This window comes from Pseudopodoces humilis, chromosome 3, assembly GCF_049639895.1.
Source record: "Pseudopodoces humilis isolate 2021_Gansu_Grassland_sample_001 chromosome 3, ASM4963989v1, whole genome shotgun sequence".
Lineage (NCBI taxonomy): Eukaryota > Metazoa > Chordata > Aves > Passeriformes > Paridae > Pseudopodoces > Pseudopodoces humilis.
The window spans coordinates 94,359,212-94,431,300 of NC_142202.1; the positions used below are offsets into that span (position 1 = coordinate 94,359,212).

Below are 72,089 nucleotides of genomic sequence, written 5' to 3' on the forward strand. Positions count from 1 at the left end.
GGGGAGGAGGAGGAGCAGGCACTGATCTCTTCTCTGTGGTGATAGTGACAGGACCTGAGGGAATGGCCTGAAGTTGTGCCAGGGGACGTTTAGGTTGGATATCAGGAAAATGTTCCTCACCCAGAGGGTGGTTGGGCACTGGAACAGGCTCCCCAGGGAAGTGGTCACAGCACCAAACCTGACAGAGCTCAAGAAGAATTTGGACAGTGCTCTCAGGCACAGGGTGTGACTCTTGGGGACAGTTCTATTCAGGGACAGGAGTTGGGCTCAGTGAGCCTTGTGGGTCCCTTCCAACTCACCTGATTCTGTGATGTTGCTTTCATCATTGTAGAGCATGGCCAAGGAAGTGATAGCAGTGTTTGCCCAAACATTCTGTGAATCGTGCCATCTTGGAACTTGCAGCATCCTAGATTTTAAAGCATCACACACTGCTTTTACAGTGGCAAGAATTCATTGGTTTCAACAAACTAAAATATTTTGCTTTATTGGTATTTTTGGTTTAAAATGTTGTGGGTTTTGTTGGGGATTTTTAACGTATTGGCTGTTGTGAAAGCTTGGGAGGAGCAGCATTCTTTTCCTGAAGATTTCACCAGCTGTGTGTAGAGTGGAGGACCTGAAATGCTTTTGCACCCCATAACAAGGTGAGACCTGCATAGGCCTGGCCTGTGACACGTGAGGAGCAGCCACTGCTTCCAGTGGAGCAGCTGCAGAAGGAAGTTTATTGCCAGTCTCTCATTCTTCCACTCCAGTCTGCTGGCTTTGTGGCTGTCTACACAGACTTAGCCAGGAACATATAGGCAAGATGTTTCTTGCCATAGTGCATGAAGTAACTAAACCAGAAAATTTCATTCATAAAAGTTATATTCTTAGTGGGGGAAAAAAGGCTGTATTGAGATGCCTCTGACTAGACACAGGCACAGCTAGGCAGGTGAAAGGCAGCGGAAGGACCTGCATTTTCTGAGCAGACCAAGACCCTGTCGAATTTTGAGCATAGATATTCCTATTGCCCAGGTGAATTCAGTGTGGCATCTGTATCAATTTCTGAAACTTTTCAAAATGCTTATTGTATGGGAATCTTGGATGACAAAACTGTAGGTTGTGTGCAATCTGAAAACACGAATGTGCATGTTATTTAGCTGTTTCTTGCATATCCAAACTGTTAGTGCTAATTTGGGTTGGTTTGTTTGATTCTTTTCCTCCGAGTGCCTGCTACTTTCTTTCTGATGTATCGGGGAAATAAAACCAGTACTGTGAAGAAGAAAAGTAATTTCCTAAAAGGATTATCACCAGTGCCAGTTGGCAAAGGTGTGCATCATTAGATACTGCCAGTATCAAAAATTTCTTTTAGCATGACTGGTTTGTACCACACAAGACAAGGAATCAAACATACAGGCGAAAAAGACAGTTTAGAAATCAAAATGAGAGAATTGTATTTATTGTATGTACCACCAGCATCTTAACAGAAAATAATGCTGCTTCTGTAGTTACAAAGAAATAAAGAGTATGAAAACAATAAAAAAGAGGAATATGAATAATAGATATTTATATGAAATATATAATAGTAAACAAAGTGTAGGGATGCAGTGGTTCTTTACATGGTTATCTACCAACTGTTATCACTGGTAATGGAAAAAAAAAGCAACTACTCTGTACTTGGGAAGATGTTTTTTCCTATTCTGTGTCTAGCAGTTACTAAAAGATGCAAGAAAGAATATTCTTTTTGAAGCCATAACAATCTGGTAAGAGCTTGGCTGGCATTTAAATTTTTACACTTTTGAGACCCAAATAACACTACTGGAAACCTAATAACACATTTTGAACTGTGAGTTTGCTATTGGAAAAGAAAAACATTCTTTGCATAGAAAAGTGTGTTTTCTGATATTGGTTTTCCACTTCTGAAAATAATTATGTGATATTTTGCTTTCTAGTCCAGCCCCTTGTACTGAGGAGACTGAACAGTTAAGTAATTTTTCAGAGAATTGGCTGCTTTAATTATTTGAGATTATAGTAAAGATTTTATAGTATAATTATAGTATAGATTGTAAAATACATCAGATTTGATACAGAAATATTCCTATAAATTAGCAATGCCTTTTGACCTTTTTATCTTGTACATTTTTCCTTGAAGCCCCCACATGCTGTGGTCTTGAGCATCTTGTTTGTCCAGGAGTCTTGGATTCTCTACAAGGTTACACTGCTAAATTCTTCCGGTATTTGAGGAATGGAAGAAACACTGTGTGGTGTGTGTGTGTTTGTGCTGGAGAAAGGAGGGGAGACCAATGTATCCTGACACCAAGTACTTGGCAGATTTTTTTTTCTTCTAAAGCTTTCTAATATGCAAGATAATTAATAGTAATTATTCTTTGATTTGTTTTATTTTTGTCCTTGTAGTCTGCTAGCTTTTTAGGAGGGTTGTCACACATGCAAAGACATCCTGATTACATGAAGACCCACTCCTTGGTGTTTCTCTCATGACCAACACCCCCCTTTTGGGCTGAAATGCCTGCAGTTTAGGTAGTACCTGTAAGCAGTTTATCTTTTGAACATTTGGACAGAAACTTGGCAACCAACATTTGATTTGACAAAAAAAGGAAAACCAGTCAAGCATCACTTCCCATTAGGAAGTAAACCATTGTTTGATAGGATGGAGCACAAGATTCCCAGAAGTCATACTACAGATAGGAGTAAATCTGCACATAGGGTTATTTTGAAAGTTAGACACTTAATGAAAAAGATACATGCTCTTTTTTTTCATTTTATAAACTAACCCTGAAGTGCAGTATCTGCCCAGCACAGCTGCCTCACTGCTCCCTGCCCGAGAGCAGGTGTGACCTGACCAAACCACTGGGGCCAGGGTGAGCAGCAGCTGAGGCCACGGTGCAAGGTCTGAGCTCCTGAGCTGTGCTGGGAGGTCTGGATGCACTGGGCACAGGGAGAGGGGTTGCAAGACTAGGGAAGGAGCTGATGTTCTGGAATCGAGGAATGAAGCACACTGTAAAGAGAAGAAGTCTAGAACATCTGGGAATGTTCCTACAGCTGTTAGTACCAATATTTACTATTAGGTCAGGGTTTTGGTATTAGAGAATCAGAGCTAACACATCTATTCCTTTTTCCTGGTGTTTTTTCATGGTGTTCCTATTCAAGACCAGGACTTTTGGCCTTTGATGAACAGCTGAAAAGACCATCCCTTGTGCACAGGTACAAACAGCAAGTTCTGTTTGCTTGTAGTGATGGTGCTCTTCAACTTGCAGCAAACTCTTGTCCAGATCTATTCCATACTACTATGCCTATAAATTAGACTTAGTTGATGAAAAATGTAGACGGTGAGTGCAGGCGGCAGAAGAAACATCGTATCAGCAGAAGGCCCATGGGCAGCTTGCAGCAAGAGTTTAAGTGGTGGTGGGATTAATCCACTGAAGTAGGGGGGCTGAACTAGGCCATGGAGCAATGCCCATCCTGGTTAGAAGTGGTCTCACTTCTGCCCAGTGGCTGCTTAATCATGGTCAGGCTTTTGTGTAAGAGCAGGGGAAGGGCACAGAGGGCACAGATTGGGCCGTGCACTGTGGAGCTGTGCAAGGAAAAACAGCAGCCTGGGACATGTGACTGCAGGAGCTGCTGCCTTATGGTCAAGCACATCTGGTTCTAGTGCAAATGCTGCCAAAGTCTTGCTTTTATAGATTCACCAAGTTCAAAAGGGATACCATTAAGTTCAGAAGGGGAGTGCAGGTCTGCAGCTTTAAAAGTTTACAGTAGGAATAGGGCTAAAAATAATGTTTGTGCCTAAGAGAAAAATGGGGACCAAAACATTGGGAAGAGGTGCTCTCAGCATGCAGAACTTTTTTCTGTATCTGAGCATTCTGTGGGAATGATAACTGACTTTAGCAAAAAAAAAAAAAATCCTTCCATAATTGTTTTGCTATAAATACTACAGAAAAATATAATTCAAATGGGAAGAGCATATAAAGATCAAGTAAGTAAATTTTAGAATTAAGTGGCGGCTGTTGGTGGAGCCTTGAAAATTGTTAGAAAAACTTTCAGCTGAAGGCACAATGACTATAAAGTGCAACAAATATAAAACTGAACATGTTTTATTCATATTTGTAGAAGAATGTACACATAAACCTGCAGGAAATAAGCAATACCAGCATGTCTGACAGGTAGAGGGACAGGTCTGTGTGTGGCACAGAGGGTGGCCATGGGAATTGAATGGAAGAAACCCACCCTTACTCTCACCTCTCGTGTTCTGATCCACTTTTCTGTCATGTCCTTAAATAGAGACATTTTAAGCATTAAAGGTCACCCTCATCCTACTGAACTTCATAGGAATTTTTGCTGGGAATTATGTTCTAGTTACTCTGAGGGGTTGGACCTGAGCCTTGGAGATGGAAGTATAAAAATACTGCAAGTGAATAGCATAATTACCTAATGTTTCAATATTCTGAACTCTAATTTACCAACTGTCCCCAAACATTTGATACTGATTTAATGCAGATATCTATCTCTGCCAATTCAACCAACTTTAGTTGGATATTAAGTGTCTAGCCTTCCTCTAAGTTCTTTGCCAATGATGGAGCTGTAAATATGCTAATTTGTGCACCATGAAATCCAAAATGTTGTTCTACTGTTCCCCATCCCATCTTTTCGTTCTTGCTCAGCCCTCATTGCTTCTGCCTTCTAGACTGCAGAAAGCCACTGGTCTTTCAGTGCTAATCCTAGTGGAGAACTCTTGCTTTGAGTTTAGTGTTTTCTTGAAGTTCTGCTTCTTCCTTCTCCTAAAGCAACTTCATTTCTCAAGGATGGGCAACAGGGAGAAAGAAAGAGCAAGGTCCCACTCCTCTGTTATTTCCAGATAAGAGTCCCAGTCCTGTCTGACATCCAAGGAGAAAAGCTCACACAGTGCTCTTGGAGAAGGTCCATGGCAGAGTTTTCCCAGAAATAGGTGAACAAAACTGTTGGGAGAGAATGTAATAAAAAAGGCCAGGAGTCTCTCAGAGACTCCTTTGGGAGGCAGTGACTGGGGAGTGGGAAGGGAGAGCTTGGTCTTCAAAATTGTAACTTCAAGCTCTTGTGGACTACAGCAGAGAACGTCCCAATTGCCTTTGAACTGGTATTCTCTCAGGACCAACAGACCAACACAAAAACCCAAACACTACCAACACTATTACTGAAATCACTGCCTTAGCTTTTTTACTTACCTAACACAATTGAAAGTTACCTTCTTACGCATCTGGTGACTTCACATCACATAGTCACTTTCAATCAAGCTCTTATTTGCCTAGTCTAAGCAATGTATTCACTAAATACTTAACGAGTTTGTGGAACTTTTCCCAAAGCTCAGTTTTGCAAGTGTTAAAAGTTTTTAACACTGCTCATGACAATGTGATTCCACATTCAGTGTTTAAGATTTTAAAAAAAAAGTATCCTGAACTGGAATACTCAGCATCTCTATGCACATTTCTTCTCCTGCTTATTTTTTTCTTTTTTTTTCTTAATCCAGAAGAAATGTTTAAAGAGCTACCATACTGGCTTTGGGGTGGGTGGTCCAAGTTATACATGAGTCAAGCAATGTGCCCTTGACACAAATAAAGTTAGTGTGCTACGTGGACCTACTGCAGGGACTCAAGTGAAGGGTCAGAAAGATGATAAAAGTGTAAAGAAAAGGAGATGACTGGAGCATCTGTCCTGTGAGAAAAAGCTGAACTGGAACTGTTCAATCTGGAGAAGATAAGGCTCAGGTGGATCTCATCATCTAGCAGTACCTGAAGGGAGCCAGGCTCTTGACAGTGTAAAGGACCAGAGGCAAGAAGCACAAAGTGGAACAGAGGAGGTGTTATCTGAACATCAGGAAATGCTGTTATTGTGAGGGTAATCAAACACTAGCACAGGTTGCCCAGAGAGGCTGTAGAGTCTCCTTCCCTGGAGATAAAAAAGCCATTTGGACACAGTTCTGGCCAAAGTCCTAGAGAACAAGCTCTAGCTAACTCTGCTTCAGCTGGGTCACTTCCACCCTCAATTAACCTGTGAGAATAGAATGAAGCCTTTTAAATACAAGGCAGAATTCTGCTTCTTGTCATCTTAGCTCCTGCCACCTCAGCCCAATGGGACACCGTGGTACTCCTAAATGGAAATCCACACATGGGAACTTAACATATTTCAGAACTTAACCTTCAGGCTGTCAAAGGCTTTTTGTGCTACTGCAGGAAGAGCAAGATAAGAAGTAGTGAAAGGGAAAAAGAGAGTAAGCCTAGCTGCTGTCACCTGGCATTTCTAAGAGAACAGAAAATTAGTTATTACAGATACTGACTTTTTTCCCAACTGATCTTAAGATGGCTTATAAGACCTTAAAGTCATTTCTCTCCCGCCTCAATTCAGTGGCTAGGAGAGAGGTTTCTTCTCAGCTCTCTTAATACCTTTTTCCAGCTGTCACCTTATTTGTCATTTCAGCACTGGGCAGCTCTCAGGTCACAGTGTAAGAGCTTTGCCCTCTGTCTGCAGGAAAAATGGTTCTGCACAGTCCCTCAGCAGAGGCCTTCAGCACAAGGGGGAAGAGCTCACAGCAGCATTAAACCAAATACTAGCTTTAAAAACTTTCTTTCAAGCTCTCAGAGAAAGTATCCATATATTTACAGGAAGTTTTATGCAGGACAGCAAAACTGTAGCCATGGTAAAGGAATGATTAGTGGATGTCAGCCATCACCAGCTACTGTCAGGGTCACAAAGGTCATAGAGACAGGAAAGCTTCTGAGCTGTTACAGGAATTAAATAAATGGGACACAAATTGTTGTTGAAGAAGGACTGCTGGCTCCTTAACAACTCCAGTGGATACAGCAGTGCTTGGCTGAGAAAGCAAGGCTTGCAGCAATACTCTGAATGAACAGGAATAAGAATGGAGGTCCTGGGATCCACACCTGAATTGAAAGAAAAAAAAATCCACAAAACCCTATATTGAAAAAGCCACAAAATCAGCAATTCAATTACCAAGATTCAAGTTAACATAAAACTATTTCTTGTGGACATAAATATTCTCCTCTTCTTGTGTAGCCAAAAAACAGCCTAGCTCTGCTATTACAAAAAGGCCTAATACAACAAACTACTGTAAAGCAATAGCACTAGGACTGCTTGTATGCTTCTCATTCCATTACCAATTATTATAGACATGTTACAGAGAGATCTTACAAAATTCAAATTGATTCACCTCTATGCACCAGAGGCTTCTGGGAATAACAGATAAAAACATGATTTATTACACTGTACAAACTGGATTCAGAACAAGCAAGTGCAGAATATGGTACATGATTTATTTTTTCTGTACATTACATATTGTTAAATTTCATTGACAAATCCAAAACTTCCATAATTTTTCCTCTACCTGCTTAAGCCAAGCAATTTATTTTTTTTTCTACAGGATAGAACAAAATAGCTTCCTGGAGAATTTATCATCTGATTAACTTGGCAGAAGATGCTCCAGCTCAGACTGACTTTCAGTGTTTCTCATAGCCTGTCAGGTTAGAACCTCAGTTGGTAGCATAGTGTTCTGCCACTGTACCAGTCTAGAAACAAACAACTACATCCTCATTAAATTTCAATAATGTCTTCTTCTTAGAAGATGAATTAATGCAGTTGCACTTGTAGACGTTCCAAACAGTATAAATGAAGGCTGTAGCTACCATCAGAAAGAATTCCAGTAGCCCCAGATTGGTCTCACGAGTTCTGCAAGATGTGCTAAGATAGGTTAAATGCTTAATAAAGTCCTTAAGAAAAATAAATATTTTTGCATAATGTATGTACAAAAATTGGTTGATTTCCTTCATTCATATAGGTTCAACAGCAGATATAACTTCAGTTATATTTTACTCACTAGCTCATAATAGATAATGCCACCTTCGTAATGATGTAGTAAGAGTCTAAGAGAATATTGGCCTATTCTTTATAATAGTGCAAATTATATGGAGGTGTTTTGAAAACCATGGCTTATAGAAAGAAGGATTAACAAAAAAACCCTCCTTTGGTCCCTGCAAGAGTAGTTTAATTCCTCCATGAAATTTTCAAAACTCCCCTACATAATTTTAACCAACTATTAAGGCGTCAAAAGCATGGATTTAAAGTTGAGATTAAAGTGATCTTTCTTGGACTTGAAAAAAAGTCCACTGGAGATTTCCTGACAATGAAATTTTCTTAATGTTTCTCCTTTCTTCCTCTCTATTCTGCACAAAAGCAATATGCCAAATGAACCTTTCTGATAATCTCCTCCACTGATTTTTTTAAACCACAATAAAACATTACACTTAAATATATTGCACAAAAAAGCATAACATATCCTGCCTGACTCTTCACAAAATGGCCACAAACACAGGAGAACAGCTACTGAACATCTCAAAATTTGAAGAGATCAATGAAATGCTGAGGAGATACTGGCATGAGACAGGTGTTTGGATCGCTGGCTGTGCAGGGGTGTCCTGTATCCTGAAAAATGAAGGAGAAAAATAAGTAAGCTCTCTTTCCATATTCAGTCTTCCTTCACCCCCAAATTAGGAAAAAAAAATACCAAAAAGCAAACAAAAAACAACAACCAAATCAAACCCAAGAGCAATTCACTCCTCCTACCAATACCAGAACCTGAGTTGGAGACCTTGAAAAAGTATCATCTTCCTTATCCATTATTTTTCAATAAGCATAATAAAAAGGCACCTGCTTTGTTGAACTTAAATTGTGTTTAATCAAAACCTGAAGTTATATCTCTTGCTCTAGGGGAAAATGAGTTCCTTGCTTTGAAAATGATGGACAGCAGATACCTCCTCAAAAAACCTGAACAGTGTTTGAATTCCCAGTCTTTGCATCTTGCTACATTTTTCCCCTTATTTTTCTTTCGTCTTTCACTCCTAGCTTTTCCCTAAGTGAAATGGAAGCACTGTCTTAGAAGATGGCACCTAGGCAAGGTAGGAATAGAGAAGTCAGACTGGTGGAAAGGCTTTGTCATTACCAATTCACTAAACCTGCAGTGCTTTCTTTCCTCTTATGGAAATTTGACCTCAGCAGAACTGTCTGATTAAAGATTCAAATTCCTCTTTGAACAAAAAGTTCTGTTTTTCATCTTATTAAAGCCTCCTAAATGAGGGAAATGCAGAGGTGCAATGAGAAGAAATTCCCAGACAGTTCAATGGACATGTTAAACAACTTGTCAGTGTTGTAAGGCCCAGAAGTGTTTAAGGCTTTGAGGAGTTTCTGTCCAATGCTGGTGAACACACCATATGTGCCAAGAAAACTAGATAAATACATGACAAATAGATCACAGACTACTATGGTCTTCACTGCTTTTGTTTCCATAGGAAGTGAAGTTACATGCAACCAAGTTAATAAAAGGAAAGAATCTCAAAGTGATTTTTTTTTCCTCACTGCCATATTCCCACCCAAAGTCTTTGCAGCACCAAAGTACACCAGGTGAAACGCATTCTAAATACTGCTCAGCTTTTCCAGTGAAAATTGCTACTTGATAGATTCATTATCTGTGTTTTTCCATTAAGTCAATGGAGGACTACAAGAATATATCAGGTGGTAATTCCCTCCTCTTCCTCCCACTCTTTTTAATAATTGCTTTAACATCACCTGAGAAACAGTTGTTAGATTCATGACACAGAGGGAAAGACAAATACACACATAAAAAAGAGACCCAGGTAGAACTGCCTATTGGGGGAATCTGCATATGAGAAAGAACAGGTGACCAAGACCAAAACCAGAAGTGTTACGCTTAACACTGTCATCTTGAGATGACATCTGCAATGAAGAGCTGCACCACACCAGAAAACACTCTTAAAGGTAGTTGCTAATGGACTATTATCTTCTCTACCCATTGCCATGTCAATGTCATGTCATTACTTTCCTAGTTTCCAGGAAAAACCACCATCTGAATTATAATTCTGGGAAACAAGGTAAGGTTTATCCTCTTTTAGTATTTATTTGTATTCCTGAATATTTTAGACTGAGTTTGTAACATTCTGCTTTCTCTGTACATAATTATCAAAACACTTTTGAAAGTTCTACACAGTTGGGAATTACAGGTGCAATAAAAATCTCAGAGATCCGTTATTGGTGTTTTTATTTATTGAAAACCACATAAATTTTACAGTGAAAAAAGTGATGAGGACTGAAAAGAAGAATCACAACTTTCTTGTAATTATGAGTATTTCTCATTTAAAGAGAAATACATTTTCATTGGAATTACATTTAATAAAGTGTTAAAATAATTTGATTTCAATGTTTCAAAGCTAAAGCAGACTTATTTAAAAGGAAGAAGAGAATTTTCCAGGAGGAGTGTTTACTAGCAAATGTAGTTGTTTTCCTCAAAATTTAGCATAGCTAGATATTAAGAAGTTCTGTATAAGTATTTTCATCATTTCTTCATTCAGAAGACAACAATATAATTGCTTCCCTTGACTATCCCAAGTCACGTGCAGCCTGTTTTGGGGAATTAATTTTCAGAGAAATTCTCCATAAAAATTAAATATGACTACAGCATTCCAAGTGCAATAAAATCAATTTTGGTACCTTTGTATGAAAGTTATCTGAGGTTCATGTTACTCTTCAGTTTTAAGTATCAAATTAAATACATCAGGGAATGCTGAGAACAGTTTATAACAACACTGAGCACAGAGAAACCTATTTCTTTGCAAAATCTGTCTGATCTCACTGACACCTATGCTCATTAGAAGTTGATTTATGGCTCCTAGTTTAAATGGCATTAAGAAGGATTATGGCAATAAGAAAATATGAAATAATATAATAAAATATATTATATAATATGTAATATAATATATATATTATTTATTATAATGTTATAGATAATAGGATAAAAGACAAAATGATGAAAAGCTGAGATGGGATGTCATCACTATCTTCATCTAAAAGGGAACAAGAAACAAACTATTCCTGCCACTAAATTGATGTGCAGAAACAAAAATCAAAACAAATAGCATCAGACGATTAGAAAGGAACACATTATTCACTTTGACATTATGGAACAATCAGCAATGAAAACAGGTGAGACACAGGAAATACCTGGAGTAACAAAGCAAGGTGGTAGTCCTTTGAGATCGCGAAGAAGGAAGCAGGAAGGAGAGCCATAAGGTAAAAGAAGCAGAGTTAAGGTTTATTTAAGAAAAGGTTCATAAGCCATTTAGAAAAAGTCTTTTATTCTTGTGGCGAATCACAAGCAGCTTTGTGAGAACCAAAATCGGCACAAGTCGCAAGAAGACTCAAACCAAGTGTTATGCGAAGTGATTACACTTTTTTCATAAAGCCCTGGAAACTGGAAGAAAAGGCATTTCAGCTTCTGTGGCCATGTCTGAGGTAACTGAGAAGTGCTACTCAGTAAGCTAAGGAAAATAAAAGTATCTGCCACAATTGCAATGGTGCCTAGTGGAAGAGAAGAAATAGTATACGCGAAAGCACTCACAGAGGCATCACACAATAATTAGTCATTACTTTTGCACTACTGAAATTATGGGGTTTTATCAGTTTCATCATGGACAAATCCTTTAGCAAGAAGTCATTTTGAAAACAGATGTTCAATAAGAAAATTTTCTTGCAACTCCCTCCTAACATGTGAGAGTACAAAAGTCACTGTACTTCCTAGAAAGAACTTAGGAGACTCCTTTGTGCTATATATAAATTTCTTAGGTTACAGATTTTAGACAAGTACAGGAATACAAATGCCTCTTCCTAAAAACTCCTAAAGGCTTGTTAAAAACCCACTATGAGTATTACACCATACTGAAAAAGTGAAAAGTCATTCCCCTACTTCAACAGTTCAATCGATTATTCAATTCAGCAGCCATCAGTCCCTTCTTTTGCAAGGCCTTCTTTGAAAAGAACACAAAACAGAGAGCTCCAAGAATTTCCTGTGTGTAGCCCTCTCACATTGTCAGCAATTACATTATATTATCAATTTCATAAATGGCTGAAAATTCTCATCTCTAGCTAGGCACGTGCTTTTGGGCCATTTCAGATCCTCATGGCTTTGGTTCTTAGAAACTCCTAACTCTCAGGATGCTTACTCAAAACTACAATTTACTTGCATCAAGGACGTCCCTTAGTGTAAATAGTCTCCCTATGCAGTCTCATGCTTATGCACCACTTCTCTGTCTCCAAAAACAATTTATATAGAGAGCAGTCACATTCCTTTTTAGCTTTAACACAGCTGGGTTAAGAGAAATTAATCATTCCTAGTCTTCTTCATGCCCTGATCACTTTAGCACATTTTTCTTTGCTTTGTTTTGCTTTGTTCTTTAATGAAGCAAGAAAAATAAAAATAGATGCCTTATGAAGAAGCGTTCAGATTCTGTCTGAAGTTCTTCTGAATGACCTTGGAACCAAAAGTCGCCCGACATCTAAATTATACCATTAAAACAAGAAACAAAATTTTTACATATTATCAGCTATCTAAAGAATACAGTGCTTCCATTTGTTTCAAGATTCAAACACTTGCTACTTTTCCTCTGTAAAGTGACTGTGATTTCTCTTTTAAAATTAGGATTTGGTGATAGTGTTTTTGTTAGTTTTTTGCTTTGTTTATTTTGGGGTTTTCTTGCTATGCATTACAGATATAGTTGTATGTCAAGCACACATATTCATATTTAGTTTAACAACCTTTCTAATCAAGCATGATACTGAAGATTGAATGAATTGCCAAAGCCTGAAAAAAGTTCTGATTAAGGAATATTTTCACCTAGCACAGGATTTATCTAGATTTGAAAAAGTACCTCCTGTCCCTTTGCCCCTCGCCCCTGCTTTAGTTCTCACCTCCCTTTAGCAAGCTTGGGAAAGAATATAGACACAAGAGTCTGAAAAAAAAAGCAGCACACTATTTTTTTTCCCCATATAGCTGAGTGACCAGCCTACTTGACCCACATTGCCCTGTAAAAAGAGAGATGGTATTTCAGATGAACAATTAACTTGTCCCTGCCAATAAGGGTTCCAATTATGCATAAATCAATTAATTTAAAAATCTATTTCAGCCTGATCATCATTTACTTTAAGACAGAGACAAGGCTTAGATGCCAAGACTAGAGAAGGAATACTGCAGTGTAGGCTCACAGCATGATGAGGAGCCCAGTCAAAGCAGGCTAAGCTGGGAGATCAGACCAGGTTTGTTTGAGCTTTATTCAATCAGTTCTTGATCACACCCAAGGTTGAAACTGCATCAGCTCTATTGTCAAACTGTACCCTTGCTTGGCTGTCCTCATGGCAGGCACTTATGTCCCCCTGGAACAGTCTTCTCCAGCACTCCCCACAGGGCAAGTCCTCCAGTCTCCCTAATTATATGATCCTCACCTGAGCTTCATCTGCTTTATCAGTGTCTTCCTTGTGCTGGGGGTCTCTCTGGCTGCAGTATCCCAGATGGTCTAATGAGTGCTGCATGAAAAGGGATAATGGCTTTCCTCAGCCTGCTGACAGTGCTCTTGTTAAAGCAGCCAATCCCCAACACCTGCTGCAGCACATTTGTGCAGATGCACACAATCAATCTAGAACTACACTGTCACTTTAAGATCTGTCCTAGGAGGTACTTCTCATCAATCTAAAGTACTTTTAGAACTTCCTGTGCTGTGTTTTAAAGAATTTAAAAGTCCAAAATGAGCCCTATTATTCCAGCAGGAGACTGGAGCAGGTGTCTTGCCAGCTTGACTACTATAATCTACTACTGGAATCCTACTGCAATCTGCACAGGTTCATCTGCCTCTTACTGTCACACCATCTCCAAAGTTAAATATGTAATTCCAAACACATTTAAAGTAATTCCTAGTATTAGAGACTTGTACTTTCAATTATATTAAGATCAAAATGAGTGTAGAAAACATTAACTCTACACAGCGAAGGCAGACAATCCAGAGAAATCTGATACCACAAATACCCATCTAAATGCTCCTGTGCCTACCTTTGAAGTTTCCCCTTTCAAAGCAAGTCTTTAACCTACATATTGAGCTACATACTAAAGACTTATTCCATTGTAATGAAAGTTCTCAGTCATTCTTGACACAGATTCTTCAGAAAATGCTCAGGCTTTTCACAGTAGAAGCCAATTCTGACTACCTGCTTTTCTAATGTTAATTTTGCAAAACATTACTACCTGGAAGGGCTCCCCTGATATCAAAAATACTCAAAGATAACATCATTAAGGAACATGTTATTTCTAGCAGGAATTAGCTTATCCTGCTAAACAGCCTAGGTTTTTTGATGGAAAATTAAAAATCCTCACGCTGACATACAACTTGTCCTAAAAATCACAGAAAGATGACACAAGAGCAACTAATTTATGTTAATGAGAATATGAGTAATATGAGCATTTTACAAGATTTCTCAAACTTTGCTTGCTCTTTCCTGTCCACATAACACTAGCCATATCTGATCTTTCAGCTGTAAAATTAAAGAAGTCTTACTAACTAGAAGGCTCTGCTACAGTGCAACACAGAGTAAAAGCAAGATTATGTAATCACAAACATTAAAGAAGATAATGCCCTACTGAAATTAAAATCATCCTGTAAGACAACGCATGCTTCATGGTAAACCTCAAGATGAGGGTAAAACACACTCTGGATGAAGCTTTAAACATTCCTCCAAGCTTCATATGGGATAGATGCAAAAATATTAAAAATACAGAGCTCTACACCAATGTGGTAGGAAAAAATGTAGCAATTGTTTCTCATTAGACATGTATTGATTACCATGGCATCATTAAGAACACTAACTTCAGACCAGTCCCTCACAACTTTCCATAAGATCAACTTAATAAAAGTAGACAGAGTAACTCTTTCCACATGGCACTTGTCATTGCAATTCTGAGTATTGAGGTTATCAGATATCAAGAAATAAGGCAAGATTAAGAACAACTTTAGAATTTAACACAGATTTTATATGGAAGTTTTATACATTATTTTAAAATTAGATATTAGTTATCCAATCACCTTTCACATGAGAAAGGTGACCGTAATATTTTTCCTTGCAGATGATTACCAGTACGTGTTTGAACTTATTTCTGATGATCTGTTATAAAGCTCTTACCTTCCAAAACAGAATACTACAGTGTCGACAGAAATGTAAGGTGTCCCCGTACTGTTCCTTTATTGGGTAATATTTCTGAAGTGCAAAGTACATCAGCTTCCAGTCAATGTGACCTTTCTCTGATGGAATCAAATGCCTACAAAACTAGACATAAAATTAATATCTTCCTTTAAAATTGTTGTAGTCAATTCAGGCAAAGGACAGGGGAAGGTGGGGGGAAGGTAGTTAAGCTGAAGTTTTGTAACTAAAATTCTTTGAAGTCAGTATTATGACATCATACATCTCTGCAAAGCAGTGAGAGAGATCTGGCCACAAAAAAGATAGAAGGCAACGACTAAAAATAGGAGAATGCATATTTGCCAAGTAAAACTAGGCCATACACAGCTGATCTAATTCTACTGTCTCAAAATTATTCTAATTATAGTCAAGAAGCATTTAACAAAACAGTATTTAGAGCTGTAAGCAATTAATTTTATCCTTTAAAAAAACCCAAACCACTCAGGTATGAGATTTAAAAACATAATCACGAGTTACAGATAGAGGTTTTCTGTCAAAGCATTATGGATTTAAATAAAGCTCTTCCTTTAAAATTAAAAGCATACATACATTTGTTTTTTACATTTGGTTGTGATCTTTCTAGAAGGATAGCAAGTTAGTGATTGATGTACTTCTTGAGGACCTAATCTTCATGTAAAAATTAGCTGCTACACAACAGGTATTCCTCCCCAGCTTGAGAGACAGACAAGGTTTATTAAGTATGTATTATAAAAGACTTCTGTTCCACTCAGTGTGATTAATGCTAGTACATTGAGGGCTTTCTTCATTCAGAAGACAATTCCTGAATGGGGAGAGAATAGCACTGCCTTTCTGATTACAGCTACACTTCACTTTGTTTCATAACAACTCTCATTTTTTCCAAAAGTGCTCATCAGATATCAATTATGTTTTCGTCGTTGTTTCAATGGCCCAACAAACACAGCAGAGGACAGAAAAAAACAACCTAACATGATTCTGTGGCTTATTAAGCCAGTACACTTTTAAAGAGAAGAAGCAGAATTTGATATGGGAATATCATTAGATAATAACTTAGTAAGAAATTGAATGTGAACATTCAGGAACACACTGGAAACACTGTGTAAAAGAGTACTTTATGGGGCACAAGGACAGATAATTTCTCTGAAACCCTTAAGGATCTTCTTCCCTGCATTACCCTAGTATGAGAAGTTACTCTCCAACCAGTTTTGCCACTGTTCAACAGAGTTTACCTCATCTACCTTCAAAATTCACTCAACTGCCTTGTTATCTTTGTAACTTCACCTTGAATTCTTTTGGGCTGCTTCTGAAGATGGATTTTCAGTTTACTTTTGTCTGTCTAGTTTTTCTACAGTTAATTCTAAAACCTTTAATCTGACAAAAAAAAATATTATTTGGGTCAATGGTGCATGAGTAAACCGAGCTTCAGTTCTGTCTTCCCCACTACAGTAATACTTAATCTGGTAGTCACCAAGCAATTTCAACCCATCGGATTTAAGAATGGGCACTTTGGCTTCCTCCAGTACAGAATGTACTAGGTTTCAAAAATCCTTCCTCCAGCTCTGATGATGTACTTTCTACTTTCTTTTCTTTCTTATTTTCACCTACTCTGATTTTTTCCCAGCATTTATTAATGTCAGAAAATGAAGACAGTTCTGGAGTCATTCCTGGATTAATTTATGCTCTTTATGAGGAAGTGACAGGAAAGTACTGTTTCTATCTCTGTTATTAATTTCAAAGCATTTGTTCTAGTCTTAGCAAAAATTCAATTTGGCTTCTCCAGAATTTTCATGGAGCTTACAAGTTTGAGCAACTTGTCTGCCTACCTTAGCTGGTAAATCAAGCTCTACTACAGAGGAACACTTTCAAGGTATCCTCCACAACACTGGTTAGGCAGTTTTTAAAAAAGCCCATCTTGCAACCATTGTGCAGTAATCGTGAATATTCTCTGTATTTGGGGCTTGATTCCTCCTAAATATTGCATTCAGTATGTCTGTGAGTTTAGGATAACTATGGGGCTGTTTCCCAAGGAGAAGTAATTCTCTGGATAGAGGATATTCCTCCTAAATATTGCATTCAGTATGAATAGAATAACTCACAATAATAAGGCTGTTTCCTTGGGATGGTACATATCCTCTATCCAGAGAATTACTTCTCCTTGGGAAACAGCCCCATAGTTATCCTAAACTCACAGACATACTGAATGCAATATTTAGGAGGAATCAAGCCCCAAATACAGAGAATATTCACGATTACTGCACAATGACACACCACCTTAAAAAGGGCAAGTTCATGCTCCATTATTAGCATATGATACCAAAAGGGCTACATTTATACAAATAATAAAATTTGTTACCTGTTTTTCTGCAAAATGGTATTGGCAGAGTTTTTTCCACAACTGTCTGTCTTCACTAAGCATGTACAAAGTTGGGGTCACTTGACCCAGAGTAATAATGTCCCAGCCATCAGAGAACCTGTACAAGATGTTATTCAGCATATGGAGAGGGAGATCGCTAAGTGTAAGTCCATTGTTGACTTGCTGGAAGTAAGAGTTGAAGACTTTTAGCTACAAAAACATGGCAGTATAGAGTAAAAATAAGACTATTTACTTTAGAAGCATCTTAGGTCTTAGTTTAGTTTTTTTCAAATCATTGAGTAAAATCTATGGTTAATGCTTGCCTACAATTATTCTCTAACTGCTGTTGAAAATTTAAATGACTAATGGTACAGAAGCAACAAACTGTAAGCTTTATAACTCATAGCTTTCCTTCTGTTAAATAAACATATCCTAAATTCATTATTTTAATCTCAAGTAATTTTTGAAATACTTCTGTTCTCTCAAAATAGTATTATGCAGTCTTGAAAACTATAATACAGTCAATTCCATCTCTAGTGTGCTAAAGCCTTAGCAATAAGAAAGGCATAAACCAATTATTTCTAACTTACTGGATCACTACAGTTTCTCAATTTTTGCTAACAGACAAAACACATGTTAACCTGCCTTAAGACAATCAGAGTACAGAATAGAATACAGAACACGGGACTGAAGACCAGAGGTACAAAATGAAAGCATTTTAGAAGTCAGAGGCAGAAGAGAGTGGGATAATTTCTGAAGTCTGGAGAAAGTTCCCCTCGTTTATAAATGAGAAGATCTGCTGAGGTGACAGATGAGAGCACTGAGAAAGTTTTCCTTAAGACTATACACCTCTGTGACCTGTGGTGGGGTAAGCTACAGCACAGCTCCTACTAAAGCTGGAGCCCACAGTGCCAGGTGGCAGAGGCCCAGCAGGCTGGAGGCAGCATCCCAGCTAGCAGGGAGGGAGCATGGGCAGCTGCCAGCCCCAGGGAACAGAGCTGCCCTGTCACAAGGTGGTGACAGCACAGCAGCCCTGCACTTCCTTCCCAGTCATTCACCTTGCTTATAGACCACACTCAGACCATCTGGTGCAAACACTGCTGGGGCTGAGGAATGAATGTGAGCACTACAGATGCAAGATTTGTCATGGGCTACTTCAGCCAGTGTAAAACAGTTCCAAGGGAAGTGTCAGGCTGGAAGGAAAGTAACTGCACTGTCTCAGAATGTGTCTGTGCTGTGGGTGCCTGGCACATGCAAACTGCTGAGACCAAGTTTCTCATTTCTCCTTTCTATTCCAAAAGTAGATGGTTTATTCAGATAACCAGCTCACACAGAAAGGACAATTTCAAAATTTTATAGCTGAAAGCCAGTAGATAAAACACTTGTATGACTCTACATCGAGCAATATCTTATAGCATTTCTTCCTGGAGTAACCCAGTAAAAAATTGTCTGCTTATCATCTGAAGTTTTCACTATAAAACCCTGGAACAGTGCATACCACATGCTTTGAACACAGTCACATGAGAATCCGGATGCTGAAGTCATTATCTTTTTTTACAAAAGCAACTGTGCTAATGAATAAATCTGTAAAACTGCTCCTTGAGTATTTTCTCTCTTTCTTTCTGTTTTCTTGATACACATCCAAGATGTCTTTTAGATTTTTATTTCTTCAGTTGCAGAAAATTTATTTTGGAACTAAAAATTGGGGCTTTTCCCCCATGTCTATCTGACAAAATAGACAGATTTTCTTTTTCCCAATCAAAAAAATTTTAAAAAAATTGTATCTATACATGTCTACTACAAAGCAGAAGTACAGACATTGTAGTAGTTTTCATTAGAGAAAAGCTATTAAAACATGAGAAAGTTGATGCCAAAGAGTTAATTTCACATTACTTCTTTATAACACAAACCAAGTAAAACTGTTTAAAGTGTATTTGAAACTTGGTTCACTTACAAATCCTCATGCAATACTCAACACAATTCCCCTCCCCCAAAGATTAATTAATATGATTTAATAATATACCTTGTTCATTTGAAGATTTTTTAATTGTTGCTGCCACAGAAGGATAGTTTCTAGTCGACAAATCCAAATATTGATGTTGCCTACCAACACAGATTTTCCTACTCCCCTAATCAGTATACAGAGAGTAGAACTCAGATCCTGTAGAAGATCTTTGATCAACCGTGGATTATATTGGTCTTCCATAACTGGAAAACAAAACAAAGCCAATACAATTTTGGTTGACAGAGTTAACCAAGCAAATAGCTCAAGCCAATCAACACTTTTTTTTTAGATAAATTAATTACAAATCAATTGCTTGTGTACAAATAACTGCCCTAATTCCCACCATGACATTCACTGGTGCTGTTCCTTACATGCAAGATCAATAATAAACACTTTCACAGGCAAAAATTCATGCTATGCATTTAATAAACTTAATTCTAAACAGGTAGTTAAAAATCAAATTTCTTTGGTTCAAAGCAGACAGTATAACATCTCCATTTAGTGTAGTTAACAGAAAAAAATAAAAATCAATATAATGTAATGGCTTTTTCTTAAAATACTTAAAACGTATGGTTTTTGAGTCTCAGTACATCATGCAAACTTAAACCCAAGCATTTTATTAACCTAAAAGCTTTCACATTTTGTGAAGTGCATAATTTAACAGTAAGCAATAGTTTTCAAATATAATCTAAATGTCAATTTCTCTAACCTTTTTCAATAGACTTAATTCAATAACTAAGAGAAAACAACTTACTGCAATCATGCGATGGGAAGTATGAAACCTGGCACTAATTAAGTATGCTATTGCTATGATTTACAATGTAAAAATGGTAATAAAACTAACAAAAAAAACAGTCGATAGCTTAGTTACAACAATTAAATTTGAACAGTCAGATTACAAATCCTTAGGTCTTACCCTTCTGCACAATTTTGTCCAAAATGTTAAAGTAGTTCTTCTGTGCTGCACCACTCAGTGAAGTTAACTGGGATTTTGCAATTAACTGCAAAAGCTATGACAAAAAATTATAAGTCACAAGAATGACAGTAGTAAAGGATGGTTTTAAATGCACACAGTGCAATACACTCACCTACAACAGCCTGCATTGGCATTTTGTGAAAATATAACTACAGACTTCAGAAGACAAAGCAAGACATGTGGAAAGCTTTAAGAATTCTCATTGGAATCACATGAACAATTTCTGGAGTATGTACATTTTCAAAATACTGTACAAATACTTATCTCTGGTGCTTATCTCTGACAAATCACATGACATACAGACTGAGCTGTAGTGAAGCAACAAAGAGAGTCTGTTTTGGGGGCTCACAAATACAGATGTGACCCTAGATGTTGCTATGTCCTGAAGTCCCTGACAGATACAGTGGCCAGGAACATCACTCTGAACTGATACCAGCTACCAGAATTACAGCTTCTGAGTGAAAGCATACTGGTCAAACTGAAGTGTGATGGATTTTCTATTCAAGGAGAAGAAATACTCTATTTTGCCTAAATTAAGGAAAAAATAATTTCTGTATTTGACCTACATGCAGGTCTCTAGTAGAATAAACCACAGTGATCTAATAATGAGCAGTGTACAAACCATGTCAGTAACTTTCCCTTAACTATTATAGTAAGGACCTCCTAGCTGTCCACACATCTCTGAAACCACTGTGAACAAAAAAAGTGACAGGAACAGTGGCAATGGTTTAGGCCAAAATAATCAAAACAGCTTAAGTTCTTGCCACACATGAATGCCAAGCTATAGCTATTAGAGGCAGCCCTTGCTCCATTGTGGCACATTTGCTTTTACATTTCAGATTAAGTTTTGTAGCTGATAAGAACCATTACCTCTTCAACAAAAAACGGTCTCTTATTATGAGAGACTTTGATGCTGTGACACCATTGCAATGTTTAGAGGTGTGGCACTGAGCTTTGCAATTGCACTTTATGACAATGAGTTCAGAACAAGTGTTTCCAACACACTCAAAAGGGAAAGAATGGAGCAGAAAACAGCATTCCCTACAGAGTGCTCTGGTGTAGGGTAGCATAAAGTGTTGGCACAGAGGATGAAAAAGACTAAGCTTGCCAAAAATTATATTGTATCTTCATTTCTAATACACCAATTTGACACTTCATTCAACATTCATTTTCCTTGGGAGGAAGAAAGAATACACCTGTTCTCTCCCTGGTTTAATGTTACTTCTGGCTCCTCTACACAATTTCTGACAAAACATTATGTACTATGAAAGGAAGAAATAATTGTCCTGATGTATTTAAATACAAGCAACCTAGTTTTGAAAACTGTATAAATAGATATCAGAATCTCTTTCTTGGCTTCAAAGCCTATTAGCTAGATTAATAATTTAGAACACACCTAGAGGTCTCCAGTAGTCTGCCAGTTCAAGCAAGTAGGTACATTTCCCTTGATTAATTTAAAACAAAAAAATCAGTTATGTCACTCAGCCTAAAGATCAAATCAAAGAAACAAATTCCATGCAGAGCCATGGCTTATGTTGTCCACTAAAAATTGTAACTTTGAATGGATCATCAAAACCCACCCATATCAAATTCAATGTATCAGAATTTAACAGCTACAAAGTTATCAATACATTACAGCACCAACAAATACAAAAAAACTAACTCATCCTACCTTCTCCCCTCCACTGCCCATCCTAAAAGGGTCCTGGATAGATATCAATATTAACTTTTAATAATGAATGGCATATTTTTAGTTAGTTAGAGAATCATCTTGATGGTCTGGGATCAAAGAAGGGCTAGAGTAGGGTTTGGTCTTTAAAAACAGTATTCCTGATTTATACCTTGCTATCAACAAACAGCCACCACCTCAGGGGAACTGATGCAAAGATGTGATTAAAGTTTTGTATTAGCAAAACAATTCTAAATTTTAAAAATTCCAAATAAATTCTAAAACATTTAAAGGATTTTGAAAGTCTATCTACTATTTTAAATTCACCCAGATTTCTTAGGGTCTGCTAGTAGCAGATAATGGTTTGGATTGCAAAGCCAAATTTCTGAATTTTAAAGTACTGCTCCTTTCTCAATGATCTTAAGCCTGGCTGACTAAACCAGCATTTTATTGGTGAACAGAAGAAAAACTGGTCAACATGCTTATGCTGGACTTTGCACTTTGACTTAATCAACTGTTTTGAGCAACCCAGTTTAGGCACTGCAGCATCTAAAACAAATGCAAAATTCTAGATCTGCATTCCTTTTACCTGCTTGCTGTTCAAGTGAGGCACCCAAAAGTGACACCGTTAATACCTAATCACCTTTTTTAAGTGTTTTGTTCTTTCTTCTTTCTAGTGTTCAAAGCTTGGGAAGGATCAGAGCTCTTGATTTTGCTCCCAAAACAGCATTAAAAAGTAATGCTCTAAACCACAACACATACACGTACCAAAAAAACCCCAAACCCTGCAAGGGGAACAAGGCAAGTACCCTAACCACTAGCCTGGAAGCAAATCTTTTCTGCTTTGTTTCCACATCTCTTGTTTTTCTGAAAGTACAATACATTGCCTCAGCTTCATGGGGATGGACGGAATGTGTTTTCTCTCCAAATAGTCCACAGCCTAGTGGCGAGGGTGTTCTCCTGGTATGTTTATTTAATTTTTATTTGTGTCTTTTCAAGTTCTGGATGCATTCCAATAAATACAATACTTGTGAACAGCCTCACCACTGAATAGAACTCTAGTCCTGATATGACTCACATTTTGAGCTTCTCTAGGAGTTGGGACAAGCACTTTACTACCTCAAGTTAGACAATAAAATAAACCTGGGGCTAGAAAGAGATCAGTATCCCCAAAAAAGGCATTTCCAAGTGGGTGGCTGGTGAGGCATTGAGGTAATTAAGGCTGGAGTCTCAAGTTTTAAGGAATGCTAACAAAGGTAAATGCAGAGGTATCTTGTCCTTGATTAAAAAAAAAACCAAAACTGCAATGAATCACAGGACAGATAAGAAGCTGCAAAAATACAGAAATAGAAAAATATTTGCACATCAAGTATTCTTCTGGAAATTGTTATTTGAAACATATTTGAGATGTAGCAAATTATATTTAAGATTAATAACACTTTGCTATTTTTGGTTGTATAGAAATTGTTTTAGCTTTAAAGAGTGCATTACCCAGACTGATGAATAAATGAAGCTACTACCAATGTTTCCCTCTAAATAACACAGCACACTGGCCATCACCATCCTCCTCAAGCTGTAGCTTTCAGACATCCACATAATGAGCTTTCACCAAAGAAAATTTACTCAGTTTAAAGTTGCTACTGGCGTTATAAATTACATATGATCAGGATATTTATACAATTACAAATCATTACCTGTTCAGTGCAAAAATATTCTTTTTGTAGACACAGGCACATCAGCAAATGCATTCTTTTAATATGTATATCAAATAAAGAGCTTACTTTGACCACGTAATTGAACCTCCTGATGTCCTGAATCGCACTTGAAAAGTCTAAGCGGTTAAAGGCTTCTCCCAAGGTGCAATAGCCATGCCTCTGAGAAGGGGAAAAAGTACACTTTAAATGGAAGGAAACAAAGACAAAATTGAGAAAAACATCCAGAAAAGCACTCTGACATGCAGTTGATGCTAATGAATACTGTGCTCCCTGGAAATATAGTGCCTCTGGACTGAAGAGTTATTTGTTCTACAAGAAATTAAATGAAACCAGATACACTACTTGCAACTATCAGGTATGTAGTAGGCAAGGCCTTTCAATTCATACTAAATGTGTAATCTGGCAGCACTGGTATTTGATTTCCCTGGGAATCTACTCCACTCTCGCATGGCCACAATGCTGGCACTCCTTCATGGCTATCACAGTCCCCATTTGCCATGCACAAGAGCTTGTTTGTACAGCTGTGTGAGCTTACAATTACCAGAATTACCTGATTCACACCTGAGGGTGAGAACAGAGCTAGCTGCTTTTGGGATCAAAAGAACAAACAGTTATCAACATCTAGAATTTATTTTCCAAGTGCTAGAAGCTTAGGCACTTTATATTTTTTACACACCAAGAGAAACAGTATTTTCTTTTGTTACTTCTCCACATTGTAATGTGAAAATGGAATTTTCAGAGGCTGTTGAGAACAACTTAAGGTATAAGCAGCAGTCCAAAATGACAAAGGATTATGTAAATTCAGTACATTTAGAGTCACACAGCCCCACTGGAGCCCAGGACCAAATATATTGAAGCTAGGAAAATCTCTAACTGGTACAAGAGAGTCTTGCAGAGCAGTGTGCTACTATGGTTTTATTAGCCTAGGGAAGGAATTTAAAGCTCATTCCTAGACAGACTTCCTTTGTAAATTACAGAAAGGTCACGAATTCTAAAGTACAAAAAATTCCTTTTTGTGACCCAGTGAACACTTACCCTGCATGTACTTCAGTGGGGCAGGACAGTTAAGAATTCACTGCAGAGAGGTGATAATTATTGCCTGTTGGTTAATGACCAAATTCAAGATTGTACTGCTTGCTCATTCAGCTGATACACCTCGAACCCAAGCACACTGCACACTTGACAATATGCACACCTTACTTAGCTAATAGCACTGAATTAACAAATACAGTCAACAAAACTTTCGTTGAAATATAAATACTTGTGTCTGTTCTCTGGCTAAACAGTCACCATTAGGTCATGCTTCAAACATTACCAAAAGAGACGTTTCCCCAGACAGATTCCTATGAAACTACAGCTCTACCTTTCCCAGTGTACCATCATGACAAAATTATTCAAAAAACATCTGTTTTTATTTCAGCCATGCATGTGCACTTGTTTCGGTTTTCTTTCATTTCAATGCTCTCCCATAGCATGTTTCATGTTTCTTATCAAGACCTTCCTATCTTGTCATATTGCCCTAAAAATAGAATCCAGTTTGGGAAAGAAACGTTTCCTAGTTGTGAGACTGCTATCTCAAAATCAAGAAAGATTAGAACCTGTAAGAAAAATTAGAGCCTCTAAATTATGCTTTAGATTAGCCTAAATTGTTGCTCTGAATTTTTTGATTCATGTATTCTTATTCCTTGCCACTTTTTCAACCTTCTACTCTAAGCTTTTAAATTTATACAAGGAATTACTTGAAAGATTAGTGTTTAATTCTAACCACCCCCAGTTTGCCTTTTATATTAAAAAACCCAATTAAACCTGAAAGATCAATGGTCACATATTAGAAGGTAACCAAAATATTTTGTCTGCTCTCTGAATAGACAAGGAACAAAAGCAAATACTCACACATCATTAGTTCACCAACTTCTGCACAAGCAGGGGAAAAAATAATCCATATATATATATGGGTTATGAAGGACACCAATGCATGATTTTAGGCTTTTTGTATTTTGGCCTCAATGTACTTTGAAACCTCAGCTTAACCTTACCATTCAAAGCACCACAATGACTGGTGACAGCCTGCTGTCCCCCTGCTCCTTCTCACCCTAATTTGAGATGGCACAAATGGAAAAAGCATGCCTGAGACTTTTGCAAACCAATTTAAGTGACTTCATCTAGAAGATACAGCAGAAAGAGAGCTGTGAATCTGGTGAAAGGCTTTAAAGTACCCTTCAGATGTAGATGGGCAGTCTTTGGGTCACTGGTCTTCAAGGTCTGCAAAGTCCTGCAGTATGTCCTTTTATGTAAGCTCTCAATAGCATGCCCCTCCTGAGTAAAAAGATCTGTATTGTCTCTCTCAGTTCTAAAATGCAAAGCTACTTTTGCCTGCATGACTACAGTCATCAGCGTCACCTCCTTCCCTCTCTCCTAGCTGGCACTACTATGTTGATGTAAAACCTTCTCATTGGTGTTCAAGTTCCACACATGCCAGCCAGCCATGGCAATCAGCACAGGAATGAAACTCACACTTCAATACAGTTTAATCTCTACATACAGTGGATGCATTTCAACTCGACTTTCCAAGAGGTCACTCCAAGAGCTTTCATATTCCCTTTACAGTTACATGATACAGTTTATATCCCAAACTGAAAGCATGTGGACTTTGTTGAAAATAAAGATCCTCTTTATAAAATTTGGAACTGATGTATTACTTAGTTCTATTCAAATTTACACCAAGATCCCAAAATACCAGGTGGCTGCCTGCAAGCAACTTCTTCGGAGATATTTCTCTGGTTTTGCAAATACTTTCAATTTTAGTTCAAAGAGACAGTAGAAAGCTAGATGGGCTTGGATAAGTAGTGGAGAACTGTATATCTACCTCTGCAAGTTCCCACATCTCTGCCACAAAATCCTACCTAGAAGTCACTTTGCCAGCTGCCTTTGCCTCACCATGTGCAGGTGTCCAGTGTTGCCAATGAAGTGAGTTAAGTTTAACTTCTAAGACCACACGGCAAAAATACTTTTTTTCAATATACTGGCTGTATATTGAAAATTAAGATTAATTAAGAACCACAAAGATTGTAGGAACTGACCCACACCACACAGACTTACTTCCTTGGTGCTTTCTTTATGAACATAAATCCACTTTTCACGATAAAAACCTAAAATAAAATCAAAATAGAAGTATTTTAGGCTTCCACATTAGTTAATGCCTTCCAGAAAGAAACTCAACTAAACATATAATTTCCAATAAAATTCTTCATAAGATAGCAGAACAGTTTTAATGAAGGAAGTTTATAAAGGCTGGAAAAGATAACTAAAAAGTTTCACAAGTTCATGAAAATAATAGAAAAGTTATATAATTTTTTTTTTTAAAACCACAAGAGTTGGCACACAACTGGCAGATGAATGACAACTTTTGTCAGCTGTGACCAATCACTGACATAAGTGATCCTACATAATTCCTGACTTTTTTTGTTTTTTAAGTACAACAGGCTCCTTAGCATTCGAAAGTATATCAGATACAGACAACACTTTTGTTCTTGACCACTCTAATCCATTTTCTTCTGTACAGGTGCCTGTTCTACATTTACTTGGTTCAACTAACTGCAGAGGACTGCAGAGAAGTCAAGGATACAAGACTAATAAAGGCAGCTTTAGCTGACCTTCAGCTTTTACAAGTCTCGCGTATTGTCAAATGAGACATACAGCCCCTTGAATCTTCTGAAATACCTGAAACTCAGACAAGCCTGGAGAAGCTGGCAGCTTTCTGCAACACCATCTCTCTAACAGTTTTGAGGATATACTACAAATAACAGATCATTTCAAGATCAAAGCACCAGAAATGCCAAGCAATTACTAACCAACATTTTTTACCTACTCTACAAAACTCTCTGCTTCAGTAAGTTACTTGCTGTCATACACATTTGCAGTACAAGTGATCTTCTACAAATGAGAACTCATAAAATGGCTTTCATATTTTAATTTTTTAAAAGGGACTTCTTTCCAAGAAATTCAATACTGACAAAATCTTTATCAAGAGACATGATTATTATGAAAAAACATTTATTTATGAACTGATTCTGGAGTTATATGACTAATTAGAACTTGAATTAAACAAAAATAGACCATCTGCTTTGGGAAGGAGAAGCTCCCATAAGCATCCAGAAGAATTTAATCTGAAATTAGTCCACAAAACATAACAGTGGCTAGTATCAGAAGACACCTAATAATCAGGGATTACTATTCTGAAATTAATTAACTTTGGGTCTTTGAAAAAAAAATTCAACACAAGAAATGATTGATAACACAGTTTCAATTAAAACACATCACTTTTGACACCAGAATTTGTTGCCAATACAGAAAAAGACATAATTTGGAAGGCTACTCTATAGGTGACTATAACACGGCTATTATAATATTTCTCTGAACCTACATGAGTCTTCTAAAATAAATGAAAATGCCCAGCCTTACATTGTGAATCTGTGTTATTCCTAAAATGATCTTTTTTCCTTTTCTTGGCTGCAAACTCACAGTCTTCAGTATTGTACACTTCTTCATTCTCATCATCCCCAGTTATGATACTGAAATAAAAACATCTAATTAGAATAGAAGTAATTAAATATTTAAGATGCATACATCTTACAATTTTTTGCATTAAAGTCTACCAGCTGAAAAACAGAGAAATCATATTCTTAATTAAGATCCTCTACCTAACTGTCTATAGCAACACGTATCTGGAGAGAAGCTGTCTTCTTTTCTTCTCAAAGGGGTTGAATTTTGTGCCAAAGTGATTAAATACACAAAAATATCTTCCCAAGAGGTATCTTGTAAGTCATTACTGACATTCAGGAAGGAGTACTAAGGAGGCAGTACTAGACAACTGTAAAACTCTGCAAAGTTCTGGTGTACAAAAATCCATTTTTTGAAGTGGACCAAGCCTTAACTGCACACAAGTAAAAAATCTGTGAAGAATTATTGCACATCCTTGCAAAGAACAACACCTCTCTTACTACTGTCACCTTTGGGGCAAAATAAGTCTTTCTTTTAAGAAACTCTTGATTCACAACTCTGCACATACTACAGGTGTCATGGCACTGTTTTACCAATGATTTGTGCAGCATCAAGAGCCAAGTGGCCAGAGAGACTCAACTCCACCTATGTCACTTCTGACAGTTAACTATGTAACCCAACACTGAGGACTATACCAAGTAGTATATTGAACAAATAGTGTGAATACAAAAAAATACACATACAAATTATTGAGAATCTTTTTTAATAAGCTAACCTTTCTCAAAAGTATATGCATTAAAAAACTGTCTGTGCTAAAGGAAATCTACACAGCTTCATAAAATTTTCTTTCCATTTTTGCAGATAACTATTAGGACCAGCAACAAAGATAAGAATGGGTGTTCTCTTTTCTAACACTGAAAAGGAAGATACCTCGTATGAAGGCTACTGTCTTGAACAGATAAGAATAATGAAGGATACATGGTAAGGAAGTTTAACTGGGGGACTCTTATTTCAACATTACTGCTCTTTGGCAACAAAATTGTATATGGAACTCCTCACTTTCATTACTATTTTTAATCTAAATTTATCACTACCAGTTCAAACTTCAGATTAAAACAACCGAACACTGTAAACTGAAGAAAGGAATTTTTTTTTTCAAAAATAACCTGTATCTGGGCATTAAGTGACAAAAACCAAATTCATTTAGTCTATTGCTACTAGCTTACAGAGTTAAAATTTTCAGGTTTGAGCCATCTGTTAAAAAACACTGTAAAAATATTTTTGGCTTTTGAATTGTTCTAATCAGTACATGCTAGCTCAGCTAAAAGATACACAAGTCAAGAAGATTTAGAAAAAGAAAGTTGGTTTCATCTTAGCTTTTTTTTTTCCCCCAGGATTTAAACCTAACATACCTCTGCACTCAGATAGTGCTCAATCCAAGGGGATGGCCTTAGTCCAGTCCTTAATATTTTTTAGAGCAGAGCATAAAGACTCAACACCTTAAATATTCTATGCAACAGTGCCAAATATCACATCTGGTCAAACAGCAAAAGAGTTCAGAGGGAAGAAACCAGCAAGAGACAAAAGCAAAGCAACAGACAAAAGCAAAACATCAACACAAGTTATTTGACTATGCAAGATTCCAATCCATCAGTTTGGATTGTTTTTTTTTCCGCCAAAGCTATCATATAGGAAACCTCTAAACTCACTAAAATTAATTTAATTATGATTTAACACATTGGCTGCATCACCATATCATGTGAGAAGCTATGGCAGAATCTGAAGAGCTGCTACAGAACCAGAAATTGAGCCCAAAGCTCCTAGAGATTTATCGTCCTAACAGATACAGGACTAGGGAGATAGGTCCTGATACTCTGCAACATAATCCAAGCAGCACAGAAACTCTCTCATTCCCCTTGACACAGGGTAAGCAATTAGGAGAGGATGGGAAGCCACATTCCTGAAGGGCTGCTTGGAAGATGAAGGTTAATATGTAAAGATTCCTTCTTTTGTTCCTGGAACGAAGTGTCTCTAGAAAGTAATTCAGACCAGTAACATACCTGAAGTGATCTGAATCCCACTCCTGACACCCCGTAAGATACACTTCCTCAAATATCATATAAATAACTAAGGCAGGTTAAGGAGTCAATAAACATTAGGAACTGCAAAGATGAAGACTTATTTCAAACACCTTTGTCTAGCATTCAAATTTGCCTGTGACATTCCTGGAATTCCTTAAGTCTCTTTAGAGAAAAGACAAATTGGACTGGTACCTCTGAGGATCTTCTGATATGAGGCTTTATTTCCTCATGTTCTGTCCCACTTTGCATAGAGTCTTTCCCTACTCATCTGTAAACAACACCGTTCTTCTTGACAAACCTTTAGTCTGAAAGCAGTGAAGGAAAGCAACGGTCCCACAGACATCAGAAGAATGGGACAGAAACAGTTACACAATGATTGCTAGCGATCCTTCCAGAAATCTGCAGAGCTTCTTGACAAGTAATAAAGCTGCTCTACTGTTCCAAAAGCAACCTCTGCCCCCTCAAACACCAAGCTAAGATATGAGAAACCAAATCAAGTGCTGCACGTGCCATATGGTGTAACAGAAGCCTTAATTTAATGTTTTTATCTTAATACTGCACGTGATATTTGAGTGCACCTGGCAGGATTTAAATACATACATAATACTGCCAGTTTACAGCTATTCTTACTCTCTTGTCTTGATGACGCACTTCATAAAAAATTATTCTAAAGCTTTTAAAAGCAAAGTACCTGGTGTCCTTAGAAATATAATATCTTAGATAAATCATGTAACAATTTCAATTTTTCCAAAAAAAGTAATTTCATAGTGGTATTTAAACAACCTCTTGGGTATGGCACTTAAAAGGATGGAAAATGTGACAGGGCTATCTGAGCTCAAACTATTTTCCCTCAACCCCCTTGCTTCTTTTCACATGGCACTCAAGTCATGCAATTATATACAGAGATACATAGAGTATTTTAGAAGTGACTCTCACAGCTTGACTATGGAAAATCCTGAGTTAAATGCAGGTACCAAATGATTTTGTCATTTGACAAATATATTGTAATGTTATCTATTAATGGATTCAAATCAAAAGACTTGCATCTAGTGCCAAAATCACTCTTGTGAACACTGTATCTTGCAGAATTAGACAAGAGACACTGCAGATTGAAATGACTACCCTGCCAACCCAAATAGTTCATATGAACCTAACACACAAAGTAGTATCACCACCATGAAAATCTTATTTGTCTAATTCTCTTTCTTTTACCTCAAAAGGAACACAGAAGACAGTTTAAATCTTAAGCTGCAGGCTACTGAAATGTACTTGCATACAATTCTGTAAAGCAGTTCTACCCTCACCAAGTTTCTCTCCACCACCAAACTTCAAGGACACAGTGCCATAGCATTGCAAGTGTCAATCTTTGCTTGAATTTATAGGCAATCATGGCCAGCATTCACACCACAGAACTTGAATGCACACAGCCCAAGTCACATTTCCACAAATGGAACACAAGACACTCTTATGCAAATAACTAAGACCCACAGAAGCGATGGTCTCATTTTTTTTCTTAGTTTCCATAAAAAGATCTAAAGTGCAACTATTCAAGCATTATGCCAAATAATTAAAACTGTTCCTACACAAGTGATTATATTTGTTCAAGAATGGTTACCATTACGTCCACCAATTTTACTAATTCAGCAGCTGGATTCACCAAGGCATTGGATGACTAATCAAGCAAAGTTAGAAGCTCTATTTTAATAAGAACACATTCTTCAATTTAAGTAACTTATGTGTCTTAAAGGTTTATTTCTGAATTTGTTTGTGATTAGATCTTTGCAATTTTGGAAGAGAAAGTATTTGCAGTGGGTAAAGAACAAAGTTTGGCAAGCAACTTCATCTACACTTTCTCTCACAGAAGAGAATAGAAACAAAACTAGAAAGGGTTTCATTGAACTACATAGCTTGAATTTATTTCTTTATAAAGGAAAACTACTATAACTACTACCTTAACTACAATACTAAAGGACTAACTTCAGAAGAGATTCCTACAGAATATTTTAGTGAAAAAAAAATATTCCTTACAATGGATGTAAATTAACAAAACCCTGCTAGAACTGCCAGACTAGCATACACCACCATCTCTATTCACAGGGCAACTTAAAGAGAAACAAATAGGTATTTTTGTACTGTTTAATAAATGTTTCTTCTACAAGGAAGCACTTGATAAAGTCTCATTCTTTTTCTAGTGCTACATCATGTTAACAAATCTCCTAAACTGAGTTACCTTCAATATACACCATAATTACTTCCAAATAGCATAAGATGGTACAGAGAACCAGTCAGGAACACACCTTCACTGCTGTTCCACAGTGTGAGGCCCTGTCCATGACAGAGAAGAACCCCAAGCCTGGTTATATGCTGGATGCAGACTGGATAGGAAGCAGTTTTGCAGGAAAGGAGCCAGGAGTCTTGAGTATAAGTAGCTGAAAACAGGTCAGCAGTGTGCCCTTGTGTTGGGCTAAGCCAACTGCACCCTGACTTGAGCTATAAGAAGTGTATCCTGCAGACTGAAAGAAGCAAACATCCATCTTAATTTGGCATATGTACTCATCTGGAGCACTGTGCCTAATTTGGGGCTCCCCAGTAGAGTGAAACACTGTCATACTGGAACTCCAGTGGGGAGTCACCAAGGTACTGGAGCACATGGTGCACAAGGGCAAGAGAACTGACCTTGCTCATTGTTAAGAGCTGGTGGTGGAGGGAAATCTGATTGCTGTCAGTTTCTAATATGAGGCTATAAATAAGATGAAGTGAGACTGTAAGGTTGGAGGAGGTGGGCAGTAGTAAGTCAAGTAATGGACGCAACCTGTGATAAGAGAAATTCTTACTAGACTGAGGAGGGCAGGGAGGAATGACACAACATAGGCCAGCACAACAACAACAAAAATAACACTGACACTAAGAGAACTTAGAACAGGAACCCAGAGAAGAACTTCCATTCCTGGAAAAGCACAAAGCTGAACGGGACAAGGCCCTGCAGAACTCAACCTCAGCTGGCCTTGCTTTGAGTATGTGTTTCAACCAGATAATGCCCAGAGGTCATTTCCACCCTAAATTGTTCGATTACATTGTGCAAATAGTCATTAATTGCAGTTCAGTGGCAGAACTTAAGTTAAAGTTCAAGTTACAATCATAGATCCAAAGTTAAAAGCGTAGTGAAATTACTCCAAAGTAGTGCTACTATGCCAAGATGTACTAACTTGATTTCTCTAATCTGAGTTTGAACAACATACATTTTTAATTGAATAGACAGAAGAAAAATTAAGAATCAAAAATGGAAGCCACAGTTTTTGGCTCCAGAAGACTTCAATTCTAGGGTCTTCCAAAACTGAGGAGAAAAAAAAAAAAATAAGAAAAAATTCAATATTTTTGCTCAAAGAAGCAATAAAAACACCTCACCTTGCTCTCTGAGGAAACAATACATATATACATTTATAGGCACACACAGTTACGAGCAGAAGTCGTATTGGTATTCACAAGGACTGATAATTCCTTTCATACTTATCAAAAAATATTAATTAAGCAACCTACATGATACTTGTTTTTGAAGCAATTGGCACAGCTGATAAATACTTATTAGATTTCCCTCAATTTGCCAAGTATATTATTAAAGATATGAAAGAGACAAGATTTTTTCCAAAGTTTTTTTTTTTTTAAGGCAACTTTTATGTTGGAGGCTTACTGAACATTCTTCCAGACAAAGTTTTGTATCCACAGTGGCCAGACTGTGAATAAAGGAGTCCAAATGAGATTACTGACAGATGAACACAAAACAAAAAAAGGCATGAAGAATACAGTATGTTAAGCTTAATAATAATGCTTTACTGCTTGGTAACTCCCATGAGGATTGTTTCACAAATTTAGAAAACACAGGTGTGTAACCACAGCAAGTCCTAGCTTCCCAGTAAATTCCCCTCTCTAAATCACATGAGTTATCATTTACTGGACTAACAACAAAACACTGAATGTTCCCTTTCCTCATTATGAGCACATTATGCTGGAATTCATGACCAAGAATGCTATCCCTGAGAATTACTTCTTTGTGGAGAAATTTGTTTTGACAAAGCGATTTATATAGCACCAGTCTGTGGGCATCTGGCACAAGTATTACTTACTTTATTTATCTACTCTAGTTTTCACCTGTCCTACAGGAGCAAATACAGCCATATAATGTGTTAGAGAATGAGCATTAAGCTACCACTGATTATGTATTTGGAGCAAAGGCATTTTATGGCTGTCACAAGCTAATCTAATACCCACCCATCAGAAAGCCTTCGTTCACTTCCAGGTAACTGTTCAATATGACTGTTGCACAGGCATATTGTTTTTTTATAATTTATAAGCATCACTTTTGCTTTTAAATAGTACTCAACAGGCACTGGGGGGGGGGGGGCAGGGTTTTTTTTTGTTTGTTTTTCTTTGGTTTTTTTAAGTATTTATTGCCTTATTATTTTGAAAGACATATAGGCTAAGAAGGGATCTGGCTGCCTCAAGCAAGTAACTCAAAGCAGTGACAAAAGACAGACAATCTCCACAGGGGTCTCCTGCCTGCTAACTAACAAAACACATGACTGCATTTGTATACAGATGACATAAGCTACCACAAACAGTTGCCATCTGAATGGAAATTAAGTCAATTTTGCCTTCCCACCTGCTACTAATTCATGCAGAATCACTTTTTTTTAAACTTACACAGTGTGGCTGATATCATTCAGCTGATTATTCCCATCCTCAAGCGCAGGACTAAAGGGTTCACATCTTTTCCATCCATCTTCTGTTTTAACCCATCTCCATCCAGGGGATCTCCAGTCTTGGCCCAAAAATGGCATGGTTTCTCTATAAGCAGCAAGAAGAGATTCTTTGTCAATTATTTATTTTAAAAAGTTTCAAAACTTCCTGTCACTATTTCAGTTTTCTCTTTAGCCTTAAAAAAAAAAAAAAAACCACCTTGAGAAAAGTTTTCTGTAGAGCATCCTTTTAATAAACAGATTCAGTGGTTTAAGTACATTTTTTTTTATTCTCTAACCACATTCTTCTTGTCTTTCAGCATTTATTAGATCAAGGTAGATTTCCTTGTTCTTTGGAAACAAGGAAAAGAATCCTGGTAGTACAAGAACAGAATGATAACAAAAAAAGCAAAATTATATCAATTATATAATGTATAATCTGCTTTGCCATGATCAAACATTACTGATTTTTATATGTGACTAACAAATGGTTTTTAAGAGATTGACAGCTCACAAAATCAATGTTGCTCCTTTTGTTTTTTCTAATCCTTACAAATACTGAGTTTATGGTACAATGCGTATTGATGTTTCAGTAAATAAATTTCAACATTGCCAAAAATCTTTTTAGGTTGTTGTTGAGGACACTTCCCACGCCAGCCTATTAAGCAGACACCAGGACAAAAGGAGACTGCAACAAAGTCCATTGTGACATCTTCAGAAATTGCTACAAATAGATGCAGGTCATCACAGGTATATTGCTCACTGTTCTACTACCATTTTTCAAAAGTGAGATTCACTTCTGACACATTAAGAGTTTGAACAAGGCAGTTTTCTACACTTAGAAGACTATAACCTTGCCAGCTTTTGCTCTCTTCTTCCCATTCATCATGCAAACATAATGCTCCTTAGTTATAATGCAAGCTATAGAGGGAAGATAGCATTATGATATTTGAAACACATGTTAATAGATAACTGCAACAGCTTTGGTCCTAACAAATACGCATTTTCTCATTTTTTTCAACTTAAAAAATATTAGGCCCCATCAGTAAGCATCACTATGAATTTATTTAAACATTTGCACTCTTGACCAGCATTTGCCCAACATATTTGTTAGAACAGTATAAAGAACTAGAAGAAATAAAGGTTGAGCGAGCCAGATGGGTTTTTCTTTATTTAAAAATCTGCATTGCATGCAAAATGAAGTGCATTGCTTAGGCCTCTGGATTGACTAAAATCCCCTTCCTACTAATAACTCAGCTTTCCTCTGCTCCTAACAAGAACCCTTTCCAAAATTTACAACATCCGTTCCCCTAGTCACAACTAATTTTATTCATGCCTATCCACTTTTCCAATCCTTTTACTGCTTCCTAGAAATAATACGTTGTTTACTACTCCCCTCATACTGGTGTCTTTATCACAGAATGGTTTGGGTTGAAAGGGACCTTAAAGATCACCCAGTTCCAATCTGGGTGACACCTTCCACTAAACCAGGTTGCTCAGAGTCCCATCCTACCCAGCCATGAACACTAAAAAGGATAGGATATCCACCACTCTTCTGGGCAACCTGTGCCAGTGCCTCATCACTCTCACAGTAAAGGACTTTTTACTACGACTTAACCTAAATCTACTTTCTTTCAGTTTGATGCCATTTTGCCTTGTTCTGTCACTATGTGCCCTTGTAAAAAGTCCTTTTCCAGCTCTCTTGTAGCCCTCCCTTAAAGTACTGGAAGACTGCTCTACTGGTCTCTCCAAAGCCTTCTCTTCACCTGGCTAAACAACCCCAATTCTCTCAGCCTGTGTTCACAGGACAGGTGCTCCAGACCTCCTCTGGACTCTCTCCAACACGTTTACAGCCTTCCTATGGTGGGGATCGCAGAGCTGGATGCAACACTGCAGGTGGTATATGAGGAGAGTAGAGTAGAGTGTAGGGGCAGAATCACCTCCCTTGACCCACTGCTCCCACACTTCCTTAGGTACAGCCCAGAACACCTTTGGCTTTCTGGGCTGCAACAGCACACTGCTGACTCATGTTGCACTCCTCATCAACCAACAGCCTTGAGTCCTTCTCCTCAAAGCTATTTTCAATCCATTCTCCACCCATCCTGTACTTGTGCTTGGGACTGCCATGACCCAGCTGCAGGACCTAGCACTTGGCCTTGCTGAATTTAATGAGATTTGCACACACTATTTCTGTCCTGTCAAGGTCCCTCTGGATGGTATTTCTTCTCTCCAGCTTGTTGACCGCACCACAATTTGGCACCATCCAAAAACCTGCAGAGGGGGCACTCAATCCCACTGTCCATATTCCCAAGAAAGATGCTAAACAAGTCTAGTCCAAATCCTGACCCCTCATGAATGTCACTTTTCTCCACTTTGACACAGAGCTGTTGACTGCAACTCTCTGAAAATGACCGTCCAGCCAGTTCCTTACCTGCCCAGCTGTCCATCTGTCAAATCCATACCTCTCCAGCTGAGAGACAGGAAATTTGTGTGGGACAGTGTCAAATGCTTTTCATAAATTCAGGCAAATTACATCAGTCACAGTGTGACCCTGTATGACCTCATCCACTAACCTTGAAATCCCACCACAGAAAGCCACCAGATTTGTGAAGCGGGATTTGCCCCTAGTGAAACCATGGTGGATCCCATCCTCACACAGCTTGTGAGATCCCAACGCCCCATTCGTCCAGGCAGGCTCCACATCCCTCCAGACCCCTCAGTACTGCCCGTCATGCCTCGCCCCAGCCCCTTCCCCAGACCCATCTGGCCACCCTGACTTTTAACACCTTGTCCCACACTCCTTCAGCTCCACATGCCCTTAAGAGCCAACTCCAAACCCCTCACGCCACGGCTGCCCACGCTCAGCCCCAATCCCCCGGGCCGGCGAGGGCTCACACACACGGCCCCACAGGTGTTCCCCCGGGCCCGCTGCCGCCCGAGCCGCGCTCACCTCACGGTGCCTCTCCCGCCGCCCCCGCCGCTCCCCGCCCGGCGCTCGGCCCGGGCCCGGGGCTGTTGCCGGAAGTACCATGGGCCGCACTGGCCACGCCCCCTGCGCGCTGATTGGTCGCCGCCCGCCGCGCTTGTTGCTACCCGGCAGCGCGCGCTGCCATTGGCGCGGCGGGGCGGGGCCGTCTCCGCCCGGCGGTGGGCCGGCAGAGTCACGTGACAGGCGGCCCCGGGGCGCACGTGCCAATGTTTTGGTCGGCGGGGGCGGGGCGCGTGGAGCGCGCGGGGCGGGGAGGGCGTGACCCCCCGGGGAACCCCCCCGGTATGACCCCTCCCGGTGTGACCCCCTGTAACCCCTGGGGAACCCCCCCGGTGTGCCCCCCCCCCTCCGGGTGTGACCCCCCCCCCCGTGTGCCCTCCCCGGTGTGACCCCCTGTAACCCCTGGGGCCCCCTCCCGGTGTGCCCCCCCCCTGTGTGACCCCCTGTAACCCCTGGGGAACCCCCCCCCAGTGTGACCCCTCCCTGTGTGACCCCTCCCGGTGTGACCCCTCCCGGTGTGAGCAGTGTGACCCACCCAGTTTTCAAGACCAGCGTGACCCATTATCCTGACACAAATACAGCCGTGGCAAAGGTGGTGTGGGGCCACCTTTGCACAGCCAGAGTCTGTAGGCCACTCTTTTCTGCCATTGCCTGTTTGAAAATTTCCCAGCCCCACACTGGAAAATTATGTGAGTCAATATTAAAAGTTCTACACCAATACTTTGCCTGGAACGTGTCAATCTCCTTGTCCAACCCATGAAAAGATTTTGGTGGGTTTTTTTTTTTTCTATTTGGTATCTGGATCTACAGAATTCCTTCATAATGTGGCAGAAATCCTTTTGTCTCTAGGATCCTTCTATATTTTCAGTCTCTGAGGTATCCTGTGGTGGATGACAATGAGTACTGAGTTACCTCATGGCTCTGGTGGGGTTGTTCCTTCAGGGCAAGCTGGGTTTTAGGAGCAGAGCTTCATGAGTGAAACATCTAATAAAAAAGTGATGTAGTTAAGAAAATATGCTGCAGTTCTCTTGTGTTTACCTGAGGAGTAAGCAGCATTAAAACCTGAAAGACACTAAGCAGGAGATTACTTCTTGAAAACATCCAGCATTTTGGGAAGGACTCGCATGCAGCTTGTGGAAGACTGTCCAGTGAGGGGAATTCCATGCTGGAGCAGGGCAGCAGCATGAGAAGGAAGGAGTGCCACGGACAAAGCGTTATGAATGGACCCCAACCTCAGTTTCCCCATCTCCCTGTGACACTTGAGGAGAGGATGTGACAGAAAAGTAAAGAACAGAGCAGAGTGTTGAGTCTGGGAAAAAAAAAGGGAGTTGACAAAAAGGTGCTTTTATTTTTGTTTCTGTTTCTCACAGTGCTATTTTTAAAAATACCCAATTTTTAATTCACAGCAAATTAAATTAATCTTCCACAAGTTGATTCTAGCTTACATATGATGGTGGTTGGTAGATAATCTCTCTGTCATTGTCTGGAACCATGAGCTTTTTCATTTTTCTCTTTCCCCTGCTAAAGAAGGGGGGTGAGAGAGAAGAGGGGTGGGCACCACACTTCCTAATATCATAGAATTGCTTGGACTGGAAAGGATCTTTGAAGGTCATCTATGTCCAATCCCCCTGCCACGGGGACACCTTCCACTAGACCAGGTTGCTTAAAGCTCCATCCAGCCAGGCCTTGGAATCTTCCAGGGGTGGAGGAACCACAGCTTCTCTGGCAACTTGTGACAGTGGCTCACCAGCCTTGCAGGGAAGAATGGCCTCCTAGTTATCTAATCTAAACCTACTCTCACGCAGTTTAAAACCATTCCCCCTTTTCCTATCAGTTCACACCCTTGTAAAAAGCCTCTCTGTGGTTTTGTTTGTTTTGTTTTGGGTTTTTTGTTTGTTTTTTGGTGTTTGTTTTTTTTATTGTTTGGTTTTTGTTTTTGTAGCCCTTCTTCATTACTGGAAGCTGTAGAAGGTCTCCTTGGAGCCTTCTCTCCACCGAACAGGCCCAGCTCTCTTTGCCAGTCTTTGTGGGAAGGATGCTCCAGCCCTCTGAGCATCTTCATAGCCTGTCTCTGTCCCCAGAGCTGGGTGCAGCACTCTGGGAGGGGCTCCATGAGAGCAGAGTAGAGGGGCAGAGTCACCTCCTCAACCTGCTGGTCACATCTGCTGGCGTCAAGCCCAGATGGGGGCTGTTACCCTGGGTGAATACCTCACACTTTAGGGAGGATACAATAGGGAAGTAAGAAACAGAGGAAGTCATATGCTTCTAGTTTTTTTCTTTTTTTCTGGTATGGGTCCCAGAAGGACAAGGACAACTGTGTCTTCCCTGTTTAGGAGGTCACACTCTTTGACTTGTGCTTCAAATTTAATAAAGTTATTAATAGCTGAGGTACAGAAGTAATTGGGTCTTCTGTGACAACTCTCTTTCCTGCATATTTGCTGCTACTCATGCTCAGCTATTATAATATTTCACCTGCTGGCTTCAGCATATTTATATTAATTATACAATAGAGAGAGCTGGAAGAATGTGATTTTTAATTTATTTTTTAGTAAAGAGCCACTTATTACAAGACTTTATGTATATGTGGTTCCATTCCAAGTGTCTAAAAATCTTGTGACTGTTCAACAAGCAGATGCAAAGTGGTTATTGCCCAGAGTTACTACTGAGCCATCCTCTGTTGCAAGTGTAAATTTCTCACTCTGTACTTCAAAACCAAAGTCATTTTGCCGTATAGTGTTTGTGAAGTAATTCTACTATTTAATGTTTATGATACCTTTCCATATGCCTTTTTTGTAACAAAATATGACAAATTTTCAAATGAATAAATTTAAAGATATTTCCCATGTTAAGTATTGGTACTATCTTGAGAGTCCATGCTCTGACCTATAAAAAACTAATTGAAGACTCAGAAATTTATTTTAAAATATTTTTTTTTATGTTTAGTGCATGTCTGTGTTAAAAGTATACAAAAATTAGCATGTTGTTCACTTTAGGTGGGGTTCAAGATGAAAATAACTTAATGGAATGTGGAAGCCTTTAAGACTATTCTGATCAACATGGAGCAGCTCAAGCAGTTCTTGAATAATTTAATATTGATTGACACTATTTCATTTCAGATATTCTTTATAAAGTTGTATGGTAATTTTCTTATTCTGGTGTCACAGCTTTCTATTATGTTTTATTTAATACTAAAGCAGTTTAAACCTTCACAGTGGAAATTGAACAAACTGATCTGAAGTGTGGCTGTTAGTGCTTTTGATTGTTACAGAGAGATTTTAAAGTGAAAATTTCATTAAACCCAGATGGGTTTTGCAATTCAGATAGTTACCCTTACTGATTGCAGGTCCATGTAGATGAGACACTATATCATTGCCACATTAACGTGAAATTAGGAGACCTTAATAATATGGTGAATTCCATCTTTCCCATTTTTTGCTATCAAATCACTTAAATTATGATTTCTTTTTAATAATCAATGGTGAAGGTGAACTCTGAACACTGAAGGAAGGCCAAGCTATTTTACTTTAAAATTACAATTGCTTGTAAGATCTGAGACATGTTAATAAAAGCAAAACAAATGTTGTTTGGTGTGGCTTAGGATAACTTAATGGAGCACATAAAGCATCTTTTCATTAAGATTCATATTTCCTTAACTGCTTAGTCTGGAAATAAGCATTGTAGGAATATTTATATGTGTTTGTTTATATATAATATGTTTATAGGAATCACTTCCAATTTTTTCTTAGAAATTGTCTGAAAATGAAGGTTGTGGTAGATACAAATGTCCTTCTTTCCTTTGGGAGAGTAGTTTTAATTTTGCTGAGTAATCTCTATACATATTTTAAAAAATAGAATAGTTCTGTCAAATAATACTGCAGCCTGGTTCAGTTACTTAGCAACATTTAATGCTAACAAAAAGACACAGGAAAGGGATGCAGGAGCAATAAAATCATTAGAAAGAAGAAGGAAACTCATTACAATAATGAACACAAAACTCATAAGTAAAACAAAAATGGAAAAGAACATGTAATCCAAGCAATTGGCCTTTTCTCTAGGAGACAGCTGCTTATAGTTTAATTTTTCTGGAAAAAACTACCAACCTGTAAAAAAAATTAATCAAAATTTGGATAAAAGCCTCATTATCCCAGATATAACTTAATGTGTGTTTTTCAGTGTATTACACAGTTCTTCAGAAATTTCTTTGTGGCTGGCATAATTTTTTCTTAAATATTTCTCATGAATACTGCCAAAACAAGAGGTAATGCTACCACTCTTTCTTCATCAGGTTTATTGCCCTCCTCAGTGTGAGAGGATAAATAATTAAGTGTATTAGGGAAACTGTAGATGCATAAGACAACATCTCCCTTCCCAAAGGCTTGGCTGCTGAGGTCCAGCTCAGCAGTGGTGCAACCCAGGGCAGCCCCTTTCCTCCTGGGAACATCGGAGAGAGGCTGCTGACAGAGCCAGGGCAAGCAGACTGGCTTGTCCATGTAGCCTGCTGAGTTGGGCTCCTACCTAGACTGGCAGATTGGCTTCCCAGCTTGACCTTGGAGCAGCCTGAAGCTGCCTTGCCCTTGATGTAGACTCTTGCTTGAACCTAGCCACCATTGACTTGCCTTATGCAGAGAGACTCTCACAGGCAAGGCCCCTGCCTTATCACCCCAGCACCCCTCTCAACTCCCCAGTCCACAAGGATGTGATATCATCAGATAAACTGCTCTCCAAAGAGCATGGGGAATGGAAAAATTGATGAACAGAAACATCTTATTAGAGCTTTGTGGGGAAAAAACTATTCACATATATACAGTAGGTTATTAATGGTTATCCTCAGAAAAGTAACTGTCTTCAGCAGATTTGCAAATCAATGTTGGTTGCAGAATTTTAATATTGAAGATGTATTTTATAATAATTCACTGTTGAATGTAAAACCAGATTTACTTTGGTTGGAACAAACACTCTATAGCAGAGGGAAAAGAATTTTGAAAACCAATAATTACTCTGTGAAAAAAAAACTTTGCTGTGAAATAACATTAAGGGAGAAACAGAAGAAGTTTCTGTGTGGCAGTAAAACACATGACTTCAGATAACCCCAGAGAAACAATCTGAAAAAGAGCATGTACCATATCTTGAGATAAATCTTTAATTGAAAGCCCTGGGACACGAACAGAAATTACACCATTTGATCAATGGCAGGTTGGATACTGCAACTACCTCATCTCTGATGGGGGAAATGTGAGGTCAAAACTAAGGTCTGGAAAAGAAATGTTTGTGTTTCAAGAAATATGTGCTTTGCCTGTTTTAGAGAAAGGTAACTAGGAAAGAAAATAAATTAGTTTAGAAATTTGCAGCGTGGGATGGAATTTCATGGCAGTCCAAGATATAGAAACTGGTAAGGAATTACTCATCAAAATAAGGTTCATTGCTTTTATGGTAATGAAGGATGGCATGAGGTTTCTAACCCTTCTTGAAACCTTTAATCAGACAAAAACACCAATTTTTAGAAGCAGACTTTCTATATTGGTAAGTTACCATCTGTTTTCACCATATTTGTATGCATCCATAGAACCTGTAAATTGGTTTGGATTAGTGGTTTCAAATATGTTCCTAAGAGAAAGTAATTTCTGCAGCAAAAGTTGGGGACATAGAACTCAAGGAAAAAATGGATCAAAACTGAAGACAATGTTGTAATAATTAAAATAGATATAAAATGAATGCGTAAATGAGAAGATATCTAACTGTTGAAGGAGAGAGGTTATTTTTCTCTATTGTTTCTGTCGGCTTTTCTCATAGGAAGAATTGGATCAAAGAAATCTAATTTTACAGAGAAGTTTCATCAGTATAGTAAGGGAAGCTTAATCAGTATATATGATATAGTTGAATCTTACTGCAGGGAACTGAATGCAAACTAGTAGATGTACCTAGAAGGGTAAGAAAAAAAGCAAACTATTAGTCTGCTATTCTACAAAATGATATGCATTGGTGTTTGCTAAAATGCTCAGCTGAAGGAGATGGCTAACAGAATTGCTAGTTGAAAAGGATAAGTTTTCAAAGACAAAGAGAGAAAAATAGAGCTTGAAAAAGAAAGATAGCTAGAATGTTTAGAGAAATTAGATATTTATTAGTTTGGCTGGTCCTGATAAATTGAGTTACATAGCCAGTAAGCAATCTTAAAGATACTAGCATTTATATAGAAAACATATAGAGGATTGGAGAAATGTGACAGAACTGCAAAAGAGCAAATACTGTGTCTAGTCTTAAAAAATGAAAAATAAGCCTATCAATTATAATTTATAAATTTAACTTTAATTTCTGGTTGAAAGATCCAATACTAATATGACCTCTGTAGTGAGCTGGAATACAGAATTAAGTGTATGCATGTTAAGCTGGTAGATGGTAGGAAATTGGCAAGATCTCTAAGAATGTGGAAAGATGCACTAAGACTTAAAAATGACCTTGGAGAAGTGGTCTGAAACAGAATGAAATTCTCTACAGACTTTCTTTTGTATATCTACTTGTAATTAAAACATCTGTCCATATGGTACTTCACTCCTGTTTTGGTATGCCTATGATATACATGGTTTAATGGAATAGCATAAATCCAAACATAATTACTAGGACTATCAGTAACAGTCTTTATCTCAGCAGCAAAAGTTGTATCTTATATAACAGCAGTGTTTTTATAGTAAAGCTGACCAGTGAGGAAATAAAGAATAAATCATGCTGAAATTTAAAAAAAAACCTCAGCCCTGAAGTTAACTTAGGTTTTGCTTGTACCTAATGAAGCACCTATAAATAATAATTGTGTCAGTGAATTCATGTTGTGGTTTATGGAAGTGTGAGAACAGAATCAGGCTTTCTGATTTATCACAATTGTAATGGAAACTAACAAACACAATTTTGTCCTGGTTTCACCTAGGGTGGGGAGAAGGTGCGGGAAGGTGCGGGAAGGTGCGGGAAGGTGCGGGAAGGTGCGGGAAGGGAAGGGAAGGGAAGGGAAGGTGCGGGAAGGGAAGGTGCGGGAAGGGAAGGTGCGGGAAGGGAAGGGAAGGGAAGGGAAGGTGCGGGAAGGGAAGGTGCGGGAAGGGAAGGGAAGGGAAGGGAAGGGAAGGGAAGGGAAGGGAAGGGAAGGGAAGGGAAGGGAAGGGAAGGGAAGGTGCGGGAAGGGAAGGGAAGGTGCGGGAAGGTGCGGGAAGGTGCGGGAAGGTGCGGGAAGGTGCGGGAAGGGAAGGTGCGGGAAGGTGCGGGAAGGTGCGGGAAGGGAAGGTGCGGGAAGGGAAGGTGCGGGAAGGGAAGGGAAGGTGCGGGAAGGTGCGGGAAGGGAAGGGAAGGTGCGGGAAGGTGCGGGAAGGTGCGGGAAGGTGCGGGAAGGGAAGGGAAGGGAAGGGAAGGGAAGGGAAGGGAAGGGAAGGGAAGGGAAGGGAAGGGAAGGGAAGGGAAGGGAAGGGAAGGGAAGGGAAGGGAAGGGAAGGGAAGGGAAGGGAAGGGAAGGGAAGGGAAGGGAAGGGAAGGGAAGGGAAGGGAAGGGAAGGGAAGGGAAGGGAAGGGAAGGGAAGGGAAGGGAAGGGAAGGGAAGGGAAGGGAAGGGAAGGGAAGGGGGTTTGAGTGAGGAGCTTCGTGGTGTTTCACCTCCAGGTGGGCTTGGAATCATGAAATGGGATGCAGAACCTCAACGTTAGTAATTCAAGTTACACTCAGCTACTGCACTTTAGCCCAGTGGTGTCAAAGAACTGTGGTTCTGGCTTACAAAATGTCCTGTTTCTGGTTTGTTTTCTGAAGCAAACTGCAAATGCATAGTAAGGAAAAAGAAAAGTCTGGTACAATCAAAATTGTGATTAAAGTCTCTTAAAGTCAAAGTGTCTTTCCACTGGCAAAGCAGACTCCACAGAAATTTCTAAAAGAAGCTAACCAGTTTCTTACGTCAACTCTTTTCATACTATACACATACCTATGTTATTTTTCAGAACTGGAAAATCTTCCACTCTTACTGCAAGTCTTCCTCTGGTAGATTTGTGCATGTTGAACTGAACATTTAGTTAATTGAGGTTTTAGTAAGTTTCAGTTCCCATGTCTTACATTTGAACAATTTTCAACAGGATAAAGGTGGGGAAAAGGCTAGAATGAGATAGTGGCACAAGGAGGAAGAGGACATGCTGAAATAAAAACAATTACTTCTGTGGAGGTAGGTAGTAAAATAAGGGGACTGGGATAACCACATGATGAACTCTGGAACATTGTAAATTTTGCTGGCATGTGTGTTTACTTCTGTGGGATGCAGGTTTTACTCATGCTCATCTTGCATGACAAATGTAGTTAGTACCATGCATTATGTTTATTACCTCATGGTGCAACTTAGTGTCAGGAAGTGATGTGTTAGCAGCTTCGGGGCATTGAGCTTTTGCAGAGATTTCATATTAAACTGAGCTTTGAAGGCCACTTTCTTTGAGGCCTGTTATGCCTGCCATCAACAGTGACAGACAGATGGCTGCATGCACTGTACGTTTGCATCCCTTGCAGGTGTCCTGTAGGGGATCTTTCTCAGGAGATTCTGAATTAAAATGGTTTTTCTCTTCAAAGCCCTTGGACATTCAGCTTGAGTTCAGGCTGTCCATGGCTTTGGCCAGAGGGAGTTACTGTCATATCTAAAAGGCACCATCTCCAGGAACTGGAAATTAGTGTTATTATCTGGTCTTTGTGTACATGTAAGCTTGCATATTAGACTTTTTTTGAGAAATAAATTTTGGTTATAAATAACATAATGCTCTTTGTTTTCAATAGAGTAATTTACACTTCTGTTGAATGAGAGTGGCATCAATGGACTATCAATCTGACCCAGAGATGAAACAGCAAGCAGACTGTCAAAATCTTTAGTTGGTAAGGTATTGGAGTGTTTGGTTCATAATAATTTTATCTTTTCTTGGAAAAATGCAAATATAGGTGATTCTAATGAACAAAACAAAAACCTGATGGTTGACAGTTATAGAGGTTACTGTATAATATATGCTTCATATATTGTATATTTTCAGCTAATTTAACTCCTCAAAAGTCTATCAGATATTAGTACATGGTTGGTAATTCTACACCTCATCATTAGTAGTCCTCATGATTTGTAATCCACTGTGATAGTAAAGAGTTGCCTTTGGAAGCACTAAACAAATATATTTTGTGAAATGGGAGCACAATATACTTTCATGATTATTATCCTTCGCCTTGCTCACCATGTAATTATAATCCCTAAATTCACATTTCCTACTAAAGAATCCATTTGGGGAGGCTTGGGAAGGAGTGGGGGGAGGGTGGTGAGTTTGTCCAGTAATCTTTATGGGTTGAAATTTCTGCATTTGATCTCTGCTTACTGTATTAATATGAGCACCACTTTGTATGACAGCCTCAAGTGCCACTCAAGTCCCAAGGGAGGCAAAGAGGATTTTGACCTTTATTTCACAGGAAATGATTCAGGCTTGTTTATATGTAAGAAAAGCAACTGCATATTATGCAACTACAATTCTACTACAATTCTTTATAGTTAAACTCAGTGCCAGTTCAGCACAAAAAACAGTCATGAAAAAAGCGGGGCAAATTTCAGGTTTGTTTTCTGGGTGTTTTGTTTATTCCCTGATAAGGAAGAAACAAAAGCAGCGTTTTATTCACTCACAGATAGGTTTCTGCATAGTTCTTGGGACCATTCTATTACACAGAGCAGAACTCTGTGGCAGTCCATCTAACCAGTTCCCAGAGAAGTTTAGAACTATTAATTCTGAGTGCACATTTCTTCATATGTTATTTGGAAATTTTTATTATGAATTAAAAGATATCTTAAACATAAAATCTATGGATGTAGATAGGAACCTTTACAAAACAGTCAAAGGCTTTGTGGATAGGAAATTTTTTTTACTCTTGTATTTTATAGAAAAAGGAGGATTGCCATTAAACTAAACAGGCATTTTCAGAAACTCATAGGCCTGGAAGACACATAGACTTAATTCAAGTATTATTTGAACACAAGCAATATGCAAAGAATTAAATCATTTTTGCAACCTATTAAGATAAAACTGCCTCATTAACACACATATTAGACTAGAGAAACAGCAGGAACTGATCAAATGTGCCTTTCAAGTTGGGAATTTATGCTAGCAAATACCAATAAACAATGTGAATAGTCTTGCTGGTAGCATTGGAAATGCTATTTAGGCAGACATTACATAACTAGGTGTACAATTATCCCATGAGCTAGATTCAAGAATCATTTGATTCTTGATGTTATTCTCCTGCAAGCACCCTGGTTAAATGAGCATAGCATTTAATCCAGCAATGATTGCCTTTCCATACCAAAAGGATGACTAAATATCTTTAAAACCCTGAGAACAGAACAGGAACCACATTTCATTGTGCCTCTTTTTTTCCCATCCATTTCTTCTGCTCCTTTCTTTCTACTTTGACTTAGTAGGTCCCAGACAGTAGAAGTCCCACCAGAGGACTTGTGCCCCCACAGAGAGAGCTGTGGGCTGGGGGCCCATCTCCTCCAGTTACTTTATGGCTTCTGTGGAGGCTTCTGTTCTGCACAGCTCTGACCTGATAGAAAGGGTGCCATGGACTCCTCACACTATGGCCATTCTCAGCTCTTTTGATGGTGTTTAACATCTAGATCATCCTGTATGCCCTTTGAGAAAACAAACTGGTAGCTGATGAGTGCATCCACACTGCCATGGAATGGGGAGGTCAGCAGTCACTCCTCATCACTAGCAGTACATCTTTGGGATGAACTGGAATTTAGACCACTCTGTAAACGACAGTAAAGGTGTAGCAAATCTGTTTAAAGATGCAGCTAATTTGTTTAAAGACAGTCCAGTCACTTCTTTCATATTCTATGATTTTTATAAATGTCCAGTTCTGCCATGTCACCAGTTGTGAAAAGTGTGATGCTGAAAGGAGTTTTGTCTAGGTAATGGCAGCAGAATTCCACCCTGTAGAATTCTGTTCTTCGCCATCCATTCCATTTGAATCAATATGCTTAAAAGAAGATATTTATGATTGTTCTAGTAATTGCGGCTGTTAACCTCTAGTCTTACATTAATTCTTCAGCTTTGGGAGGACAGAGCAGCTGCCTATAGATTATTAAAGTTAGGACATAATTCTGATTTACCTCTCTGAAGCATATTACAATTTGTTGTTGCTAAATTAAAAACAGTTAATCGCTTTCCTGTGTTCATTTATATTGAGGAGATCATTTCCTGATTGAAATTTGCTGACAGTTCTAAAATGTAAATTCATGGCATGTACTATTTTTGTGTGTCTATTTTATGGCATGCTTACATTTTTTTTGTTTAATTAATTAAAAAAGAGAGTAATTTATAACTTTGATGCTAGATCTTTCAGCTGCAGAACTGGGATCTGTACAAAATGTTTTTTTGGCATAGTAGAGATAAGAGGATCAGGGAAAAGTGGTTTTTTTAGCCCTTAAAGCTGGACTAGTTTGAGTCACTATAGTGACAGATGAAGTTTCATCTGGATGTAACTACCACTTTGAATGCTTATTCCTTTGGTGGTCACTTCCATGCTTGTTATGCCTGGTTTAGGGAGCATTAATCCCATGGCAGTAATAAAGTGGTGCTGCAGAGGTTGTCTGTGAGGTGAACTGGGCTCAGTAACTTGAGCCAGAATTTGTCAGAGTGAAGACTGGCCCCAAGATGCTGTTGTTTTTCAGATAAGTCTGTGCCTGTCTGGGGAATTAATTTTGTTTTAATGCTGGAAAAATTACTGAATTAAAATCAATTTGCAATTATTTAACCTTACTTGAGGCCACATATTTAATTTAATGCAGTGCCTACCACTGATCTGATTTATTATTATTTTTTACAATTTTACGTAGCATGTCCATACTTTGAGCATAATGCCCAGCAGGAGATAGAGAGCAAAACCTTCACAGCTTCCAACACTATCAAGAAAGTAATTGACCCCCCAAAGCACAGTCCTGCTGGTGGGAGGAATAATCTGATGAATTCTAGGGGCAGCAGCATCAGCAGTTGTAAAGCACTGAATTTAGAGGCTAAAAATGCATTAGGCAAGTGCTGTATGCTTTCAGTAATCTATCACAGCACGATCTATCATGCATCTCCTTTTCCTTGGATGACATCGCCTTCTAGCAACATCAGCACAAATATTTGGAAGAAGGTAGAGAAGCATATGGCTTGCAGTACTTCCCTGGCAAATTGCTTCAGCAGAAAGCATGCCTTTTTTTCATTTACCTTCCCAGCCAATGCTTAGAGTTAATCACAGCAACCAAGTGGCACTGCTGTGCCATATGGAAGCAGAGCGAACTGCGTTAACAGAAGTTTAAACACATGTGGGGAGAGTCACAGGAATTATGAGTTCTGAGAGTGTACATTTAATAGTCAGACAGGAACACTTGACAGAAAAGAGAGGAAAAAGTTGCACATTTCTTGAATCTTACACTTTCCAAGACTCTCTTTTGACTTAAACTTTCACCTCATATGCTCCTTCACGAGTTGCTGTGCTCCATAGGTCTTAGCTACTTGTTAGAGTGGGCAGCAGCAGTGCTGAGAATGCAGTCCTGATCTCAATGAATTCAGTGGCAAGACTCCAGTGGACTAGGACAAGCCAAAATTTGTCTTTTAATGTAAGTTCAATTCTATTAAAACTGTTGCCTTGAAACAAAACTGAAACCAAAAAACCTCCTTCTGTCTTTCTAAATATTACAGGAAAATACCACAACTGGATCCCCATTCTTCAGTTACTTGCCATGATGATGAATTATTGGGTTGCACTGTGCTTTGGGTTTCCAGGTCTAAAGAGATTGTCTTGGCAGCTTTGCTGTATCTTCACTTTAATCAATTATGTAATCAAATTCTCCTTCTTTCTCCAGTGTTCCGTCAACCTCTCTTGAAATGATTAGAAAAGATTTAAAGGATACTAGCTGCCATCAGTGACAGAAAGCACATAACTTGAAAATCTCATTACTACTTGTGAGGAATATTCAAACAGGGCTATTTAAAAGACAGGCTCAGGTCCAAATTTAGACAGCTATTAAATTCTTTCCAGAACTTATGAGAGTGAGATAAAGTAAGATTCATCTCATCTGCCTTTAGTCATCTGTAATTTCAAGTGTTCACCTGAGTTTGCTACCTGATGCTGCCTATATAGTTGCAGAGCACAGAGAAGTAGGCAATTTTAAAGCACAACAATAATGTGACCTCTTTTAATCTTCTGCTTTAGGATGAGATGAATGCCTCCCTGAAAGTACCAATGTCTTTCCAATGACTGCAGAGGGAACTTTAAAGGTAAATATGTATATTGTAAATACGTCTAGTTAGATGAGATTCTTTCTGTCAGGGATCACCTTTCATCCTCCTGCAGGACATCCCAAATTCCTTGCAGCTTTTGGGGAAGAATTTCTGTTCCCACCATAGTTCCCAAGTACTGTATCATGCCTAGGTGGCCCAACAGAACTGAAGTTAAAGCACAGATCCCTGCTAGCTGACCTTGGAAAAGATATGCAGTAGACATGGTAAGAGTTGGGTGGCCTTTATCACAAATGGTTGATAAGGAGAAAATAAGAAAATCAAACTAATTTAAAGATTAGTAAAGACATACAAATATGTGCTTATTCTCCTAAAAAATGGGAAACTGAATATTAAATACACTGTTGGGTTTTTGACACTAGATGGCAACAGTATACATTAGAAATACTGGATTGTCAACCAGTAAAAGTAAACTTTACTCAAGAAATTCAATGAATTGAATTGAATGAATGAATCCCAGAAATTATTTTTAGAATAGATTTTGAATGAAATTAGAACAAAATAAAGCATGTTGAAAGCACCACATGTTTCTTCTATCAATATATAAAGCCCAGAGAAACTAATTTAAATCTACTAGAAAAACTTGTATTTACTCTGAGTTAGATTCTGCCCTTCCATGAAAGAGTATTTGTTAGAAGTTCATCAATCTAAACAAAGGTTTTATGTTGCTTTTACTGGCTGGATGGTTACAGAAAGTCTGATGGTCACAGGCTCCCTCCTTAGCTCCTCAGTTTCCTCAGCAGATTGTTGTATGCACAGACTTTGAGAGCAGTTTTATCATGAAACAAATCTGTAGAATATAAGACTCAAGTTCTCATTTGCAGCTCTTCTACTGAGTAGTAGTGACATTATGCTGCATGACTCATTTAATGAGAAAAAAAGATACTGAAACACTGCAGCAAGATGTAATGGTGGTGTTAATTTAGGAGGAGAGATCACAGCTGCACTTCTTTTACAGTGGTCTAAATCCTTTGGTTTGGTTGGTATCATTAATCAGTGCAGAGGAAGAGAAGGGTGTGATTTTCTGTCAATTCCTCTTTTTTTCCTGATGGACTTGGGATACCATGTTTGGGAGACAGCACGGATAGTCCGGTATAGGACTTCCCAGCTGCTCAGGGAAGCATCCCCAGTCCTCACTGTTTGTTGGTTTAGATAGTTTTTCTTTATATATCTTTCTTATTACCAGGTTCCCAATGGTGTTGTTTAACACCCCACAAGGGGAGTCTAGAGTTAATAATAATAATCTGTGGTACCACAATACAACTTCTATGGTAAATGAGAGCACTAGACTTTCAAAGAATAGAATGGACTATTTAAGGGTTAAAAAACACTGAGAAAAGTTCTGAGACTCTTCGTGAATATCCTTTTAATATTGCTACTATTTTAAAAGGAAAAAAAAAATCCTTTTTTTTGGTAGAACACTCCTCTGGGCTGTGGAGCTATCATTTAATATTGTTTCTATCTTGAAAGAAAAGAAAAACTTATTTCTTTTGTGCAATGTGTTTCTAGGCTATGGATGTAAAGCAAATTGGATGTTATCTGAATTAGCATGCTGCAGAGTTTTCTGCAGGACTAAAGCAACAGTAGTACTCATGGCTTCAAAGTAAAAGAGTAGAAAGAGATCCTTTTGTGGGTCAAAGTGGGAATTGCCTACTTTTTTTATATATATATTTTTTTTTTTTTGTATAAAATCGTACCCTAGATATTTGGAACACAGGCAATAAAGTTATCTTCCCAACTGCAAGAACTCCATCAATACATATTTTAAGTGGACTCTTCCTTCCACCCTCAAGCAGAAAGTCACTGAGCATTCGCATTATCTGTACTCTGGCCTGTGCTATGGTCAGATAGCCTATGTATCCAGGGTTTAGGTTCTGAGTTTGATAGCAGATATTTCTGTGGAGACAAATTATGTAGCATCAAGCACAGACAAAGTTTAACTCAGTCTCAAAGGTTCAAGGATACTCGAACAGGATAACTTTCAGTCCTCATGTGACTTTGAGGTGAAGTATGGCCTAAGGAAAATATTTTTAGAGAAGAGAAACAATGACCTTTCTTTACTGTTAGGTGAATATGGTAACTACATATTTCACAGATGTGGAGTATGAGGCAGAAAGATTAAGTGAACAGCCCAAGGCTATAAAGAAAATTTTGTATCAGAGCCCAGATCAGAAGGGAAGAGCTTCTGACTCCCAATGCTATGCTAAGATACCTCTCTCTGTTAAAATTGGCCTATGAATCATCTTAAAAGCCAACAGTAATGCTTTATGAGTCTCAGCACTGCAGATGCTATTAGTCCTGTTGAGGAAGAAGAGACTTCTTTATCAATGTGCAGCTATAATCATTCCTCACTCTTACAAGCATTTATAAATATTCAAACCATTCACAGTCTAAATCCAGCAACCTTACCTTCCCAGGACTAAAAAAATATATTTATTATTAGTAGTAGTATTACTATTAGTATTAGTATTTCAATATTTTTCAAAACATAGTTTCCAAAGCCTGTAAAAATGACTTTGTAATCATATACACTTCCTCATAATGCCTTTATTTTTCTTCCTTAAGAGGTATTTATAAGATATTGTAAGGTCCTTGGTGGCAGCAGTGCACAGAGAGAAAAAAATCCAAATGTGAGCCTTTGTATTTCAGGACATATCTTCATTTGTTTCTGAATTATAGTACCTGATTATTTACTGTCCTGTTTCAGATATGAGCAATTTTATTGTCCCTATCTTGTGAATAAAGTGTCTGAATAGAGAGCTGTTGTGCTATAGCTTGCAGAGAATATTCCAGTTGCCAAACCTTGTAGGATGTAACTGGCTTCCCCTGAATATATTTTGGGACCTAAGGATTTGGACTCACAGAATCACAGAATAGTTAGAGTTAGAAGGGACCTTTGGAGATCATCCATTCCAACCCCCCTGCCAAGGCAAGGTCACGTAGACCAGGGTACACAGGAACACATCCAGGTGTGTTTTGAGTGTCTCTAGAGAGGGAGATTCCACAACCTCCCTGGGCAGCAGTTCCCGTGCTCTGACACCCTCAGTGCAAAGTTCTTCCTCATGTTGAGGTGAAACTTCTTGTGTTTTGCTTTATGGCCATTGCTCCTTATCCTGTCACTGGGAACCACTGAAAAACGTCTGGAACCTACCTTTCAGATATTTGTATGTATTGATGAGATCCCCTCTCAGTCTTCTCCAGACTGAGAAACAGGGACAGCTCCTGCAGTCTCTCCTCAAGAGAGAGATGTTCCAGACTCCTAATCATTTTGGTGGTCTCTTCAGGATCTCCTTGTCTTTCTTGAACTGTGTAGACCAGAAGTGAACACAACAGTCCGGATGTCACCTCACTAGGGTCAAGTAGAGGCTGAGGATCACCTCCTTCAACTTGTGAAACTCCTTTTGCTTCAGTTGCTTTTACATCAGTTAAGATCAGCTGGATCACCTTGGTTGACAGTTCCTGAGCCAGGTGAATTTGGAACTAAAAGCCACATTTCCTTAGGTTGCTTACTGGAGTAAATCAAGAGTAGTGCCACTTAACGATGCCACAAGGGAGGGTGAGGAGGAAGCAGAATAGAAATGTCATGAGGGAGGTTCCCTGGGAAGTCAGAATTACTTACCTGATTACTGAATTACTTGGTTGTCCATCACCTCCCTCTGACCACAATAATCTTCTTGGAAATTCTAGATTAGAAGGTAATTTTCCAATGTGTGGATTTCACTTGACTTGCAGATATGAGTTCATGCAGATACTTAGCAAGAAAATCTGTACATACTTGTTTACGTTCAAGTATCATAGCACATTAACTTGATGCCCCCAGAAAATAGCTTTTAATTAATTGTGATTTTTTAAGTTCATAAATACAGTGCCAGATTTATAACTAAAATTAAATGCTGCATTCAAAGTCTATTTTCACAACAGAGAGATATGTAAAACTGTTTTACCTTAATCAATTAGTAGTATTTAGCCACCTGAATAACTAGCCACTTTGCAACTATCACTACTTGCATTTACTATATATAAAACGTCTTATTTCCTTCTTCATTTAGCTGTTATCTCACTGATTGTCCTTGGTTAAGTTACTTAAGCTTCAGTGGGTCACCATTGCATGTCTTGATTTAGCATAGGTATTCTGCTTTAAAGCTGCTTTTCTCTGGAATAACTTTCATCTATCCTTTCTCAGTAATGAATCCTATATGCATTATGAGATTTGTCCATAAACAGGTGAGAGTAAGGGCATTTAAGCATCAAGAATGTTATACCATTTAGGAATTGTTGTTAAAAAAATTAAATTCTAATTAAAAAAGGCTTCTGTAAAGTAGTAGCTCTTTTTTCAGTAACTTTGTTTTGTAGCTGCTACAAGACACTTCAGACTTGTTAACAACTTCCAGTAACCAAGTTGTTTACATCTAACCAGTACACTGTGAGGAAACTGGAGTATTGTAGATAGTGCTGGTGATCGTGCAAGTCTGTTCCAGCTGCCATGCAGAAGGATCAGACAAGCGTGCAACTCTTCAGCAGCTGTTTGTTCAGTTTTTAGGTGTGACTACTATCCAAACCAGAAGTGATTTTGTAGCCCAGAAATTTGCAATGAATGAGTACCCTAAAATGAGAGGAAGGCTATTGTACCAGTAAAGAGGAATGTTAGATAAAAAGGTGTGAAATAGTCCACATCCTTTTCCGAAAGTGGAGAAATACGGTTTCATGTCATTGCCTTGGAGCCTTGTGGTGTAACCTCAATCAGCAACTGAGCAACACTCAGCCACTCACTGACTCCCCCACCAGTGGGATGGAGGAGAGAAGTGGAAGAGTAAAAGCTAGAAAACTCATGTTTGAGAAAAAGGCCGATTAATAGGTTAAAAAAAAAAAAAAAGGCACCACATATGCACACAGAGCAAAACAAGAAACTAATTCACCACTTCCCATGGGCAGGCAGATGTTCAGCCATCCCCTGAAAAGATACTTGTCATGGTGACTTGGGAAGACAAATATCACTCCAAATGTGCCCCTCTTCCTCCTTCTCCCTCCAGCTCTTTGTGTACTGAGCATGTCACCATATGGTCTGAGATATCCCTTTGGCCAGTTTGGGTCACCTGTCCCTGCTGCGTCTCCACCCAGCTTCCATGCACCGACAGCCCCCTCACCAGTGTGGCACCATGGAAAGCAGAAAAAGGCTCAAGTGCTGTGCAAGTGCTGCTCAGTAACAACAAAAACATCCCTATATTATCAACACTGTTTTCAGCACAAATCTAGAAGGTGGGGCCACACCAGCCATTGTGAAGAAAATTAACTCTACCCCAGCCAAAACCATTACAAGTCTAATTCAGATAATTTTATCCTGGATATGTAAACTGTTGCCCTTTTTGAGTAGTACGATATTATTTCCTGACTCAGACTGACTTGAACTGCTACCACTAATCAAATGCCAGAGGCAATTCCAGGAAATCTTTGTATCCATAATGAAGAATGATGAATAGTTTGTAAAATGTTAAGCCATCTTTCACAGAGAAAAACACTGTTTAGGTGTGTGGTGTTTTTTATCTTGCTAGGTCTGTACAGTTTGTGTATTAACAGCAACAATAACAACAACACAGAAATTACAATGCTTAAACAGTGTTAAATCTGCTTTCATGTTATTACCATGTATAAACATCAAAAGTTTCAGAAAGAAATTTAATCAAGTACTTATACAAATACAGCTTTACTGTCATTTCATGGAATAAATCATTCTAATTATACTAGTATTGAACTGCAAAAGCAGAATCAATGTAAATGATACACAGCACTTTAGGTAACGTCATAGGAAAGCAGACTTCAACCTACTTTACTTAAATGAATGTATGTGTTTCCTTTATAAACAAACAAACAAACAAACATAACGAAACAGAAATAATTAATTACCTTATCATAGGGTGCTTCAATTACAAGTTATAAAACTCCTATGGCAACTTCATGAAAAAAGTATGGAAATGCCACTTGAAAAAGACCTCAAAGAAGAAGCAGCTTAGCAACAGGGAAGGACCATCAGTATTTGCTGATCTCAGTTGTTCATAGTGTTACCACTTGTACCCATCCAAGCTGAAACCTGGAGGCTGTGTTTACACCATAAGGCTAAACAGAGTCAGAGCTCTTGACTGGCTGTACTAATTGTCAGCCTGGGTACTGACATAGCTTGGTAAGCACAAGCCAGGGAGACAGCCAGGCTCTGGCCCTTCTGTTTTGAGATGTAAGATAATTTAGTGGTATGTCTGCAAACTGTGTTGTGACACTTGGCTTCTTGTACTACAGAACTGCCTCTGCTGTGTCTGATTTACTAATACAGTCACAGCCTAAGTGTCGAATGGCAGCCTCCTGATTTTTTACTAAGAATGAAGTAAAGCAAAAATACAGTTGTTTTCCCGGAGCAGAACACACAGACAGCCTTATTTTTTTCTGAAAAGGTATAAATTTCTCATGCCTTTGAGGCAGATCTTCCAAACTGGTTGGCTTGGGATGGGACAAAGGGGCACTTAACATTTTTGTCAAGCCTCCAGCACTTAAGAAAGAGAGAAAACAATAACTTAGTGATAATCTGTAAAATACTTTACTAAGAGGGAGGCTGGCATCACATAGGGGAAAAAAAACAACAACCCAAAACCAGAAAACTATTGTTTAGGGGCTGGAAGCAAAAAGGATAAGCAAAAGATTCAATTGCCTTAACCTTGATATCAGCTTATTTTGTTCCACTTATTCACTAGAGATTTTCTCATTCCCTCAGGAAATGAGGCTGCTACAGATAAGAGTATTCTTCAGTATTCTGCCTAAATTTGATCCTTAAACTTGTTGGAAAGAACTATATGTGGTATGTAATTAAACATTGTACTAAGGCAGACATACAAGAGAGCTTAATATTTTCCAGATGATGTGGAAACAGATATGTCACTCTGTTGGTTCTGGTTTTTTTACTCTAGGCCATATTTGCTATGACTAGCACTCTTCTCCATGAGTCCAAGCACTAAAATAGATGGTTATTGCAGGATTTTTATTGCACAACTCTGATAAACAGGATTCCTCCAGTGTTCTGTCTATGATTTGATCTTCATGCATCCAAACTCTCCCATTTAAGAAGAATCTTCAATGTCCTTTAAAAGAACCTGTAGTCCTTTCACTGCCTCAGAAATGGCACAAAAACACAGGGACATGTCGTTTACTTTGTGCGCTGGCAGTGCTATCTATTGCTTACTCTAACTGTCAGCATGTAGGAGAGTATTTTCAGTGCATTTTTCTAAATCTTCCTGTGAACTGATTCAAACAGAGAAGCCAAAAGAGATTACACACAACATGGTGAGATTTCCCTTGGAGCAGATTGCGAGACCCACCTGTTTGCTAAAGGCTTCTTATCACTGCAAATAAATACATGGAAAGCAAAAATCAGGCAATATTTCTTAGAATAAGTGATAATTCAGGAGTCACGTCTCTGGTGAGTTTGTTTCATAGAAATCACAGTGAAAATCCATCAGCTTGTACCTTAAAAACAAATGTAGAAAAAGGTAGTATAACCAAAATAACATTGACTATGGCATATATCAATTACCAGTCTTAAATTTTCAATGTCTACTCTCACAGTCTTCATTCCATTCTCTTGTATAAACTCAGAAGATTTTTCTTGACTTTTACATGAAATTTCAAATTAACATAAATTTTTGATTCTGCTAGTATATCTGTGAGAGGGTTAAGACCTGCATTTTTTTTTTTTTACTTAGTTCTGAACATAGTGCAAGTGTTACATTATTAGAGGCAATTTGCATATTTTGCTTGTTTGTTTAGGGTTTTTTTAATGTGAAAGTGGTAGATGAAAATGAGAAGTAAACTCATACCATAAGAAGATTTTATCTAGTTGGGAAGCAGGTTATCAACCTGCTTTACACTGCTACCCACCAAACCACTAAAGATCACTCATTTAGTTTCTGAAATTTTAAATTCTAAAATCATAAATCCAAGAGAATGATTCCTTCTGAATGTGCCTGTGCAAAAATTCAGAAACTGAAAAACTGATTCTGGTCAATACCTCCTAAATTTATTTTCCAACGATTTTATAGAAAGAGGAAAAAGAGAGAAAAGAGAAAGAGGATCCATTAAATAAATACCTCATCCAATAAATACCTCAAAGCTGGGTGTTAAGAGGATGGTGCCAGAGTCTTTTCAGTGGTGCCCAGTGACAGGACAAAGAGCAGTGGCCACAAAGTAAAACACAAGAAGTTTCACCTCAACATGAGGGTGGCAGAGCTGGACTGGAACTGGCTGCCCAGGGAGGTCATGGAGTCTTCCTCTCTGGAGAGGTTCCAAACCCACCTGGATGAGTTCCTGTGTAACCTGCTCTAGGTGACCCTGCTTGGCAGGGGTGTTGGACTGGATGATCTCCAGAGGTCCCATCCAACCATAACAATTCTGTGATTCTGTGAATGTAACACACAGTGCAGGGCTTTCTACCTGATGGAACCAGGAGCAGAGGAGAGGGGAAGAGGCTATTTCTGGAATAAAAGGATCATTCTTACAATGTACACAGCTTCATGTTATCATGCCAATTGAAGGCTGTGAAAGTGGGAAATCATTAGTTTCATCATCTTTTGGGTGTTCTGATGAATGTTAAGAACTGCATTCATTACAGACCTACTAAAGGACAAAGGCATCTTCGCAACATCTTTCATCTTTACCTTTATGCTCTGTATTTTCTGTTTCCAAGCATTGTCACTGAGTTCTAGATGATAAGTGTCCCTTAGTGATGCAGCAATGGTGTTACCTTTTTCATATTCTTGTTAGTGGCTGTATATGTCATCTTCCTGGGCTGCAACTTGTCCTGTTACAGATTTTGACAAGTAGAGCTTGGTTACATTTGACTTATATGCAGCAGCTCAGGCACTGGGGGACGCCAAACATCCCTCACCTGCCTGCCAGTTGTCAAGTTAACTCAGGCAAATAAATTCCATGTCGGGTCAGTGTTTCCTGCAAATTCAGTGTTGAGGAGACTTAATGCTTTCCTCAGAGGCAGGAAAGAACTTCACTAAACCAGTTCTCCCTTTGATCGTATCAGTCACTTTTTCTTGGCCAAGCTGCTGTGAATAATTGAATGTGTGAACGCAGAGACAGAGCCTGGAATTTAGGCTGTTCTTGTAAGTCTTCACTTCCTAGGTCAGTGTCTCACTGGACAAGTATTCTGTTGATGACAACTGAGCTATTAAACGTTAGCTGAAAGAAGAAAAAGAATACAAATTCTCTTTCAATTAATTGGAGAATTTGTGTCATCAATCAATGCCATAGTAGTTTTTTACCAACATGCATATCCTTATTAATACACCTATAAAGTAAAGAAATACTATTATTTCTGTTTCACCAATAAAATGTAACTAGAAAACATAAAGTGACTTGCTTGCAGCCACATCAAGATAGTAACAGAAGCAAGTTCAAAATTCTTAATTCTTGAGTGTCAATTCAGTTCTTTCACAATGCATATGCTTTTCTGTAAACAATTTTTATTCCTCTAACCTGTACTCTTCTCTCACAATTCCTGTATTTTAGACAGTTACTGAAGTTGTAACTGATATTTCTGTTTGCATCTCTTTAGCTTATAATTTAGTTCTTAATCATAAAATCTTTAAAAAACATAATAATTTATAACAACAAATTAAAATTAAAATGGGAAAGGATACTGTAATGGAAATGTTATTTTTAGCTGACATAAGATTTTTCTTTAAAGCATGTTGGGGCAGACGGATGTATATCGTATTATGCATTGCTGCTTAAACAATTTAATAGACACTGAATGTCTTCTTATTCTTCTACAAAAAAGTATATTCAGTATTGATATTTTAACACTGAGTGATAGATATGATATAATCAAATGATCATCAAATTTCAGTATTCTAGAAGAAACTACATCAGTAGTTTGGCAAAAGAGATGCCGTCTGTGAAGGGCATTCAGAGGTTTCTTCCAGAGACACATTTCACTCATGACATTCACAGAGTAGTTCTTTTTTCCTGTGTAGCAGAATATAGGACTTTCCCCAGCACTCAGCTTTAGGGCCAGATGGAAGTTCCAAGGTTCTGTTTAAGGTTTGTTATGCTGAATACTTTCATTAATAACATACATGGATGACAATTGTCTGCAGGGACCACAGAAGAGTAGAAAGCTACCATGTAACTATATGCATTATGACTCCAGAAAGACCATCATCATGACACGAAAGAGATGTCCTCCACCTTTGATGAGGTGTCAATATAACATGGAAATCTCTTGAATTAACTTTTAGGATGTTTTGTCTTGAGAAACATAGATTCTACCCACATTAAAATAATGCATCTGAGTGAAACTAATGAAAAATACGTATTTTTAATTTTTTTGGCCATGGAGAGTATCCTTGTCCCCAGAGTTGGAAATCGCTTTTTTTAGCCATGTAATCATGGACACATTCCTTATCCAGTGATTAAGGCACTGGGAATAAGCTAGAGTGAGTCCCATGTTTCAGTCCTTCATGACAGAGCTGGTTCTTTACTGCCTGTAGGAACATCACTGAGTGAACTCTGCCTGCTCTCTTAAAAACTGGACTCTGAGGTGGTTTTTAGACCTTAGTATTTCAGTCAGTAAGTAGGCCATATACATTTCAAGAAATATTACCTTATGTATGATATGCATTGTATATCTTCCTGCTAGTGTCTCTGCCTAGTCATGTATGTAAATATGAGTTAGCTGTGCTTCCCGTGTCTTGGTTTTTAATTCTGCAATTTCCTCAGTGTTCTTTTTACTAAATAATGGATCAGCTTCAACAGCAAATAGTAGGCAGTGCAGTCTTCTTCCTTCAGCACTCTCTCAGAGAAGAAATTAATTCAGGTTTCCTGCTTTCTGTGCCATTCCTACTTCGACCTTGTTTGGAATGAAAAGAGTGACTCCTACACAGTATTTGGAAAATAATTATGTTTGTGCTTAGGAGACAGTGCTTTTCACCTCTGGTACTACATCCTTGTGGCCCCCAATCAAGGATCCAGCTCCAGAAAAAGGGATGCTTTTGTAAAGATTTACCCTGATGGAGTCCTACTGATGAACTATAGTACAGCATATTTAATTTTAAATACTCTTTCTAAATATTTAACACTCTGCATAGAGATTACAAATTTAAAATGTGGATTTTCAGAACCATTTTCAGAACTTGCTACCAAATGTTTAGGTTCCAGCATCCTTTAACCGATCTAGCCCATGGGCCTTAAAGTAGTGTGAAAACCTGTGAGTTTTTCATGTATCATGTTTCTTTTTCTGCTCCCTAATTCCAGAGAGTTAGTAAAATTGGGAAGCACGTTTACATGAAATATGACTCACTCTTTTAATTAAAAAATTGGCAAAAAATAATAGAGGGTGTGCCTTTTTGTAGCATTCATTTTGCAAATTGTATTTGATTGCTGCCAAATTTTCTGTCCTTACTGTCAGTTATTTAGTCCCATTAGCAATATTTCTTTCAGTCAACCAGATAGTAAGGGTTTATGTTTCTAGTCACATGGGAATGATGTGTTCAGCAACTCCCTTTGTTATGAACTGGAAAAAAGGGCCTGAGCCAGATGTGTATTCCACCAGATTTCATTTGGAGTTGTAATGATTGTGGCCAGCAGGTTGAGGGAGGTGATTCTACCCCTCTACTCTGCTTTCCTGAGACTTTACCTGGAGTGTTCCATCCAGCTCTGGAGCACCCAACAGAAGGACATGGACCTGCTGGAGCAAATCCAAAGGAGGACCACAAAGATGATCAGAGGGCTGGAGCACTTCTCCTGTAAAGACAGACTGAGCCAGTTAGGGCTGTTTGGCCTGTAGAAGGGAAGGCTCCAGGGAGACCTTTAGGGTAGTTTTCCAAAACTTAAAGGGCAGGCTACAAAGAAAGCTGGAGAGCAACATTTTACAAGGGTCTGTAGGAATAGGACAAGGGGGAATGGCTTGAAAATGAGAGCCTAGGTTAGTAAGAAATTCTTTACTGTGAGAGTGCTGAGGCACTGGGAGAGGTTTCCCAGAGAAGCTGTGGATGCCCCATCCCTGGAAGGTCAGGGATGTTCAAGGCCAGGCTGGATGGGGCTTTGAGCCACACGGTTAAGTGGAAGGTTGCTGCTCATGGAAGAGGCATTGAAACTAAAGGATCTTTAAGGTCCCTTCCAACCCAACCCAATCTGTGATTCTATGATTCTATGATCAGTACCTTCCCAGCAAAATTGCCTTCACATAGTTCTCACACAGCCAGAAGAGAACAGCCACCTTTTTAAATATATTTTTAACCAAAAAAATCAGTTCCATACATTTTTAACCAAAGATTCAGGTACAGATGTGTTTTTTTAACGCAGACCTCTCTGTATTACCTCAGTATTGGCTTTAAAAGAGCCTCTGACAATTGCATCACTATTGAGTGTTACAATTTGTCTCACTTTTACTGGAATTTGTCCAGGGCTTTACTTTGTGCTTTTCTTTCATAATTCAAATGATGGAATGCTAGAAAAACCTGAGGATAATAAAGATCTAATAAAAGAAAACTAGCAGAAGCAACTGATTATTCTGCTGCTTCTTTTACGCACAGATACCCACAAGCTTATACACCTCATTTAGATGAAAATGCCCACATGAAGAGAAATATAGCTTGCAAGACATAAGAAGTAATCCTTAGTCTTTACATAGCATTGATGAAGGTTCTGCAGAAGGAGACACTTCCAGTTCATGGGAAAAGAAAAGGAGAAATTCATGAAGAGGTCCACAAAAAAGACCAGAGGACTAGATAACATGACCTACAAGTAAAGACTGAACAAACAAGGGTTGTTTAGATGAAATAAGAAAGGATTATCCAGAGAAAAAGAGGGAAAGAAGTGTCAAACTTCAAATAAGTAAAGGTCTTCAGTAAAGATAAAGGAATTAATTTGTTCTCTTTGTCTATGACATATGTATGCCGTGGGATGCAAGGGCTTAAATTATATCAGAAAATTCAGGTTAGACACCAAGGAAGTTTTCTAACAGTTCAAGTAGTAAAAGGATGGAAAAAACACCTAGGGAAGGTCATGACATCTCTGTCTTTGAAGAACTTTGAAAACAGATTAGAGATATGTCTACCAGGAATAATCCAGGTATAGATGTTCCTGCTTTGTTGTACAGTGCTGAAACACAGGAAATGAAGGTCTTTTGTAGTTGCTGTAACTCTGAGACTAGTAAGAATAACAATGCACTTGCTTCATTTTTGTAAACTTTTTCTTTCCAGACACTCCCTGGTGCTGAAAGCACAGACTTCTCCAGTGGGGTAGGCAGAGGTTTTTATAGTGCTGGCAAACCCTTAAATTTGATGTAGTCATTGCTAAGGAGGCAGGAGGGGAACTCAGAAGGCTGGGTCATGTGGGCTTTGAGGTAACACCATTTCTTTAGTAGGGAAAGGAAATGAAGACTACTTCCAACCTCTGGCTGCAGGGGAAAGTGTCTGGACAGAGGAAAGGCAGCTATCCCCATGAAGAAGGGCAAGTATCCCTTTGAGGGGGAACTTGATGAATTCAAGGAGGTTAGAGTGAAGGGTGAGTCACACACTGGCTGCTGGCCATCTGCTTAGGAAGCTCCAGGTGCTCTTCCAAATAAATGTTGGTATCAGGATTCCAGCACACCAGTACTACAGAATGATAACAAGCTGCACTGAGAAAAGAACAGTGCCCTGCAGGAAGCATGAATGAGAAACTATTTTGTACAAGAGATGTTGATTTAAGTTGATAAGAAACTTAAAAATTAAAAGGTAACTTTTAATTGTATTGCTCTAAGCTTGATTTTAGTGAATGATTTTCATGTTTATGGATTGAAAGCCCAGAAGGAAAAGCAGCAGCAGCAGCAGCAGCAGCAGCAGCAGCAGCAGCAGCAGCAGCAGCAGCAGTGTTCCCATTGAGGAGGATTTCTAGCACAGTTTTAGCTGACTGCTGAGATCCACAGCAGAGTTGGGAAGTTATCAACACACTCCTGCTTGACATGAAAGCAAAATACCTCAGACAGATGATGAATGGTCTTGTGCAGTTGTGACAAGCAGGGACTTGACCTAGTGGGACCTGAAGAAGCTCATCAGGATCACTGACATGTGCTGTGAATACAAACCTCTCCATTCCCCTGATCAATACTCTATCTATCCTCAAGATGAAAAGTGGTTGTATGCCATACAGCTCTGTGGGGCACTAACAACAACAACAACAATAATCAGGGGAGTGGAGCTCTAAATAGCTAGGAAATTACACAATAATTTTCCTATTCACAAAAAAGAAAAAAAAAAATTACTTGGTTCAGTATTTGAGCTTTGCTAAAAGAAAATTATACAAAATCTATTCTTAAATTGTCAGCAGAGACTTAAAGCAGTTCTTAGCTCATTGCCATATGCTCACTCTTCCTAGTGATAACTTTAACTCACTGTGAGAAGCATTGCTTTATTTTCACAGCAAGAGTTGTGCATAGATTCAAACTAACAAATCTTCATTGTTCAGGGTGTCTGGGGAGGACACAACTAGCACTGATTTCATAATATATAGGAGCCATCTCTAAAGATACGGGTTTGGAGTTGTTTCATGAAAATTCATAGTATGCACCAATTTTTCAGGGATGTCAACAGAATGTGAAGGTATTTTTCATGTTGTAAGATCATGTTCAGGTACCAGATCATTATGAAAATCTATAAACAGTATGAAGGACAGGAGGAACTTTCTAACTCTAAGAATGGTGCTGCTAAGATATCTGTGGGAGATACAGTAAGAATCACTTTTCAGTCATTACCAGAGCTGGTGCTCAGCATTTAATCTATTAGTATTACATCTAGTGATTGATGGAGCATTTCCAGTTTCTGGGGAAGCTTATTTAACATAGTTGAAGTTATTCTAAAATAAATTGAGAAATCTGTGACAGCCGGTCAAATTCATTTTATGTGTACGTCACTGAAATGAATCTGGCCCAGATAGCATTTTCAATTTCTCTTGAAATTTGACCACAATGCACAAGCTGGAATGGAGAAAAAAAGTCAAGATGTCAATCAGTTTCTAATAATATAGTGAATAGGTCTAAGCTGTGAGATACCATTCTAAAAGTAGTAGGCATGGTAGTAAGGAATTTAGGAACCTTGTCAAAATTTGACGCAATAGCTTGATTTATTAATAAGCAATAGGAAAGTTTATTTAATGGGATCACACTTTGTTATTATTTTTCTTTTGATAAAATATAGTTCACCTTTTGCTGCATTGTGGAAAATGGTCTTCAGAGTTACCAAGCTTTATTTTTCTTAATATAGTTTGATAATTGCATCTTTAGACAAGATTTACCTTTAAACCCTGAATTTGGCAGGGTTCTGAGATCACTAATAGGTTTTAATGGCCCTGACCAGAATTACCTGGAGCCTCCACTCCCACTGTTGTGCTGGGGGCTTCATTTGAACTCAGGGCTGGGAATTCAGTCCTGGTCCCAGTTCTGCTGTGAAGGGGGCCTGTGCCAATCCATGTTTCTGGACCTGCCTCCAGGATGGATCCTGGACCTCTGCTGAAGCTTTTTCTCCAGTCCTGTCTTAAACTGCCTAATTAAGGAATTCCTCCACTGTCTCTGTCTTTCATTTCCTAATGTTCCCTGGGTGGACCGAAGGCCTGATTCATGTCCTCACTATGCCAGGGACTGCCCTTGTGTGTTACCAGGTCTGCAGCACAGGTGATTAGCAGTCACCCTCAGCCCCCAGCTCAAGTTCCCGTAGGGAATGGCTTCATCTCTTGCTGTTGTTTGCCTGTAAATTTCTCTGCCTGTAAAACCTGAGTGTTCTGCAAAGCTTGTTGCTTTTTTTTTTCCTTTTCTTCAGTCTTGTGCTAGTTAACTTTAAGGGCTTCTGCTTTTACGTCAGAAATTTTTCAGGGTAGATCAATTAACATTAAGTTATAATTATGACCAAGTTTTAGCATCTATCAAGGCATTGTCAACCTGAGAATTAAGCCTTCTGATCTTGTTTTCATAGTTTCTAACCACTTTCCCAGGAAAGTAACTATAAACATAGATGTTTATACATTCCATTAAAGAAATGTCTTTTGACAGACATTTCTCAAGACCAGTGTGGTTGAGAAAGTAGTAATCTAACTATCCAATCCCTGGTCGTTGTCAAGAATCTATAAATACTGAAACCACAGAATAAATCTCTCTCTTTTTTCTATCACACATTGAGCTGTGTCTGTGTGAATCATTTTGTGTCCAACAGCGAAGAGGTGTCATTCCTTTTTCTTGAGTCACACAAAGGGTCTTGTCTCTGAAGTTTTCCTGTATGCATTGTAGACATTCATCCTGTACTAGTGGAGCTGCTTTGCAAGAAAATAAACGAAGGAGAGTTAGACCTGTGCCTATTTCCTGGTGAATAGTTTAAATCAGAGAATCATGGAAAAATGGTTTGGAAGGGATGTTTGGAGGTTATCTAGTTCAGACTTCTGCTCAAAGCAGAGCTATCTCTGAAGGCAGGTTGGATTTGTTCAGGACTGTGTTTAGCTGGATTCTGAGTCTCCAAGGATGGAGATCGCACAATTTATCTGGCAGTCTGATTAACCCTCACTGTGGAATTTCTTCCTCATTTTTGATGGGAATTTCCATTTTTGCAGCTTGAATCCTCTCTTGTCCTTTTGCACTTCCACTCTGAGAAGAGTCTTGCTCCATCTCTATTAACTCCCTTTCAGAAATCATAGACTGTTCCTAGGTGGCCCTGTAGCCTTCTCTTTCTAAAGCTAAACAAATGCAGTTTCTTCAGCATCTCTTTTTACATCACCTGCTCCAGATCTTTAAACATTGCAGGAATCAGCTGCAGGGCTTGCTCTGATTTGTTCTTTTGCTGTTGTGCTGAGGGCTAAAAGTGAAACCACAGTGTTCCAGATGTAACCACATATGTGCTGAGAGTAGAATAACCATTTTCCTTGATCTGCTGTATTTTTTTGCTTCTACAGTCCAAAATGTGGCTGTATTTGATTTATATATGCAGTGGAGGTCTGAGTGTGGCCACAGGTAGGTTCAAGGTGCTGTAAAACATCTTAATATTTCCCCATTCTGACTGAGCCTGGAGACTGCACTGAACAGGGATCTCATCTATATGTGGGCAAGATTGCAGCTTGCCAGTTTATCCATCCAGACGACATTTTTTTTCTTTTTTTTTTTTTTAATCCACAACATGGGGAACACATAAGTGATCCTCTCTGCTTATTATTTTGAAACTCTGCCCTTTATGTTGGTAATTCTGAAGAATGTGCAAATGATGGCCATTCAATGGATTTTGCAAACTCAATGTATTATCATCTTGCTGTGAAGAGTCCTACACTTGGCTAGGGATTTTTACTCTGACTCCAGTGAGAACAGTTTACATACTGTTGCATATAGGTGCTGCTTTGTACAACATATGACAGTGGTGAGGGTCTGGCCAATATCAACAGAAATATTCAGGTCCTTGCACTGCCAAATATGTTAGCATCTTGTGAACAGAAAATAATGGTCCAAAATATCCCAGAATTTTAGCCTTCATACTTGGCATAGAGTTTAGAGTGGTTTGGAGAATTTGAAGGCAGAATTTATTTTTGTTATGGATGTGTTTGTCTGCAGATGATTACCTGTAAAAAGGTATGAAGAAGAAATAATTACTGTCGTGTCTCTGTGCCATGTCTTAACCCCAGCTGGCAACCAAGCCCCACACAGCTTGCTCAGTCCCCCATCATGGGAGAGAGTGAGAAAGATTGAACTGAGATAATTTCTGGGTTGAGATAAAGACAGTCCAATAGGTAAAGCAAAAACTGCACCCACAAACAAAGGAAAACAAGGAATTAATTCACCACTTCCCGCGGACAGGCAGGTGTTCAGCGATCCCCAGGTTTAGTGTGGGCATCACAAAGAGGCTTTTCACAGAAGGAGTGATTGGCCATGGAATGGGCTGCCCAGGCCCACAGCAGGGAGGTGGTGGAGTCACTGTCCCTAGAGGTGTTTAAAATAAGACCAGATGGGGTACTCAGTGCAATCATTGATTCTGTGATTCTGATTCTACTTGCAGAAGTGCTACAATGCAGGGAAAATCTCTGTCTTTAGTATGCTGATATAAATACCAAGGAATAAAGAAAGGGAAAATGAACACACATAAAAAAATATTTCATTCTGCTATAGCCTGTCATTGCAGAGGTCACCAATTATCCTGTATGGAACAGTGAGCTTCAAAGCAGTGAAAGTGTGTGCCTGAACTGTATTTACAGTTTTCATTATATTACTGGACAAAAAATTAAAAAATGCCAGGCATCCATGAACTCCCAAGAGGCAGACAGCAGCCAAGGGAAATAACCTTCCTCTTCACCTGAAGAAAACTTAACACTTCTTTCTCTGTATTTACATCTCAAACAGAAAGCATGTGTTCCTTTTCAGTACTTAAGCTGACCTTTATTGAAGTGCTTGGATATTGTTGAGTGAACTTTATGACATTTCTGGAGGTTTGAAGCCACAGCTATTGTGCCTGTATAAGAGCACAGTATGGTTCTGTCCCTGGTACGAATGGGGTCACTGCAGCACAGAGAACAGAGACTTTTGACTCAGGGCAAAGGAGAGATGCTCAGGGTCTGACATGTGCTCCTTATTTTAGCTGCCTCTCTCTGCAGGCTGCCAAAGGTCTGTTCCACAAAAAGAAAAATTGTAGAATTTCTTATCATTGCCCCAGGGATCTAGAGTGCTTCAGAGCCCTGAACAAAGAAGAAAAAACATTAGAACGCTGTTCGTTTGACAAACAGAATGATAAAGCTGTCTCATGTCAGAAATAGGATTTGAAGGAACTATTACTATTTATTTATTACTATTTTTAAAATAAATAATAATGAAAAAGAAATTAAGGTGAGTTGGGAATTCAGCTGAGGAAAATAGCTTTCAACCTAGTCAATACTGGCTTTTCTAAAGAGTTTTTTGAGGATTTGGGGTTCTGGGCTAATAAAAGCAATTTTTAAGTTTGCTTCCTTTTTAGCTTCAGCCTTATCCTGTTGAAGACAGTACATTGGCTACTCAGTGAAGTCTGGAGAGGTATTTAAGATGAGGAGGAGTGTTTATATGTTCGTACAATTTATCTCACTCATGAGAAGCAGGGGCCAGAAGATATTACTGGTTTAGTGAGTGTTCTTCACATCCTCTTCATCTTCCACATCACTGAAATTAAGTTCATGAAAATAATTAAATATCACACTCAAAAAGGTATCCAGTGGAGAAAATGTAGTGGGTAGCTTTTATACTGCATGCCTTCATGTTGTTTTTACTGAAATGCTGCCATCCCAATTAGTACAGTTGTACTGTCTTACCAAAGCAGAGCAGAACAGAAATATTACTTTCTCATGACTTTAGAAGCATATTTATTTTCAAATGCTCCACTATGGCTTTCCTCTACTAGCATGGCACTTCTGATTTTTCATCTGAATATAAGCTTCCATGCTAAACCTTTTTTTGAAGGAATATGTATTCAGTTATCCCCATACTTGTATTCTGGTAGATTATTATTACCTCTGAAAAATAATATTCTGCACTTGTACTTATGTTTTGAGTCTACTTCTCCCATTTGTCAAATTGGTTTTGGATTATTGCTCTGTTCTGTAATTAAATTCTTCAGCTTTATGTGAATTGCATATGTAGGAAGTATATTCCGTCCCTCAAAAAGAGCTAGAAGCTGGGAAAATATGCTTCAAAGTTTTACTCAATAGAGCCTCGTATTTTGAAAGTGAAATACTGATTGCTACCCCCTTAGTGATTATTCAGTATTTGAAAGAAGAGACTCTATTATATTATAATCTGCTTTGCAATAAATGGAAGTAGTAACCTTTGCAATACTGCCATTATGTAATACAACTTTATCTCTTAATTTTGTGAATTCTCACCTGTTTTCCTCTCTGTGTCAGATGATCCAATTACTCTTTCAGGACCTATTCTCAGTTTGCACTGTTTATTACACACAATTTCTAAATGTATCAAGAAGAATTTCTGTTTTATATGTTTATTTTCTCCCCTTTGCTGATACAATATGATGTATACAAGAGATTTGACATAAAAACTGTGTATTTTTAATAATAAAATCATTAAGAAACTAAAGTCTAAATTGGATATGTCACAACCAGAAACAATGTATACTGATCTTAGACTTAGAGTATACAATATTTTAAACAAGTGTCAATAATCATGGTATGAATTCCTGTATCTTGATCCTTGTTATGGCAGTATTTTAGCATGATTATAAAAGTATTTTAAAAAATACTTTGGACTGAGTTTGGCTCTTAGATACATTTCTGAAATTCTGGAGGAATTCCCACTTAGCTAATAGTTACTGGAAATTTAACGTTGCTGGAACTGTGAGACAGTGCCTGCATTTACTGAAGTATATAGCAATCCTCCCACAAATTCCATTAGAGTTTGATTTGCAACCTCCAAATCTGAAAGATTAAAAGCTCCTTTTACATGTTAGTGTATTAAAAATATTTTATTGTGAGAGATAGTGATGTACACTATTTTTTTTTCATGTACAAACAAATATTTAGCTTTAAATACAAATTATGTGATTTTTCTGTTGATAATACAAAGTCCTGGGTAGAGAATTCTCCATGTATGGAAAAAAAAGATGACCTCAGTTTGTTTTGTTTTAATGTAATTAGT

At 38.5% G+C, this 72,089-nt stretch overlaps 1 protein-coding gene across 8 annotated transcripts; it reads right to left on the reverse strand.

The window, feature by feature from the left end:
- Window positions 1-7,277: 7,277 nt before the first annotated feature.
- Window positions 7,278-38,149, reverse strand: FBXO25 (F-box protein 25). Of its 8 annotated transcripts, none has more exons than XM_088053407.1 (11): window positions 38,070-38,149; window positions 35,085-35,228; window positions 28,267-28,376; window positions 26,905-26,954; window positions 23,872-23,985; window positions 20,362-20,455; window positions 19,464-19,648; window positions 17,441-17,623; window positions 15,052-15,195; window positions 13,327-13,407; window positions 7,278-8,463 (listed from the first exon to the last, which is right to left on the reverse strand). In XM_088053407.1, exons 2-11 carry the CDS (start codon window positions 35,219-35,221, stop codon window positions 8,374-8,376), a joined length of 1,188 nt encoding a protein of 395 aa, XP_087909533.1. In that variant the 5' UTR covers window positions 35,222-35,228; window positions 38,070-38,149; the 3' UTR covers window positions 7,278-8,373. The 8 variants fall into 8 exon arrangements, with proteins under 8 accessions (XP_087909533.1, XP_087909531.1, XP_087909534.1 ...); XM_088053405.1 differs by lacking the exon at window positions 38,070-38,149 and adding an exon at window positions 37,551-37,589; XM_088053408.1 differs by lacking the exons at window positions 13,327-13,407; window positions 38,070-38,149 and adding exons at window positions 11,053-11,079; window positions 37,551-37,588.
- Window positions 38,150-72,089: the final 33,940 nt, after the last annotated feature.

Coding starts and splice junctions, on each gene's coding strand:
- FBXO25 (XM_088053405.1), bottom strand. CDS start 37,579: ATGGATTTGACAGATGGACAGCTGGGCAG. Junction 35,229..37,550: donor ACAGATGGACAGCTGGGCAG/GTAAGGAACTGG, acceptor TGCTGCTTATAG/AGAAACCATGCCATTTTTGG. Junction 15,196..17,440: donor ACCATTTTGCAGAAAAACAG/GTAACAAATTTT, acceptor TTTTATGTCTAG/TTTTGTAGGCATTTGATTCC.